Source organism: Lepus europaeus, chromosome 5 (genome assembly GCF_033115175.1).
Source record: "Lepus europaeus isolate LE1 chromosome 5, mLepTim1.pri, whole genome shotgun sequence".
NCBI lineage: Eukaryota > Metazoa > Chordata > Mammalia > Lagomorpha > Leporidae > Lepus > Lepus europaeus.
In genome coordinates, this window is record NC_084831.1 from 95,722,092 (window position 1) to 95,794,180 (window position 72,089).

A 72,089-nucleotide genomic window follows, 5' to 3' on the forward strand; every position below is an offset into this window, starting at 1 on the left:
TATATATATATATATATAAAAGTAGGGAAATATTAAAAAAATAATATAACAAAAATCTCTATTGCCTATATATACCTCAGAATTGAACCTGTGAATATTTAATTAATTCTGTTATATTTTCTTCTACTTTGTTAAGGATATAACTTGCTAGAATCAAAGTCCTTTTAAAACATGATCTTCAATTCTATTCCCCTGCTGCTCTCCTGAAAAGCTGCTATTATCATGATTTTGGTGTTTATAGCCCTTATCTTTTATTTTCTTTCCAAAATTATAAAATATTTATTTTGAATAAAATGAGGTATTAAAATGATAAAGATGAACAATAAAACAAATGTTTGTGTCCCCCATCCAACTTATGAAAGAGAGCACTGATGACATCCTTGATGTTACCTGTGTCCCTGTGAGTCACAGCTTTCTGTCTCCTCCTAAATCATGAGTCAGCACTCAGAAGCAAGTGTTTGTCATTTCCTTGGCATTCTCCTTGCTTTAGCACATGTCTAATATTGCAGCAATATGTTGTTTACTTTTGCTTAATTTATTTTATAAAATTTTATCATACTACACATCAGCTATAAGGTGGAACAACAACAACAAAAATAAACAAAAACCAAAGCAAAACAAAATAAGGCAGAGTAAATGCATAGAGAATATCTCTGGGGAGATCAGCATATTTGAGAGATCTGAGGCATTTGGAAGTGTCTAGGAACAAAGAATTACAGCAAAGTCTGCCAGTGTCAGCTAAGTGGTTAACGTTCAGCAGTCCACAGTGGCCTGCTCTCCAAGAGAACTTCAGACTGCTTTGTCACTGGGAAAATCAAAGCCATCCTTACTGAAGATACCTAGAGAGAGAGACAGATCTGCTGTTGTCTCCCTTCACAAGATGCAGCAACTGTTGCATCCCTTTGGGGTTGAAGTTGCACCTTGATCAGCCCTGCAAAGCTTGAGGTTGTGGTCAGTCCATATATGCCCGTAGTCAAGACCCAGCTCCATGGTTGCTCTATGCATCCTATCATTTCATACCCCAGCCCTGTAGGTGCATTGTAAGTGCCCCTTACCTCAAACACTGGAGCCACTGTTGTGGCAGGCTATACCGGCCCTGGAACCTGGAGTCTAATTGCTCTGTATACATTCACATTACCACATGCTATGGTTCATTCCTCTGTGTGAGTGCTTGCATCTCTTCACAACTGAGCAATTGCCACACAGAGCTAGGCAATCCTGTGGAGCTCAGTCATACCTACACTGCTTTTGATATACCTTCATTCTAAATTCTGGATTCAAGGCTGCAGTAATAACTCTATGCCTCAGATTCAAGAGCTGTTAGAAGGTATACTCCTGTGCTCTAGACACTGGCTCTATTGCCGCTATGAGTTATCCTGTGCCTTTGACCTTGGAGCCCACTGTAATTCTGCTTGTGTCCATGCTCTGCACACTAGCTGTTCAGTTGTTCCATAAGCACCCATACTTTACACACTGTTACCAACATGGCATTATGTGTTCCTGTGCCCTGGCCATCAATACCGCTGCCTCCTTGGGCCCAAGAGTAACGATCCATCCATATGGGCCTGTGCTCCAGATCCTGGATGTGGGCTGGTTCACTGGCACCACATACCAGACACCAGTGTCAATGCCACCATTAAGTGCAATGTGAGCCGGACTTGGCAATAAGGGAGTGTCCTCAACCAATGAGAGAGGAAGAATCTAGGAGGATCCCAGGGGCCTTTGCCACTGAGGTTCTAAAGACCCTTATTACTGCTGGGACAGCCACAAACTTGCCTACTGAAAATCTCAGCAAACTTTGGATCACTGACCTGGTACTTGGTGACTGTGTCACTGCACACTCACTGGAGCTAGAATTACCAAGCCTCATCCAGACAATATCCCTATACTCACTCACAAGGGAACTCTTTTCCCATGGAAGGCAGTCAGTAATCTAGAAGAGTTCACTGTTCTATCAAATAGGCAGACATCAACACAAATCAACAAGGAGCAAGAAACACAAAGGAAACATAATACCACTAAGGGAACTCATAAATTTCCAACAATTGACCTCCAAGAAGTGGAGATCTATGTATTTCCAGGCAAGAATGAAAAATAGTTCTTTTAAGTGAATATAGTAAAGTGCAAGAGAACACAGCAACATCCCAAGAACATCAAAAACACTACACGTGAAGCAAATGAGAGATCTAACAGAGAGATTGAACATGAACAAACTGAATAGAATTCTGGGAACTATAAACTATAATGAATGAATGAAAAATGCAATAGAGAAAATAAGAATTGATCAAAGAAAAAAAAAAGAATCTGTGAGCCCAAAGCAGGTGTTTTGAAAATATCCAGTCAGGGGAGACGAGAGAAAAAAACAAAAAAGCATGAAGAATGTCGAGAGGATTCATGAGGGCCAGTGTTGTGGCACAATGGGTTAAGCCTCTCCCTGCAATGCAGGCATCCCCTAGAAGGACTGGTTTGAGTTCCAGCTGCTCCACTTCTATTTTTTAAAAATATTCTTTATTCAAAAGGCAGAGTTATAGAGAGGCAGAGGCAGAGAGAAAGGGGTGGGGGGGCGGTGCAGAGGTATTCCATCCAATGGTTTATTCCCCAAATGGCTGCAAAGGTTAGAGCTGAGCTGATCCAAAGCCAGGAGCCAGTGGCTTCTTCTGGGTCTCCCACATGGGTGCAGGGGCCCAAGGACCTGCACCATCTTCTACTGCTTTCCCAGGCCATAGCAGAGAGTTGGATTGGAAGTAAAGCAGCCTGGACACAAGTGGGTGCCCATATGGGATGCTGGCATGGCAGGTGGCCAGCTCCAGAAAAATATTTTAAAATGACTATAGATACAGTTATTTGCTAGATACACAATAGGAAAAATTATAAATTCTGATATCAAGAATGTAAAATGTGTGTGGTAAAAGTGTATAACTCAATATATGATATAAGTTAAATTGTTATTAGCTCAAAACAGCCTGCTTTAACTATGGAATATTTTATGTGAGTCTCATGATAGTCACAAAGTAAAAACTTATTGTAGATACACAAAAGATGAAGTGGAAGGATTCAAAGAATATCACTAGAGAAAATCTTCTAATCACTTGGGAAAATGTGAAGAGAGGAAGAAAGGAAAAAAGGATCTACAAAGCAGTTAAAACAATGCATAAGGGGCAGCGCTGTGGTGTAGAAAGTTAAGCTTTTGCCTGCAGTGCAGGCATCCCATATAGTTGTTGGTTGGAGTCCCAGCTGCTCCACTCCCAAACCAACTCGCTGCTAATGCACCTGGGAAAGCAGTGGGGGATGGCCCAAGCGCTCGGGCCCCTGCGACCCACTTGGGAGATCCAGAAGAAGCTGCTCTCTCCTGGCTTTAGCCTGGCCCCACCCTGGCTACTGAGTCCATTTGGGGAATGAACCAGGAGACGGAAGATCTCTCTCTCTCTCTCCTTCTCTCTCTTTGTATTTCTGCCTTTCAAATAAATAAGATAAACCTTTAAAAAAGAATAAAACAGCAGTAGAAATACCTTACCTATCAATAATTACCTTAAATGTAAATGTATTAAAGTCTGCAATCCAAGTCATAGAGCAGCTTTCTGGAAAAAGTAATAACCAACTCTAGGCTGTCTACAAGAGACACACTTCAAATTTTAGGGCAGATGCTGAAAGCAAAAGGATGTAAAAAGATATCCCAAGCATAGGAGAATAGCAGGTAGCAGGGATAGCTGTATTTAAACAAAATAGGCTTGAAGTTCAAACTGTCATTTGAAAAAAAAAGTAGATCAATATAAAATGACAAAAGGGTCAACTTATTGGGAGGATATAAAAATCGTGAATATACATATATCCAATTTTGGATCACTTAAATATATGAAACAAATACTAATAGATCTCAAGAGAGATAAAGACAGCAATGCAATACTACTGGGGAACTTAAATATTTCACTTTCAGCAAGGAATAGATTATCTAGACAGAATACCAATAAGGAAATATTGGATTTGAAGTACAGTTGGACAAAGTGGACATAACATATAAAAAATTTCATTGAAAAGCAGCAGAATATGCATTTTTCTCAAGCTCATAAAAAACATTCACATATGATAAATCAATCATATGTTATTAAATTAAAATGTTAAATTTGAAGAGATTGAAGTCACATTAAGTATCTTTCTTTTTCTCATTTTTTATTTGAAATTTAATTTATTTTTAAGAGACTCAGTGTGATTTGTTAGTACAATCTAAGTATATAGTGATATTCCCTTGTTCCCTCCTTCCCCCCTTGCCTCCTACCCTGCTGGCTTCTACATTTCTGTCTTTTTTTTTTTTTAGGTTTTGAGGTAACATATTTTAAATTTACATTGCAACAAAAGGCCTTAGTACTTCACTGGAAAGGAAGTTTAACGAGTAAAAAGCAAAAAAGACCATACTTTAATGAGAATATAGACAAATGCTATAAACAATGACAGAATGGAAAAATGATCACTTCACTCATAATCACTCATAATTTATTTCAAAAAATAGAACCAATAACAATATACCATTTAAACATTTCCTGTGTGGTTATAAAACAGATAAGTTCATTTACACTCTAAGCCATTCTCCTTCAAAAGTGCATACACATAAGTAATTTTATGCAGATTGCAATGCAAATAATTATACATTGCATTTTTGTACTCTGTTAGCTACCTCAGATTAAGGAAAATTTATAGTATTTGTCTTTTTAGGACAGGCTTATTTCACTAACGATAGTGATTTCCAGTTGTATTCATTTTGTCATGAAAGACAGGATTTCATTCTTTTTGCAGCTGAGTAATATTCCATAGTGTATATATATAACATATTTTATTTTTCCAGTCATTGATTAATGGGCATTTGGGTTGATCCCATACCTTAGCAACTGTAAATTAAGCTGCAATAAACATGCGGTTACAGATAACTCTTTCAAAAGCTGATTTCATTTCCCTTGGGTAAATTCCTAGGAGTGGGATGGCTGGGTCATATGATAGATCTATTTTCGGCTTTCTGGGGAATCTCCGTATTGTTTTCCACAGTGGCTGCACTACTTTGCGTGCTCACCAACAGTGGATTACGGTAGAACTTTCCTCACATCCTTGCCAGCATTTACTGTTTTCTGATTTCTATATGACAGCCATTCTAACTGGAGTGAGAAGAAACCTCATTGCAGTTTTGATTTGCATTTCCCTGATGGTAAGTGATCCTGAGAACTTTTTTATGTGTCTACTGGCAATTTAAATTTCATCCTTTGAAAAATGCCCATTCAAGTTCTTTGTCCATTACTTAACTGGGTTGTTTACTTTGTGGTGTTTCTTGAGCTCTTTAAGATTCTGGATGTTAATCCTTTATCAGTTGCCAGGTTTGCAAATATTTTCTCCCATTCTGCTGGTTGCCTCTTCCTTTTGTTAAATATTTTTTTTTTTTTTTTTGACAGGCAGAGTGGACAGTGAGAGAGAGAGATAGAGAGAAAGGTCTTCCTTTGCCGTTGGTTCACCCTCCAATGGCCGCCGCGGTAGGCGCGCTGCGGCTGGCACACCGCGCTGATCCGATGGCAGGAGCCAGGTGCTTCTCCTGGTCTCCCACGGGGTGCAGGGCCCAAGCACTTGGGCCATCCTCCCCTGCGCTCCCTGGCCACAGCAGAGAGCTGGCCTGGAAGAGGGGCAACCGGGACAGGATCGGTGCCCCGACCGGGACTAGAACCTGGTGTGCCGGCGCCTCAAGACGGAGGATTAGCCTACTGAGCCACGGCGCCGGCCGTTAAATATTTCTTTTGCAGTGCAGAGGCTGCTTAGTTTAATGTAATCCCATTTATCTGTTTTTGCTTTGTTTGTGCTTCTGGAGTGTTTTTCAAGAAGTCTTTGCCTATGCCAGTGTCTTGCAGAGTTTCCCTAATGTTCTCTTCTAATAATCTGATGGTATCAGGTCATAGATTTAGATCCTTAATCCATTTTGAGTTGATTTTTGCTTAAGTTTTAAGGGGGGGTGTGTCTTCTTTCCCATTTCTGCGTGAAGAGATCCATTTTTCTCAACATCATTTGTTGAAGAAACTGTCCTTTCTCCATGGATGGATTTTAGCTTCTTTGTCAAAGATTAGCTGGTTGGAGATGTTTGGACTGATTTCTGGAGATTCTATTCTTTTCCATTGTTCTACATGTCTATTTCTGTGCGAGTACCAAGCTGTTTTGATTATAACTGCCTGTAGTATATCTTAAAATCTGATATTGTGATGCCTTGGGTTTTGTTTTTCTTATTTAAGATTACTTTAGCTACTTGGGGTTTCTTGTATTTCAGTATGAATTTTAGCATTGTTTTTTCTAGATCTGAGAAGAATGTCATTGGTACTTTGATTAGGATCCCAATGAATCTGTAAATTTTTTTCAGTATTATGGACATTTTGATGATATTAATTATTCTAGTCCATGAGCATGAAAGATTTTCCATTTTTTATGTCTTGTTTTATTTCTTTCTTTCATGTTTTGTAATTTTCATCACAGAGGTCTTAGACCTCTTTGGTTAAATTTATTCGAAGGAATTCAAATTTTTTGCTTCTCTCTCTGTCTCTACCTCTGTAACTCTGTCTTTCAAATAAATAAAAATAAATCTTTAAAAAAACAGGTGGGGGGGCGCGCTGTGGCACAGTGGGTAAAAGCCCTATCCTGAAGCACTGGCATCCCATATGGGTGCCAGTTCTAGTCCCGGCTACTCCTCTGCCAATCCAGCTCTCTGCCATGGCCTAGGAAAGCAGCAGAAGATGGCCCAAGTCCTTGGGCCCCTGCACCGGCACGGGAGACCTAGAGGAGACCCCTGGCTCCTGGCTCCTGGCTTCGGATCAGCACAGCTCTGGCCGTTATGGCCACCTGGGGAATGAACCAGCAGATGGAAGTCTTCCCTGCCTGTCTCTACCTCTCTCTGTAACTTTGTCTGTCAAATAAATAAAAATAAATCTTTTTAAAAAATAAAAATTTTTTGTAGCTCTTGTGAATGGAACTGATCTTACAAGTTCTTTCTCAACTGTGGTATTGTTGATTTTTGTGTGTTACTTGTATATCCTATAACTTTTCCAAACTCTCTTATGAATTACAATAGTCTCTCAGAGGAATCTACTGATCCCCCTACATAAAAAATCATGTAATTTGCAATAAAGATAATTTGACTTCCTCCTTTTCAATTTAAAGACTATGATAAAACCAAATGCCATCAAATTTAAAAATCTAGATGGAATGGACAAATTTCTGAAGATATACAACCTAACAAGAATGAATTATGAAGAAATAGAAAATATGGATTAACAAATAATAGGTAGGGATTTTGAATAAGTAATTTAAAAAAAATCACCCATAAAGGAAAGGCCAGGATCTGATACCTTCACTAATGCATTTTGCCAAACATTTAATAACTAATACCAAATCTTCTCAAAGTCTTCCAAAAAAAGTCAAGGAGGAGACATTTCCAAGCTCATTCTGTAAGATCAATATTTGTAGCATTAGTCTGATACAAAAGGCAAGCAAAAACACAACATGACAAGAAAAATAAAGGTCAATACACTAGATGAATGTCTGAAGGTGCTGAAAAAAAAACATGAAAAATGGAACTGAAAGCAGCTTATTTTGATTTAAAAGTAGTGGAAAATTATGCATATAAAGGGTCCTTAAAAAGTTCATAGAATATGTGCATTTTGAAAAAACTATGCGTGAACTTCAAAATGTTTTGATTCCAAAATAAACCTATCTTTTCTTTTTTTTTTTACAAACTTTTTAAAGTTCCTTTATCAGTGTAAAAGATCCTCAACAAATTCAACAGCACATTAGAAGGATCATACAAAATGATAAAGTGGGATTTAACTCTGGGATGCAAGGATGGTTCAATAAATGTAAATATGATACCCTACATTAGTAAAATGGAGGATAAAATAGCATGATCATCACAATTGGTACTGAAAAAGCAATTGATAAATGCAGCATGTGTTCATAATGAAAACTCACAACAAACTAGATTAGAAGGAATTTACTTTAGAATAATAAAGTCTATTAATCACTAGCTCATAGCTAACATCATACACAATAGTGTAGAATGTAAAGTTTCACCCCCAAGATCAGGAACTAGTCAAGAATGCCACTTCTAATTGGGATAGCTCTACAAGTCCTAGTCAGAGCAATTAGACAAGAAAATGAAATGAAAAACACCCAAATCAGAAAGGAAAAAATTAAATTGTCTCTGTTTGCAAATGGCATGTTCATTAATATAGAAAACTCTAAAAATTCCAACAATAACTGTTTAAACAAACCCAGTAAAGTTGCAGGATTGAAAATCCATATGTAACTATTCACTAGCAATGAACTATCTGAAAAAGAAAGAAAATAATTCTACTCAGAATAATATAAATCTGTCTGGTGAAAACTGTGAAACATTCATGGAACTAACTGAAGAAGAAATAATAAATTCCAAATAAATAGAATAACATTCCATGTTCATGGATGGAAAAAATAATATTGCTGAAATTTCCATATTGAACAAAGCAATCTATAGATTTGATGCAAATTTACCCCTTTGGTTAATATGTCTATTTTTATGTCAGCAACACGAAAGCAAGCATCAGTACATAACTAGGGTTGATACACTGTAGAGCCTATGAAAGTTTTCTTCTAATTGCTCTAATTTTCTCAATGTGTTAGAAAGATAAAATAAAGGGTGTTTGAAGTATTAGAGAAAGGTGTGGATTATTATTGAAGAGAGTGGGAAAGTGGATAAACAATGGAAGTTTAATAGGATTTATGGAAAGCATTAAGGGATCACTTTGAACTATGGTTATTAATTCAGTCTGCCCACATAGTTGTGCGACTTTTCTGTAGCCATGTTCACCTATATGAGTACAGAAATAAAATGAGTTTAATTTGCATGAGTAAGAGAGTAAATGCCATGGGAATTCACAGATCCATGATGAGATTCCTTTCCTCTTGTGGGTGAGTTTTGAATGAGTATTTGAAACAGGGGAGACAATTGATGTATCTTTGATGTTAATTAATAAATAATGAAAGTAGTTTATTAGGCAATGAAAGGCTTAGCATTTTGGCAAAACCAAAATGCTTATAAATATCATAAATATGAAACTATCTGCCCCCAAGAGACTTTTGTTCCTCACTTATTTGGGAGTAATTTGATTCTTCCTTTTGATTTCACTTTCATATTAACTCTCTCTTCTGAAGAAAAGCATTTCTTTCAGTGCCCCTTCTGTCACCATTCTTTGCTGACTATGTTGTTTCTTGGCTTTTATCCTCTTGAGAGGAGTCAGATGGGTTTATAGCCAGTCAGCTTAGTCCCAGTGAAAATCAAGGGTGCAAAATCCTTGCTTTCCCCAAAAGTTATCTTTAGCAAGATCAAATTGCCAAATCCCATTTATATTTCTCTCCAAAAGCTGCATTTAGCAAAACTAAAGGGTTTTTTTTTTTTTTTGTCCCTGCCTTCTTACTGATTATCAAGTTATTTTTTTTCTTTCTTCCCCAAAATTGTACTTAAAAACCCCACTACCACCAGCCGCTTTGTGTTTTTGCCTCTCTTGGAGGCCCCTACTGGCCACTCTGCCAAAAGGGTGCTGACTTAAATAAATCTTGCTTTTCTCTCTGCCTTGAGCACTTGGAAATTCTTCGTGTAGGACAAAGAACCGAGGTAATCTCTTCACTGCCACTGTTTTACCCTTAACATCCTCCTTACCGCTTTCTGTGCTTGGCGTGGAGAAGACACAGAACTGTGGCCACAGTAATGCACCGGGAGCTGCTTCCTCCTTCTGACCACATCTGTGCTTGGCAAACATGAGGTGCTTCCATTATTCAGAACTGTTCTCTGAAGAGCAGCCAGGTGACCACGATGAAAGTTTCCTCAGGCTCTTGGTCCTTTTTCCCAGCTGACTTTCTCTCAGCTCTAAATAGATCATTTGTGTTGAGTCTAGAGGCTGAAAATCTTGTCTCAATCTCAGTTACCAAAGTTGTCTAATGAGTGAAGGTTGTAGGACCTAGGTGAGGGAAATGATTTGACTCTTACTAATGTTATCCCAGGTTATTCATTGTGCTCTGCTGATACCTTTATCAGATAACTTATTTATTTTTTCATCACACACAGAAGGAAAAAAACACTCACGCTGTTAAGGTGAATTATTAGTTAAAACTCCTAAATTCTTAATCTAGTATAATTTTTCAATTCAGAAGTTAATATATTCTGGAGAAAGGCAATAGTTTGTTTTCTTGTCAGCATTTAAATACTTCTTCTAAACCACAAGTATCACTTAACACTCCTTTGACTAATAATGTGTGTCCCACAGTCAATACTGCTTCATTCAGACTGAGCTGAAAGCACTACCAGTGTCATTTGCTTTAGGATAGACTCTCACACAAATCCATTTGGTATTTGGTAAATTGACCCCTTGGATCTGAGGGACAGGAAATCCATGTGCTCCTGAAATTGGCTAGCTTTATTAATAATTTTTAATATTAATATCTTGAATTTCCTTACTGTCTATTCAGATATGAATTCCAAATATCAGTTTGAATAAACCAGGTGGCATGATGAGTTTTTAGCATTTATTCAGTGAAAGAAATACACAGGAAAGTGAGGATTTTATTTTGGGGAGAAAGAAGTCTGGAAGCATAAGCAGGATACATACCAGGCAGAGAGCAGGCTGGGAGATAGGTGGAGCAAAGTATGCAACTAGGCGCACTCACAGGTAGTATAGCATGGGCAGGAAAACAGAGGCAGAGAGGCAGCCAAATGGCCACACCTGAAGGCATGGGACAGCATGGGAAGGGAGCCCAGGCACTCGGGCCTTTTATTCACTTCTGAAGGAGAGTGGTTACGTAGTCTGGCTGCTGGGTGTACAGGTGAGATCAGGTGGGAGTGTGAGATCATGAAAGGGGGCAGGGTGAAGACTTGGACTCCAGCTCACAAATCTAATCAATTTAATCCTATCTGCCTGCCTATATCACTCTTACACTATCTTGAAGGTCATTGGCATGTGAGAACAGCCAGGTTCCTAGGAACTGTGCTCCATCCCCAGTGTATATTTTGAGACATATATTTCTTGTGCAGTGTTTGTGAGTTTGTGTATGTGTCTTGTGTAAGGAGCAAGGAGAACATGAGTTTATCAAAGGATAGTAAGCCAGTAATAGCATATTATGTTATTTTCCAAAAAGAAGCCTAACTTATCAGAGCATATTGCACACAGGAAATCTAAGTATTGGTACAGGAAATTTTTGTTTCAGCACATATGCAGTAGGCTGCACCATTGTTTGCTTTTCTTACTGTAGGTTGCAGCCAAAAATATTTGAAAACCATTTGCCTAAGGCAACCAGCATTTATTAAGTCATTTACCTACAGGGGTTGTTACAAGGTTGATATGTGAATGTGCATAGTATGAAAATAACCTCTTCATATAAAAAATACTAGTAATAAAGTTAGTTCTGTTTTCTAACTTGCTGTAATAAAATCATGTTATTTTGTAATTACAATTTGAAAAATGAAAAATTTTCCAGCATAAAGTACCTAGAAATACAAATGCGAATTATATTTTATTGAGAGAAATGTCTCATATTTTAAAATTTTAGGTTTTTTTTGAAAGACACAGACACATACATACAGAGAGAGAGAGAGAGAGAGAGAGAGATCTTCCATCCACTGGTTTACTCTTGAAGTATCCACAATAACTGGGGATGTGGCAGACCAATGCCAGGAGTTGAGAACTCCATTGGGGTTTCCTATGTGGGTGGCAGGGACACACCTACTTGATCTGTCATCTGCTGCCTTTGAGGGTGCACTTTAGCAGATTACTGGAAAGGAGAGCAAAGCTGGAACTCCATTCTAGGCAATACAACATGGGGTGCTGGTGTGGCAAGTGCTGTCTTAACCTGTGCAGCAAATATTTACTCTTTCTCTCTCTCTCTCTTTCTCTCTCTCTCTCTCTCTATATATATATACATACATATATATTTTTTTCTTTAAATATATATGTATAATACATATATAAATATATAAAAATATATATGTGTTTGCTTTTAATTTATTCTTAATGAACAGAATGTGTATAATTACATAGTTATGTAGCTATTGCATTCAGGATCATCCTCTTAGGGAGGCAATTTTATTTCTTCTGGAAAATATTTTGATACACTGTTTTTTCCCATCTTTTTAAAGGAATTTATTACTACATTAGATTCTCATGATCAGAGAAAATTCATAATTACTGCACAGCAGTTCTCATAACTCATTTAATATGTTGTTAATACAAAGAGAAAAGGATCCATGTAGTTCACAGGTATAATTCTAAGGATATAATGACCCAAATGTCTTAGTTTTTTCTTTATTTTTAAATTTTTATTTGTTATACAACTTTCATGTATTTCATATATATACAGATTTAGGAACATAGTGATAGTTCCCTCCCTCCCAGCCATGCTCTAACCCTTCTTCCTCCTCCCTCTCTTATTCCCACTGTTAATTTTTACAAGGATCTATTTTCAGTGAGGATGTGGGGGAAAAGGGACTCTAATCCACTGTTAGTGGGAATGTAGACTGGTGCAGCCACTGTGGAAGATTGTATGGAAATACCCCAATGTCTTACATTCAAATAAGTTCAAAACATGCAGAAGATGTCATATTCGTATAGAGCATTGAGCCCTCTTTAAGAGTGGTTGGAGCACATTCAACAGAGACACAGACCAGGAAGCCTCATGTCAAAGTTAGATCCCAGGTGTTTAGAGCTTGGCCAGGAGAATTACTCAGAAAGCTAAAATAGAAAGAGTCAATATCTTAATGATTTCTGAAAACTGGAGCCAGAAAAAAAAAGCCTACCCTAAAGTTTGAGGACAGTGAAGATATAAAAACATACACAGAGCAGAAGTTGCAAGATGAGAGGGTTTGAGTGTGTAGTGAGGATCTTCCTTCTGGAGCCTACACTTGGACCCAGTGAACTGTGGATCATGTAGAGGTAGCTGTGGTGACTTGGTAAGAGGGCAGTAGGAGGTGGGAGCACCCATGAGCTCAAACAGTTTGGTACCTTGCAGATCCATCTCCTTCTTCTAGAAGGAGCACTTGGCAGTGGGCAAAAACAGACTATAAGAGCCTAAATGGCCTTGATTACGAACACCGACTATGCACGAATTGGCTGTGTGAACTAGAGCAAATAAATCTCTGTGCCTTATGTTCTTCAATGTAGAATGAGGATAAATGTTGGGGTTTTATGAGTATTGAATAAGTTAATGTTAGAAAAGTGCTTAGAATAGTGGCTGGCTCATGCTAAACACCATAAGGGCTTGATAAGTGAGTAATTCTCACCATAGCTTTGTACCTCTAGCAGGATAATGTTTTGACACACTGCCTTGGTGTGCTGCGTGCTTTTTCACCCCATTCTGGAGACTGACAAGTCCCAGATCAGAGTGTTAGGCTCCGGTGTCTGGTGAGGGCCTTATTGCTTTGTTCTCACAGGACAGAAGAGCAAAGGAGAGCAAGACCCAGGTCTGCAACCAAAATATCCACATCAGTCCTCCCCTCCCGATGCTGTTATATTGGAGATTATGCTTCACAGAAGTTTTGGAGTGAACAAAAAACATGCAAACCATAATATATGTTAATCTAGTTAATCTACGATTGATTTTTCATATATATCCCAAAGCTTCCTTTCATTTTTCAAGCAGTAAGTCAACATCAGAGGTTTATGGATACAGGGTTTTGGGGGCTGGCAGAAATCAATATTTCATTAAAATTCACTTTTTGAGTCATTTACTATAAAAATCTCTGAGGACATCAAAGGAAAAGGAGAATTAGTCTCCCTAAGAAGAGGAAAGGGCTTATTGGCTTTGGTTGTGGAATCTTGTTCTATAACTCTGCAATAGGGAGTAGTAGATTGCTCAGGGGGAGCTGAGTTCCCAAACTGAAACCTCTAATCGCTTTTAACAGATGTGTTGACCCAAGGATGACACAGAAACAGCAAAGCTGTAGGATCTGCAAGGAGAATGTGTGTACCCAAGGTAAACAGTGGGGCAGCTTCCAGACTGTTCTCCCAGGCTGCTTGATATGGGGGCTCAGAGTTTGAATTGTTCTTGTTCTGCTTTAAGAAAATTTAAATCAATGGTATTTCCTGCCCATCCATGCTTGTAAGCCGAAAATCCTACATAATATAGTTATACTTTTATGATAACTTTTCTTCTTCACCTACTACTTAAGTTGTTCATTTTCTTTATATTTTACTTGAGGAAAAAAATATTTGGAGTAGAAAAAGAAATGCAATGAGGGTGTTCTCTGTGTCCCTGCCCAACAATCTCCTCCCCCAGTGCAAACACAGACCCTGGTTTTCAATTCAGCAGTCCTGTCTGAACCTACAAACTCCTGCTGATGAGGCTTTGCACCTCAGTTATCCTCAGAACAGTTGTGCGAAGGCTCTTCACGCCAGACTCCTTATTCTGAATTTGAATCACCATGAACTCGAACACAGGCTTTCCTGAGAAAAATAACAAGTATAACATCAATGGAAGTTGACTGTCCAGGAGAGGCCCGGTGGCATTCACGCTCCAGTGACGAGGGTTTCCAGTGTTACTCTCCTGAGTGGTTTTTGGCTTGCTTAGGTTTATTCACACATAGCTGCAAATAAACTTCATGGAACAGATCTCTGCTGCTCTGAGCTATGCCACCACCTTCACCATTGTATCTGGGCTCCATCTACCACCTCAGCACTTGTCATCCTATGGATCTGCTGAGCTTGCTGTTTGTTCATCCTGGATTCTACAGCTGCTGCCTTTGACAGATAAATAGTGCCACTCTGCCCTCAGCTGCCGTGACCTGCAGAAGGTTAGATCTCACATCGCACTTTGGCGCCGCCCTCTTGCTCTGCCTTAAGCTTAGGTAGGGGCAGGACATACTCCTTGTATTGTTGGTTGGATTGTGAATTACTACATGGCTTCATAGTGTTCATAATGTAGTTCTGTTTTTTCACTCTATAGAAGAGTTGTTCTACCAAGAATTACTGCTCCCCTCTTACAGCTCTCTTGTTGGTGCTAAGCTACTGGGCTATGCCCTTCTTTCTTTATGTGATTTCTATATCAAGGTCCTTTGTTCCCTTCTGCAAATTGGGCAGAATCCCCCTCCTTTCACCACTGTCTCGACCCTCTCCCCAGGTCCTCACACAGTCCTACATGGGTCTGAACTCTAACTGTGGATGCAGTTAAATTTTTTGTCCAAGGGGATTCCTCTGCCTCCAGGAACATCAGTACATGGACAAAGAAGCTGAGGGGAGGGATACCACCCAATACAAAGGATATCTGTGAACCTTCATTCTGTTATGGATCCCCTACAATGTAGCCTATGTGCATTTTGGGTCCAGGAATAATGATAGTAATAGCTGCCAACATGGCAGATATTATACTGGTTTTCTTTCTGCATTATTTTATGTAATATTCACAGTACTCCCAGGGAGTAGTATTTGTTTCATCTATATGGACTACAGATAAGAGGAAGGTCAGAGAGATTGAATAATACACCTGAGCCTCTGTGGTTAGTATCCAGATGGATGGGGATTCAGTTTCAGGAAGTTTGATTGTACCTATGCAGTGTGTTGTACACTGTGGCTTTTGGTCTATTCATTGGCAAGGAGAAAAGGCTCTATTTTGTCTTTAGACACTCCATCAGGGTATGGTGATCCCAATCCTGACCCTCACTTGCATAAAGGAGGAATTGGGCTAATTAACTTTGATGAATAACACTTACTAAGCATGTGCTCTGTCCTAAAGAATGGAAACAGAGAACTTCTGAGTCATTGCATCAGTCTCTTCCTGAAGGTCCTTGGAGGAATGTTCACTGTTATCTATTTTCCAAGATATTCTATGAGCACAAAGATATTCCATAGGCACATTGTCAAAGTTGGTGGTCTTGTTTGCTTGTCTTTTAATTTTTCTAAGGGGCATGGAAAATACAGTTCTTGTAGTCTTTTAACCAGGCAACTGAATTATAACTGTATAGTAAAATACTTTATAATTTGAGACTGTGTTATTATTTATTAGTTGCATCAATGGGGTTTGGGAAAATTTTTCTGTTTATTTTCTCCCTTTGTGATACATTTTTACGCTTACCACAAAAGCCAATAGTGGCCATAGAATTTCAGTTATTTAAGGAAAATATTCTACCTACATGAAAATGTACACTGAGACAGCTATGGTCAAGCAGCAAAACTAAAGGGTGTTTTGGGCAAAGCCCCAGGCATTGTGGCTAGTAACAGAGGAGGCTGGCTTGCAAAGACCTTGAACTTGAGTGGATGCTAGACAACATCAGATACTGGAGCTTTTGCCACAAATTTACTTTGGTTAGATACAAAGACTCATCTGAGAATTATTTCTCTGCTTGTTGTCTGTTTAATTGCATTTTGAATAAGGAATTAGATATTTGACTTTTATAAACATTGCCTATGGTTATATTGGTCAAAAAAATGGAATTTACCACTTTCCCTAGGTGATCCTTAATTTGATAACTTGACTTCAAATGCAAAAAGACATTCTTAACTGTTTTTAATTATTAATGTTGATAAAATAAAGCAAGAAAATAGGCCACAGTTGTTTGTGTTCAACAATATGTCCCTCCTTCACTATCCTAATTCATTATACTATTTACATGCTGTACTCTTAATTTTACTTAAAAATGTGTTACTTAAAAACTCAGGTTTTGATAAGCTCATATCTTGAAGCACACTTTTTAGTGAAAAATGGCCTGTGTTCCAAATATTATATTCTATTTCCTTTGAGAAAATTATATAATAAATTATAAAATAAATGCATCTCAGACAAATTTTTTTTCAAGTGATACTCACATGATATTTAATATTTGTTTAATATCTCTGAAAACAACAAGGTGCAAGTGTTACCAGTAATGTATCACCAGGAACAGCTTCTGTGGTTGAAAGCCCCTTCAAAATGAAGGTTCTGAAGCATTTGAAGATTTTCTCCATTTGTATACAGTCAGGGCAAGACAATTGCTTCCCAAATGTTATATATTTACTGCTAGTGTTTTTGTGAGTGAATGTTTTTCTGGATCTGACTTTCAGTGTGACCTTCTCTTTCCAACTGCATTTAACATTTTGAAAAATGCCTGTTTTGGAAAGCAACTTTTTCCCAAACATATTTCTCCTGACTTACTGAGCGTTTTTCTTCTCAAACTTTTCCTCTAGCAGGAATACTGTCATTTTTGCTGGATCTACTTTTTAAATCTTTTCAAGGTGGATATGTTGGAGTAGGCTGGGATTCAGCACTTTGATCTTGCTAAAGATAACTTTTGGGGAAGCATTTTGCATTCTCTTAGGGGAACTTCCCTTTCTTCCTTTTCTACTGGGACCAGTCTGACTGCCTATTTGCCTGTCAGACCCCTCACACTAACAACGATGTTAAGTAACAAACTTCTGTAAAGAAAAGAGGCTCAGAACAGAGAGGAAACGGAGTATGAACTCATAGCCAGACCGAATTTATTGAGAAAAAATAAATCTGCAGAGGTCGACCAACTGCCACCATGCTCATTGGTGGAGACACTCTCCCCCTCCCTAATAGCTCTAGGCATGGAAAGGTGCCTGCATAGCCTCTTGCCCTGAGGACTGAAACATTCTGCAATAACTAAAGAACATCCTGTGGTTAAGATAGCATGTGCCTGCTTGTGATAACTATGTCCTGCCACCCGACCTTCAACCCTGAACAGATCCTGAAACAGCTCCTCTTTCCTACCCCCTACTGCTTCCCCTAATAAGTATATAAACCCCTGTGTAAAAAATAAACTTTACAGCTTGATCAGAACTCTTGTCTTGCTGCCTTCCTTGTGTCTCCTGTCCCTTTCATTCCTCCTTCTAGAGGAGCTCATAGACCAAACACGTGGCAGACGCCTTGCCCCCTGCAGGCTGGACCCTTTCATATCTTAGGTGGATAGGGTTGTGGGGGTGGAGGGGAGAAGGTGGATATGAGTTTCTCCATATTGGTTCTTCAGGTTTGGTCTACTAGCTTCCAAACATGGGGAAGAAAGCAGAGGGTGGTGTGGGGAACAATACAGGGTGTGAAATGGAACTGATCGCTTGAGAGAAGGCAGGGGTAACAAGAAACTAAAATGGCTGAGGCTCACATCCTGTTCCATCAACTTCTAAACACAAGGTCAGGGTATTTATTTCTTGCTATATCAGGCTAAGGCGGCATTAAAGGCAAATGAAGCGGTTTTGTACTGACTGTGGACCTAAGAATGTAATGGTGACTGCAGAGGCCCAAGTCAGCCAGAATATTGTCCCTGGCTGTCAAGATGCAGGTAGTTCCCAAGCCCAATCCACCAGCCAACCTTCTTTAGCTTTACTCCCTGAATTAAGGGATTAGTACAGCCAGCCCTGAAAGGGAGTCATCATCAAACACTAGATAACAATTTGGTGGCCAGTAATTCCAAGCACCAAAGCCCATTTAGTCATCAAAAACAGTCCCTGAAGAATATGGCATTGCTGACCAACCAGGAACTTGGACATAAGCTATACATGTAACTGGATAAGATAACCATCGTGACTCTAACCATTACCTTATTGCCTGGCCAGAGGCCATCAGGCAGCTACCCAATCCTTTGTGGCCCTTATTCCTGACTTCCCCCTTCTTGTTGCCTCCTTAACAAACCCAAAATATCCTTTTCAACAGGGTGGTAGGGCAGTAGTTCTTGAGATTCAGATACCTTCTACCCCTTCATGGGTGGACAGATTAAACTTTATTTTACTCTTGAAAACAAACCCCTCTAATGTTTCAGTAGGACCCGGTCACTTGTCTGTCTCACTTAGCCTAAGCTATCCTTGGGTGTCCTTTATCAAAAGTAACTCACTGACTTGAGGGAGTGATACAGCTGACCTCACAAGGTTTGAATTATTGGACTCTCAGAGTCATTTGCTTCTCCAATAGACAAGAAAATTGATGGCCAGTACTGTCAGGAGCAGTTTGATTAGGGGAATTCCAGGTCTTGGCAGAATATAACTGCCACCTTCATGTACCCTCCAGATCAACTGGAACCCACATGGGATAGAAGATTCCCTAAAGAGTGTGGCATAACTGACCAAAGGAAGGACATGAGCACCATTAACCAACCAGGAACTTGGCCATGAGCTAATCCCACATCTCTCAACCCCAATTTCAACCTATAAGAACCTTCACCCTTAACTCACTGGGGAATTGAGCAACAACTGCCCAGCTCCTGGCTCTCTGCTTTGCAACAAATACCTACTTTCTTCCACCGCCTGATGTCAGTGATTGTCTTTCTGTATGTCAGGTGAGTACAACTGGTTTGGAAGTTCTACAGCAACACCTCCAAATAGTTTGTGGTATTGTTTGGTAACACCCTCAAACCTTGTCTTTGTTATTTTAATTTGGCACCAGGAGCAGGAACCAACTTTTCAATAAGAGAAATTTTTATGACCACAGAGGACTGCTCCCACCCTAGATGATGTGTACCTAGCAACAGGCTTCCAGTGGCTGGAACAAGTTGGCCAAGGTGCATGCCAGGGCTTGCCTGTTCCAGATGCTGGGAACAGTGAGGGTCCACCCTGAGTAGTGGTGCAACCACTGCCTGTGGAGTTTCCACCTCCTGGGAGAGACATTGCCAATATGAGGCACCATTTCTATACTACTTGTGAAACTCCTTGGGGAAATTTGGACTGGTTGAGCAAATTATACCCATAAACCCATGACTAAGAAAAATTGATAATACAGCATGGTCTATGCATATATTAGATTCTAAAAAATAAATAAATACATAAAAAAAGACAAGGGGCTATTCTTAATCTTTCAAAGCCATGAAAGACCCTGATACATTGACATTAGGAAAGAAGAGTCACAAGACTAATGCCACAAGTTATAGAAACAGTTGTTTGTTTTTTTGTGCCATGAGATATACTGATATAGTTATATATTTCTACATGCCGTATTTCACTTCTATGTAGTTAAATAAATAAGTTGGAAACCCCATCAGGTAAAATAAAATATATTTATGCCTGGGTTTGCAGGATGGTATTTATGTCTGCTAGATGTTTAAGATATCAATTAGGCCTGGAAACAACTGGAACCATTCTACATATCAAATAAAAATTTCGTTCTTAATACTGTGCATATGAAAAACATGAAATTTGTTCTCTTTTGTAAATTAAAAAAAGAAAATATAGGAATGAATCCAGAAGACTTAACTTCTGAGCTATTTCAGCCCTCTCTGCCTCTCCCAAGTACCATTACTATATTTAACAACATCACATCTGAATTTTTAGCTGTAGTATGTCTTATGAGCTCCCCCTTTGTATTTCTAACTGCCAACCAAACATTTCCACCTGGAAATCCCACATTCAAATTCCACAAAACCAAACACTAGCAAACTTGGATATGGGTGTATGCCTGTATATTACAGACACTGACAATGAATTTTTCAAACTAATTTTGGCTCCCATTCTCCACTCTTATTTTACTTTCCAGATCCAGAACAAACACTTCATTATTTGGAATCCCTCCAAAACATGTCAGGCAGAATTAATAACTGGTATCTTTATATTCTCATTGAACTTAGTATATACCATTAATACTATATTCACATTTTTTATTATTAGTGAATCAGCTATCTTTCTCTTTTGCTACATCATCATCATCTAAGATAGATATTAGTTTTGTTATTTTTTTGTTTGTTTCAAGAGTATTATTTGATGGGGTTGGTGCTGTGGCATAGCAGGTTAACACCCTGGCCTGAAGTGATAGCATCCCATTTGGGTGCCAGTTCAAGACCTAGCTGCTCCACTTCAGATCCAGCTCTCTGCTATGGCCTGGGATAGCAGTAGAAGATGGCCCAAGTCCTTGGGCCTCTGCACCCATGTGGGAGACCTGGAAGAAGCTCCTGGCTCCTGGCTTCAGATCAGAGCAGCTCCACCCATTGCAGCCAATTGGGGATTGAACCAGCGGATGGAAAACTTCTCTCTCTCTCTGCCTCTCCTCTCTCTGTGTAACTCTGACTTTCAAATAAATAAATAAATCTTTTAAAAATAGTATTATTTGAAAACACTGAAATAAAACAGTGTTTTGGCTAGAAAAAACAGTTGACTGTTGGTGATGACTATGTTTTCTAACATCTCAGTCTTCATTAATAATCTGGTTATAATTTCTAAAGAAAATTGCTTAACAGTAGATGCAAGTCAGAAGAAACCCATAGATAAGAGGAGAGAGAAATAAAAAGAAAGCCACAACTTTGAGAATATATTATTGATGAAAAGATTAAGAAGGAATCAAAATCTTGTTTGGATAAAGAACTAACATTATTAATAAAAATTGCCCTAAAATAGGAGAACTATATTACTCTAGACTGGAAAGAAAAATAGGGAAAAAACTAAAGCTTTAAGTAAGTTGTAGAATGTATGAACAGGTCACAAAAGGCTTAAAGGGATACATCTTGCAAGAGAAATTTATTTTGTGATAAAATTAACTATAATTTTTAAAATAGTATATAAATTTTGGCTGGCGCCGTGGCTCAATAGGCTAATCCTCCGCCTTGCAGTGCCGGCACACCGGGTTCTAGTCCCGGTCGGGGCACCGATCCTGTCCCGGTTGCCCCTCTTCCAGGCCAGCTTTCTGCTGTGGCCAGGGAGTGCAGATGGAGGATGGCCCAAGTCCTTGGGCCCTGCACCCCATGGGAGACCAGGAGAAGCACCTGGCTCCTGCCATCGGATCAGCGCGGTGCGCTGGTCGCAGCGCTCCGGCCACGGCGGCCATTGGAGGGTGAACCAACGGCAAAAGGAAGACCTTTCTCTCTGTCTCTCTCTCTCACCGTCCACTCTGCCTGTCAAAAAAAAATTAAAAAAAAATAGTATATAAATTTTGCAAAAAGTTTTGCATTTTTTCTTTAATTCTTTGACCATCTTATAGACTATGGTTTTCCCTTTTGATAGTCTGCATTTGATTGATGATTATTCCTTGACTTTGTGGTAAGTTCCCGTAAGCTCTTCTCCCTAATTCTGACTCTAGTATAACTGGACACTAGATATTTATCTTAATAGCCTAGGTGGCAGGGCAGCTTGTTTTTATTAGAGGCTCTACATTTTGGTAACTGGCCAAGGAAACAAACATTTTGTGTTCTATTAATATAATTTCTTGTGTTCTCTGTTAGAGAACTGTTAAGTTCTGATTATTTTGTTTTTTTCAAGATTTATTTATTTATTTGAAAGTCTAAGTTACACAGAGAGAGGAGTGGCAGAGAGAGATTGAGAGAGAGAGTGAGAGAGGTCTTCCATCTGCTGGTTCATTCCCCAGTTGGCTGCAGCGGATGGAGCCAGGAGCTTCTTCCAAGTCTCCCACATGGGTGCAGGGGTCCAAGCACTTGGACCATCTTGTACTGCCTTCCCAGGCCATTGCAGAGAGTTGTATCAGAAGTGGAGCAGCTGGGACTTGAACTGGAGCCCATATGGGATGCCAGCATTCAAGGCAGTGGCTTTTACCCACTACACACAGTGCTGGTCCCAGTTCTGATTATTTTCAAAGAGCTGAGTGTTAAAGAGAGATAATTTTTTATATCTGCTCATATTAAAATATATGAACAATTATCTTATAACTGTGATTAAGTCTGGTCTATAAATTTTTTAATCACTCCTACTAAAAGGATGGATATTATTTCACAATGATAAGGGATCCCATTTTCACCAGATAACTTTAAGTTTTTTTGGCATGTTTAACAGGCTTCCTCAGAATTAAGGTTCTAAGTATTTGTTTTTTAACTTTGAAATTTCCAGTTGGGCCCTTGGAGCTATCAAAGGATACATCTCTCATTTATAGGAGTAATAGTTAATTGGACTCTTTAGATTGTATGAAAAGCACAGTCAAGTTATAAAATGATGATAAACTTTAGGTAATATTTCTTTTTTTTAAAGATTTATTTATTTATTCGAAAGTCAGAGTTACACAGAGAGGAGAGGCAGAGAGAGAGAGAGAGAGAGAGAGAGAGAGAGAGAGAGAGATCTTCCATCCGATGGTTCATTCCCCAATACAACCAGAGCTGCGCCCATCCAGAGCCAGGAACCAGGAGCTTCTTCTGGGTCTCCCACGTGGGTGTAGGGGCTCAAGGACTTGGGGTACCTTCTATTGCTATCTCAGGCCATAGAAGAGAGCTGGATTGGAAGTGGAGCAGCTTGGTCTTGAACTGGCACCCATATGGGATGCCGACACTTCAGGCCAGGGCATTATTAACCTGCTGTGCCACAGCGCCGGCCCCAGGTAATATTTCTATAGGTATGTTATTAATGTGAGGATTCTAGAAATTATAAAAATTTATTTCTAGTGTTCCAATTTTGCTTTTATCAGTCACAATGGTTATCTTGATAGAAAGAGGACCCAGAGGTCTTTCCAAGATCTTTGAGACAGCCCTTCCCACCATAAGCCCAGAAGCCTTAAAAGGAAAGATTTTTTAAAACTCTTTAGGTGCTTTCTAAAATGCATATGCAAAGACATAACTGTCCCTCCTGTCAAAGCTGAGTGTTATAATTTTCACTGGCTATTTCAAGGCTTTTGTCATTCACAGTTCTGCTTTTTCTCGGCAAACATTTACAGACATATTCATGGAGAAAACTGTGACAAATGTTCTTGAATAACAACTTTTGATTGCTTTAAGATCAGTTACTGGATAAGAATGTCCAAACTTCTGAGTTTAAGGAAAAAAACAAAAACACAGCTTGAAAAACCACAAAATGGAGAGTGGAGACAAGAATTACTTAAGTGAAACTGAACTAATTAAATTTGTAGATTTCTATGTCTTTTATTTAAAATACTGTTGGTTCTGTCTTTAAATGTTTCATCTTTTAAGTTCAGGAAAAATTTTTCCTGTGGTTTCTATTGCTTACAGTGCTTTGATCAGTTATAGTTTTATAACCAGACAAGGGACTGTTTACCTTTTCCACCTCTACTTAATTTCTCTAAAATTAGAAAACTTTTCTAAGGATGTTTTGTTTTTGTGGCATATGAGTGTTTGCTTGAGTTATTATCATAGCAAGATTTATTTGGAAACTTTGGCACATGTAAAATTTATGCACAAGAACACCTGGCTTAAAATGTTACTGGCCTTGCAGTGAGTAAATGGAGTTGTCACTTCCTAATAGGTCCTGAAACTTCAAAGGATTATGCGGTGTAGTTAAAAGAATAGTCTTCCTTGGATTGACTTTTTAACTTTTGAGGTTTTCTGAATATGAGATTATGCTAAATCTGCAACTATATTATAACCCTGTTCCTTGCTTTTAAAATGCAAATTTGGCTGGTTTTGAGCTTTGTGCATATTGTCTGTCAGAATTATGCAGAAGGACAATTCTCAGCAAGGCAATGATGGCCTGGCGCTTTAAGGTGATGACTCACACCTACAAAACAGGCAAATGTAAGTTTAATGGTGGAGTTTAGTTAACCTTAGCCTAAGGATCACTCTTTCTAAAACCTCTTTGTTGTTCAAATATGGCTGAAGAGGTTTTTGACTCCAATCCTGGTCATTAGGTCTTCTTAGGTTCTTGACCAGATCCACAACCAGATCAAATCTAACCTGGCGATGAAGGACAAAGAAAACCTACCTATAGGATGCTTGATAGTGGTATTTTCAGAAAAGGATCTTGAGCACAAGGAAAGAATAAAAATAAAGATGGAGTCAGGGGTGTCAATCCTAAATAAAATTAGATAAAGCAGTAGGTTATAAAGGAAAGATTTTTATGCAAGGTTGCCTGATACTAACTGTCACAAATGACTGTCCAAGGACTGAACCTTCCACATAGGATTCAATTTCAAAAGAGACATGCTAACTAGATATGACACTTGTAATTCTCACACCTAGTGCTTGAATCTGCTTACAGCACACACAGTGAGATGCTCAGGAAGCTCTTTCATCTCCCTGTACCTGCGAAGCAAGGATTAGGACTGGGAGTCATTACTCAAACTTTTGGAAAAATACACTACCTAATGGCATAGATTTCCGAACCTGGGCATTGCCACTCAAGGCTGGCTGACATGTCAGAATGATAACAAGCCCTTGTGTTGCACTGCAGGAGACAGACTAGTTCACTTTTGGGCAATACCACAGTTTATACAGCTCACTGTTTGCTATCAGTTCTAGGGAAAAAAGGGAGGTTACTGGTTCATGTCCAGACCTATGGGGAAATAACCAAGCCATACTATTTGACAACTGAAATGTTACTATAAAACTGTATCATCTTTTAATCTAGCCACCAGACTCCTCCAGGGAACCTATATGTGACGAATTATATGTTGTTGAACAAGTGTGTCCTAGCAGACTGAACTTGACTGATGTCCCCTTAGGGGCTACAGATCTTGAATTCTTCATGGATAGAAACAGCTTCATGGATCAAAAAAATGAAAGGTTGAATATACAGTAGAAACTCTCCAAGAAACACTGGAATCAGTCAAGTTGCCACCAGGTAGCTTAGTCCAGAGGGTCGAATTCAAAGCCCTTACCTGTGCCTTTTGCCTTAGAGGAGATAGGAAAGTAAACATTCATACTTCCTGTAAGTAAGGGAACAGGAATGTTGATGATCTCTGCTTCCTCTGGGATAGGTAGCTAAGATGTTCTTTGGGCCTCCCTTGGGTTCAAGGAAGATGAGAAAAACATATAGAAGCCTGTCAATTTATTCTTGGTTTGGGACTGAAAGTTTCTGGTAGAAGAAAATAATCATAACCTTTCTGGCTTTCATTGTAGATACAGGGATGCTAGCATGTTGTCATTATTGCTGCTGTGGAATGTTGATGCATCTGCAAGATATAGCTGTACCCAGACAAACTGGGCCAAACTCTATTGTGATTTAAAAATTCCGTTAATCCTGAAATGCCCCATATCGCCCCCTACCAACATGGAGTAGAATGGTAATCATCCCCACCTCAAGATTGATGAGGAGTGATGAGAAATAGAGGGGAATGGAACTGAGTCATTCAAACACTGCCTTGAACCATGATGCTAGATACCAACAGAGCCCAGGCTGCAAGCCAACCTTTCTTAGCTTAACTCAATGAATGGAGGGACTGCCACAGCCAGGCATCCAAAATACTAGTCACTGGATATATGAGGTCACTCGCTTCTCCAATAGATAACACTTTGGTGGTCAGTATTGTCCCAACAGGTTTGCTACCCCTTCATCTGTCAATAGATTAAACTTTCTCTTTTTACCCTCAAACCTTGTGCTTGTTATTTTCACTTGGTTGTGGGGACAGGGACCAAGCTTTTGATAAAACTATTGAATAAGCTTTAACTTTTATTTTCAAATTGAACCCAGAGTATGCCAGTTGACATGATCTGGAGGTGCTCCTCTGGCTCTGGGTTGGCTTTGCACTCAAGGTCAGAGAACTTTTCTCTTAGAATAGTGTTTTCAACCAAGTATGTAGCAGGATTAATATGTCAGTAGTATCTAAAAAGTAATTAAGCCACAGCTGTGACAATATAAAAAACATTGCTTTGTGGTGGGATTGATTTCTGAAATAAGATTGTAAGCCAGGATTTCAACATATTCACCCTTGAATTATTTTAGGAATGCCTGGAGAATGTAATGTGGAAATGTAATGCGGCTCTATAAAACTGGGTTTCAAGGTCATTTGTAAATATACTGTGAAGGAGATTTTGATGGAAGTTGAAACTGTAAAGAGAATTTCAGGTAGAAGCCTTTTTTAAATAAAAAACATAATCAATATTTACTCTTTTTGTCCAGGGTAAATTAGCTTGAATTTGAGTGATTGGGGTGGGAGAGTGTTAAATATGTAAATATTTCTATCTTAAATATTTGAAAGATGGCTCCATAGGGTGAATTTAATTGATGCAATCATGATGGAAGTTTTAAAGCACTCAGGGATTATGAAAGCTGCTTATTAATTCAATGTGGCTACATCAGCTACAGGTCATCTACAAGTTCGGCAAGCAGAAGGCTATAATGTACACTTTGACATTGTTAATTGTAGAGAGAATTAGGTGATGCATTAAGTAACAGAAAAAAGAAACTTGAATAGTCATTATATTATCCATACAAATACCTGACAAATAGAAATTAAAGACCCAGATGTCATCCAGCTGGAGAAAAATGTGCTCTATATTACTGAATCAATTTGGTAACAATATCTAAGTCTCAAGTCTTTAGCAGAATGAAAGTGAAGAACAATGCATTGTTGATGGCGGATATACAAGGACTCCAATATTAAGTTAAGGAAGGCTTTGAATGTGTTTGTGATGCAAATTTTTGGTGAAAACAGAAGATGAGTTAATTGCTCTGGTTGATTTGGGAGGAGAACAAAGTAAGCTTTTTCTTGTTGAAATCTCAAGCTATTAACTTCAAATGGCAGAGGACTCAGATTTATGTTATGTCAATAGAGCCTCCTTTCAAACTTGCTGCTCTTCCTTAGAAAAACCGGCCATCTGTAGTATTTTCTATGATTGCTAAGATTTCCTCAGATGACCATGCAAGGCAGAAAGTGCCACAGGAGAGCAGACAAAATCATAAATGTAGGCAATTTAGCTACAGGAGACACTTCAGAGCATCCAATTTTTTGAGTCTTGAAAGATCTGAATCATCTTTTGTTTAGGTGAATCATAATCTCACTTTCTGAACTTTCACAACAAAGCTCAATGTATTTGAAGTGTAATTACCAATATTGAGGATCGTAGCCACCTAACTTGGCAGACTATTACTCTTTCTTTGGCTCACTCCTTTAATCAAGGGCATTTTAGGGGCCAAATTTGACAGCTGCAGTGCTGGAGACAGATTGGTAACACGGTTCTGGGATAAGATACATTTTCTCTAGCTTTTGTGTCAAAGCAATTGGCAATCTATTAGAAAGTTTCATTGTCTGCATCAAAGCCAGGAGGGTGTAATGCACCATCTCTCTGGCAGAAGTATCAATAGAATAAAGTGCTTTTGATAAAATCACATTATATTCATGTCTATGGATCAAAGCAGAAGAAAAGCCTTTTTATATAAGAAAGAAACATTGGTGTTCCATGGTGTTATTCCTCTGGACGTTGGAAGTCCACTGACAACTCAGCTACATGGTAATGCAGGGAGGGTTCCAAAGACTGTAGACTCTCAAATATTTTTTCAAGGTGTGTTAGAAAATTTGGAGGGACAACAATAACAGCAAGCATGTAATAATAGCATTTTCTTGGCCCCAGCTGTAGTGTTATTTTGATTATATTCACTTATTTTGATTTGTAACCAAATGTAGGAATTTTCAATGTTATCATAAGCCATCTTAATTTCTCATCAACACTTTTTCTGTTCTTTTGCTCTCTCTACTTTCTCTTCTTTCCTACTCATCACCAAGGTACTAAATGATTACTAGGTACTCATATGATGACTACTTTTGCTTTTCACATTCTTGCTCTTATAAATGATATCAATGTCATTTAGTTTAGTTCACCAGTTGTTCAGCAGAACCTTTCAGGCTAATCTATCTGTTTAGATATTGCTACACAAGTGTAGAGTATCTGAAATCCGCTGAATTGACTATTGGAATGTTTTTCTGGAGTGAAAGAGCTCAAGTTCCCCACTAGCTGTCAGATTCAAGCTTTAAATAGTCACCTTTCCTGGCTCCTTTTCCCAGGTTCTCATCAGATCATTGTGTCAATATCCTATTTTAGTGGTGTATGGTTCTATTTTTTCTTTGACTGTGTCTTCTTTATTCTTAAGAAATATTTTGGATGTGTGCCTGATGAAAGGGCTTTGTGATTAGTTAAAGATCTGTGGTAAAGGAGAGTGCTGTTTTATTGTACCCAGCATCAGCAAATGTTAAATAATTGAGCTACCACAGAGTTTAGTGCACTCCTTTTTGAGATTTACAATGTGCACACTTCAAGAATTTTCTGAATTTAACTTCTGATTAGGTAGTGAGGAAAAGTTTATGATGATAACTGTGATACTTTGTAAAGTTCTTAAGTCTACTCTCTTTAACGTTGGCTCATAGAAGTCTTCTAGTTGTTAATATACTCAGAGGCATATTGACACCATTAAAATTGCACCTGGCCTACTTGCTGCTGAACACCATTTCACCACAGACAAAAGTTAATGAAAGGACACAGGTTTATTCAAGAGGTTACCAATCTTGGTGCTGGCAGTGTGGTGCAGTGAGTTGAGCCATGGCCTGCAGTGCCAGCATCCCATATGGACATATGGGATCCCATATGGTTAGAGTCCCAGCTGCTCCACTTGTGATGAAGCTTCTGCTAATGTACCTGGGAAAGCAGCATAGAATGGTCCAAGTACTTGGGCCTGCACACCGATGTGGGAGAAGCTCCTTACTCCTGGCTTTGGCCTGACCCTGCTCCAGCCATTGTAGCCTTTTGGGGAGTGAACCAGCAGATGGAAGACCTCTCTCTCTCTGTCTTGCCCTGTCTCTCTGTGACTCTGCCTTTCAAAATAAATAAAATAAATCTTTTTTTAAAAAAAGAGGCTACCAATCGTGGGGGAAAAAGCAGTTACCTTTGGTCTCAAAATTGCTTTTCCCAATTTGCAAGTTAGCAGGAGGACTTTTAACAGAAAAGATGGAGGTGAGGGGCAGTAGGGAAGAAGGATGACAAAGGGTAGGACCAGCTGTATGTTGGCCTCTGGCCATGAAATAAGGAGCTGGTTGGAGTCACAGTGGTTACATTCACCCTGCTATCATAAATCCAGTCCTCTGGTCATGTTGAGTGGGGTGGGACAGATGACTTTAAAACTTCAGCCAATTTTCTCTGGACTAGTTTCTGGAATTTTCTAATAAGCATTATTTATCTGTTGAATTGAACAGGTACTCTAATTAGTCAAAAGGTCAGCAGCTAGCTGTTGTCAGCCACAATGTGAAAAGGAAAGGAAGTTGTATCCATTATGGTTGTAATATTACCTTAAAAAACTTTAAAAAATTGATTTTTTTATATTGGAGAAAGTGAAAAAAAAACTTGAAACTGAAAATTGTTTTCTTTACTTTTACCCCTTTTCTGAACATGTTTTTCTTGAGTTAAAATAAGGCTAATTGGTAATTTTTTATCATCCAAAGTGGCAACCTCATTATAATGCTGGATCATATACTGGAATGCCCCTTATCTAACGTGACTTCCTAATTATTAAAATACTCCATTTTTTCTCCAGTTGTTTTCTTTATGAGTAAACAAACTGTGAAGTTCAATTGGCTTCCATTTGCACTTCATTGCTTCTTGACAGCAAATACTCTGCAAAAATGAGTTGCCTCTGGGTGTTAGTAATCTCCAAGGGCAAAAGAAACAAATGTGTGCATGATTTCTCTAATTTTAAAATGAGAAAACATCCTCCTTGTAATTTAACACATTTGAAAACTCTCCCAGAACATGATTTCCTCAACTTTATAAAGACAAAGCGTCTGCTTCTGAAATCTCCCAAATCATTATTTTGACATTTTAAGATGTGATTTATTAAATGGAAGCAGAGCCATCATCTGCAGGGAATAGGATCAGCAAGTATCAAGGACATACAAGTACTGTTGTTGTAGGCCATGAAGAATTTATGTGCGTTCTGACTAAGCAGAGTTGTATAACCAGAACTAAGGTGGGGAAGATTTGGGCGTTTGACACGGCAGTTAAGACTCCACTTTGATGTCCACAATGGTTCAAGTTCTACTACTACTTCCAACCCAGCTCTCTGTTAATGCATATCCTGGAAAGCAGCAGATGATGGCTCAAATACTTGAGTCCCTTCCATTCATGTGGGAGACCTGGGTTGAGCTCTGAGCTCCTGACTTGGGGATGGGCCAACCTTGGCTGTTGTGGGCATCTGCAGGGTGAACCAGTAGATGGAAGGTCTCTTTTCATCTGTTTCTCTGTTTCCCTCCCTCTGTGTTTCTCTGCCTTTCAAGTCAAATGAAAATAAATTAATTAGAAAAAATAAAACCAAAGAGAGTTAAGAGGAGTACTGACTTTTTTCCAACATACTTGGTTAGGTCTGGTTTGATTGCATTTCACAGTCTGTGAAAATGGAATCACAGGGCTGTGACAAGCTTTTTCCCTCTGTGGGGTCTGAGGGACAGATATCATGGCAGAACTATGATTTTGTCACAGCTTTGGCAGTTTCTTCAGCTCCCATGAGCAGACTCATTTGTACAGTTTAGATTTTTGTTCCTGTCACACCAAAGGGAAGGAAGACAAAATGCAGAATTCTATACACTGTAAAACTAAAAGTATTCAAAAAAAGAAAAGGAAAGAAATTTGAGGTATATCTTGGAAAATAATTCTTATTTCTTTCTGTTTATGATTAGGAGTCTGTTGTTTGAAACAGTAGAGACCTGGGATTGAGGATCTAAGGCTACCAGTTTTTAGCTCTACTATGGTAAGCAGGTTACTAATCTCTAATAATAGTATCAACCTCTTTAGCATGCTGAGAACATGATGTGAAATAGTGCAGAAATCGTGTATATAAAGCTATTTTCTTAACCTTTGATTTGATTGTCTTCATAACAATACAGAAGATGAAAATTAGAACTGGATCACTTGCCCCTTTCTCTTCTTATCTCCTCCCAATTCAAAATGTTTACATCTCTTAATAGCCAACATTCTCTCGGATCTGCAGTTGGGCTCCACACACTCAAGCCTCAGCACAATCTTCTTTGCAATTTTTGCCTTTTTCCGGAAAATCGGCTTAGTCTGTCCCCCACAACCACTCTGCTTCCCATCATAATGCCGCTTTCCCTGGGCAAACAGAGAGTCTTTGCGCTTCTTATACTGTGTCACCTTGTGGTGCTGGTGCTTGCCACACTTCTTACAGAAGGTCTGGCAGGTTTTCGGAACGTTCACCATGTTGCCGGAGCGCTATCAGCTCGGAAAGCGTATATAAAGCTATTAATACATAACCTTATACAGAAGGCAGCTGGTGAATTGTCCATTATTATTATCACCACACTTATAACTGATATTGCTAATAGAAGATGTTCATTACATGTGCAAAACACACTATATAAAATGCATACAAAGCTTTTCTTATTCTTTTCATATTCTTTCTTTAAATATCCATGCAATGGGTGTCAGAGGTATAAACTATGGGAATGTTAATTAATGATTAAAATGAAAGCAACAGAGTGGATGTTAACTTTGGAATGAAAAAGGTTCACATTGAATCTAAAAACGAAAATTTTTCTAAATTGATATTCTATATATATATAATTATTTAATTTAATCTTCACAGCAGCTCTGTGAGTTAAGAAGTACTTTGTCAACTTTTTCTTTTGTTTATACCTTGCTACTTCTTTTGATATTTAGTTTTTGAAATTATTTTCTGAGATTATAGATTTTTTATTAATAACATAACAATGGCTTATGCTTAATAAAATATAAAAAACAAGAAATGATAAAAAGAGAATGTTTAATCTTATTACCATGAGTTAGTCACTAGTGTTATTGTGTTTGTCTATCACACACATATGTAACTGCTTGCTTGCTTCTGATGTATGACGTGGTTGTTAATACTAGAGGAGGAATAGTCCCTTCATCCTCTGAGATTTTCCAGATCTCCTTCTGGATACCCTTGGGACCTGGGCCTTGATTTCTGCCACTAGTGAGAGGACAGCTATCTTCCTTTGTTTACAGTTTGTAAAAGGCCGTACTAGCAAATCTCAGTGATACAGCCACACATTCACAGTGGCAAGGATAGATTTTTTTTGGTAATAACCACTTGTAGAGGAGAAAACAAGTTTTACCTCTCTCTATCTTAGCTTCATTGGATTGGCCCTTGAAAATTAGACTGACAAAAAAAAAAAAAAAAAAAAAAAGACAAGCAGTAGGAAAACACATTGAAGTTTTTTTTTTTTTAAATATTTTATTATTTATTATTTATTTATTTGAAAAGTAGAGTACAGACAGAAAGAGGGAGTGATAGAGAGAAAAAGAGGTCTTCCATCCACTAGTTCACTCCCCAAATGGCTGTAATAGCTGGAGCTGGGCCAATCTGAAGCCAGGAGCTTCTTCCAGGTCTCCCACGCAGGTGCAGGGACCCAAGCGCTTGGGCCATCTTCTGCTGCTTTCCCAGGCCATAGCAGAGAGTTGGATTGGAAGAGCATCAGCCAGGACTTTAATTGGCTCTCATTTGGGATGCTGGTGCCTCAGGCAATGGCTCTACTTACCATGCCGCATCTCTGGCCCCAATGTAGAAGTTTATTAACACATGCATCCTACATACAAATGGAGGCACTCTGAGATGAGTAACTCAAGGAGGTGGGGCTATGGTTTGAAGGTTTGTGACTCCTTTAAAGTTCATGTGAAACTCAGTGTCCAATACAGCACTACTAACAATGGAGCATTTAGGAGATGACTAGGGCATTAGGACTGTATCTCTGTGGATGGGATTATCAAACTTAAAAAAGAATTACAAGGGACAGAAGCTAAGTTGGTCCTATTTGCTCTTCTATGCTTCCACCATGAGAGGCCCTAGTGTCCATTCTTTCTGGAGGACATGCTGTCCAAGGTGTCATCTTGGAAGCAGAGATTGGACACTCACCAGACACTGAACCTGTTGGCCTCTTTATCTTGGTCATCCAAACCTCCCAAACTGAGAAAATAAATTGCTGTTCTCTACAAATTACCTGGCTTGTGGTGCTTTCTTATAGCAGTACCAATAGAACATGATGGGTGGCTAGAACTCAGGTTTATGAGGGGCTTCAATAAGTTGTGGAAAAATGGGATTAAAAGACAAAAATAAAAATATTAACATTATTAAGATACACACTATTAAGTTCAAGCTCTTTTATTGGCATTGATGCCAGTCATTTCATCTATCCTTAAAGAATTGAGGGTCCTGGGAATTTAACCACATCAATGCAATGGCTTTTATATTACTCACTGAAGAAAAGTGGGTGCCCTTTAAAGATTTCTTAAGATTACAAAATAAAGTCAAAATGAGCCAAACCAGGACTGTTAGGTGTACGCTTAATGATATCCCATCAAAAGTCTTGCAAATTTGCTGTTATTGAATGAGACAAAAGAATAGCAGCATTGTCACAGTGAAAATAGGACTCCCTGGTGAAGTTTCCCAGGTGTATTTCTGCTTTAGAATTGATTGACTTTCTCAAAATCTCTCCTAATCAGCAGACGCTATGATTATTTGGCACTCCAGAAAGTCGATAAGGAGAATGTCATGAACATCCCCAGAAACTGTTGCCATGACCTTTGTTGATGACTGGTCTACTTTTGCTTTGACTGGAACACTTCTCTCTGACAGCTATTGCTCTGCTCTGCTTTGTTTTTAGGAGCATACTGAGAAAGTCATCTTTTGTCTCCTGTTACAGTTCATGGAAGAAATGCTATAACTACTTGCTTAAAATTTCCACTGACGGATCTGCTCTTATTTGCAGCTGATCTGTATGCAGTAGTTTTGGCATCCGTCTAGCAGAAAGTTTCTGCACTTTAATTCATCATCTAGAATTGCACAAGCCTAACCTATATATATATATATATATATATATATATATATATATATATATAGTAATGGCTACTATTTCCACCGCTAATGATTGGTCTACTTTAATTAGCACATTAACAGGATTAATTTTTTCCTTCATTTGGTTGATCTGCTGCTGTGGGCTTCCCCTTCAACATTGTTTTACTCCTTAAGAAAAATCCATCCATTTTGTAAGTTGTTAATTTATCTGTGGCATTATCCCTATGAACTTTTTGTAAAGTATCAAGGAATTCACCATTCTTCCACTCAATGTTTATTCTTACTTCGCCTGTAGCAGAGTAATGTTGCTTTGATAGCGATTCTTTTCAAACTAATGTTTTATCTTGATTGGCGCCTAAATCAAATCTGTTTGGAAATGTTACAACAAGTTAGTATGAACTTATTTTGGTGCCAAGAAAATTGAAACAGTAAAAAATTTTTCCTAATACACATCTTTTCCCCATGGTGTTTATGGTGCTACCTCTTGAGTACCGTCCTAATAAAAGAGGGACAAATTATAGAGAAGTGACAAGACACAGGAGAAAGACTTCTGAGTTATTAGACTAGAAAATTGTGGGAGGGTAAATGTATGGGGAATATGAATGGAAGATAAATGTTACTCAATAAAGTTTGTTATAAAAAAAAAAGTTTGTTATAGATTACTCTGTTGCCACTTGGGCTGAGAATGGTCAAGAGTTGCCCCTGGTAATTAACTTCTGTTCTTTCCAATAGCGAGAAAAAAAGGGGACAGTTCTCCTAATTTATGTCTTGCCTTTAGGCAAATGTGGAAGGCAGAGTGCTTTTCTTGTATCTGTTGATTTTTAATTGCCTTCAGTCCAAAATAATTCATATGTTAACATGGCATCTTTGTGTGGCGTATTCTGCCACTCATTATGTTGTAATAGGAAGAGAGTGCAGTGTGAACTTCAGTTGGCACAAACATGACTGGTCATTTCCAAGGGAGAACAGACAAATGCGAGGTGGAACACCTGAGAGATTGAAATTAAACTAGGTTTGTTAGTTTAATTTATGCTCATCAAGAGGAGAAATGGGCTTCTCACACATTTATGACAGAAGGCAGTGATGCAAGTCGGGGAATGGTGCCACCATCTGGGAGAGAGAGAGGTGGTTATTTTCCTGAATTTTTCTGTTTCTGAGAGATAATTCTTGGGGTTTTGAGAAGAAAGTTGTAGGCAGTGCAAGATGCATATTTTATAGGGTGAGAAAAAGGAATTATAACTGCAAGCTTTATATAGTAGATACTCTGAGAGAATTCAGTGACCTATTATGAGGTTTTGAGACAAACAGTAAATTCTCAAGTGGACACTTTGAGGTAGGGCTGGGGTCACATTAGGGATGTCATCCTGAACTGTTAGAAAATAGATTGGCATTGGTTCAGGCCACTAGTGAAAGCTAGGGGAGCAGAGGGGTAGGGGACTAAGGCATAATTATTTGCTGAGAACCTGTAGTTTCTGTAGGCAATGTTGAGGTCTAGTCAGGAAGCAGGTTCAGAAGAATCTGACTAGAGTCTGGGCAAAAAAAAAAATCTTTGTCACAAATAAGGGAATGGCTTGGCATATGAATATTTGTCTTTACAGGTTAGCTTTCAGTTGACCAAAATGATGCCAACGAAGACTAAAAAATTCTGTGTTAGTTAAAAGCATGTCATGTTCAAGACTGGGAAAAAGGAGAAAAGAGCTAAACCAGAAAATACTTCACAAATAGATTCATTTGGCTGCACTTGCCGTCTATACAGTTTATTTCTTTCTGATTCAGGTGATGGTTATCAAATCAGTAATAATTAGAAAGAAATATAGCCGTGGTTGTATTGAATATGAAAAGGCAAGGCAAAGGTGGATGGTGGCTGCCCTTCTATGTACTTGAGTGAGAGATAATTGTGGACATGTTTAGTTCGACTGTCAGTGATATCCTAAGGTATCTCTGACCCTTGAACCTGATTCCAATTCATGGGCTCTGGTCATTCAAGGAAAGGCAAGGACTCAGGAGTATATAGGTATGCAAAAGCCCCTGTATATAATGCCTTCCTGGATATGGGCAAAGGAAGAAAAGAAGGAAATGTATAATTAAGGCAATTTTTAAAAAAAGAAAAAAATATATTTTATTTTCATTCATCAGATTATGTAGCCCTATAGTCAGAGTAGCATGGATAGAGAAAAAAGTGATAGTTACATACATAAATCATAAATAACTCATCCTACTATATTTTTTGAAGAGTGCTGTGCTTTGGTCCTCCTTGGGTGCTTTCACACTCCCGAATGCTGTGTTTTCTGAGCTCCATGCCTTCTCATTAGCTTTTTATATCATCACTCATTCTTCAAAATGCAATTTAACACCATTTCTGGGAAACCTTCTCTCTATTCTTGTGATTTAGCATCAGGCCAAACAGTAAGTGTCCAATAAATTTTGAAACAATGTATAAATGAGATAGGATCAGGATTGGTGATGACAAAATTCTTTTCCTTTCTGTTGGAGAAAGGTTGTGGAGAGGAGGGTAGGCAGATTTTCAGCGATGAGAAAAAGGAAAGATGACATTAGAAATATAAAATTCTTTTATTTGTATTTATATTTATATTTAGAATTATATAGAAATTGAGTTTCTTAAAAAATTGACAATATTTGTACTCAACTGTATACATATAATTGTGTTTGAGTGATCAAAAATAATTGTTTACAACAAAATAAATGCAAATTACTCCTACTTTCTATATCAAAGTTTTATACTTTTGGGGGATAGGAGCTATTTTATATTTAAAATCACATAAATCAGGGCGAGCGCCTCAGCTCACTAGGCTAATCCTCCACCCGCGGCGCCGGCACCCCAGTTCTAGTCCCGGTCGGGGCTCCGGATTCTGTCCCGGTTGCTCCTCTTCCACTCCAGCTCTCTGCTGTGGCCCGGGAAGGCAGTGGAGGATGGCCCAAGTCCTTAGGCTCTGCACCAGCATGGGAGACCAGGAGGCGACACCTGGCTCCTGGCTTCGGATCAGCGCAGCACACTAGCTGTAGCGGCCACTTGGGGGGTGAACCAACTGAAAAAGGAAGACCTTTCTCTCTGTCTCTCTCTCTCTCCCTCTCTAACTCTGCCCGTCAAAAAAATAAAAATTTTTAAAAAATCACATAAATCTAAAAGTTTTGACTGCTTTTTTTCAGGTGCGACTGATAAGTGGAAATGTATACTTATGCATTAGCAACATAAAACGTAATGCTCTGGTATACATATATATTGTGAAATAATTGTTACAATCAAGCTAATTAGTATATCCATTATCTCTTTTTATTACCTTTTTTTTGGTGAGAACACTTGTGTTTCATTCTCAGGGAAACTCAAGTATGCAAAATAAAAGTTTTAATGATCATCATGCTGTTCATTAGATCTCTAAAACTAATTCATTCTGCAGAACTAAATGTTTATTCCCTTTGATTGACATCTCCTTATTTCTCTCATCCTTCCATCCTTGGAAGCTGTCATTCTAATCACTGCTTCCATGAATTTCACTTGTTATCTTTCACATCTTTTCATGCCTGGCTTATTTCACTTAACATAATGTCCTCAAACTTCATCCATGCTGTTTCAAATGATAAGATTTCCAATTTTAACTAGAAGAATATACATTCGAATATCTATTATATATTTGTAATTTATGTTTGAATCATATATAATTACATATATGTAATTTTCCATATATAAGTGGAGGAACCATATGTAGATTTTGTGTATAAAATTATATACACAAAATGCTGTCTTTAATCTTTTTTGTGAAGCTTTCTATTCTGTTTTTCCATAATTGCTGCATTTCTTTACATTCACACCAACAGTGCTCAATTCACTTTTCATCATAATTTATCAAAAATTATTATCTTTTGTCTTTTAGGAGGTAAGCGTGTCAACACCGTGAGGTGATAGCTCATGATTTTTAATTTTCATAATCCTGTTAACTAGTGGAATTGACTGAACTTCTTTTTGCATACTTATTGGCATTGCCTTTCTTTGGGAAATGTCTATTAAGGTCCTCTGCCCATTTTCATACTGCTTTTTTCATTTATTAATACCTAAAGAACAGATTACATGAATTTCATAGATATGATTTAAGAATACAATGCAGCCTCCCTCCCCTCCTCCTATCATATTTTCCCTTGTAGTTTTTTGTGATAACATACTTTCAGTTTTCTTTATAATTACAGGCTCAATATTCTTCTAAACATAGGGCTCTATCAGTAAAATGTGGAAAGACCACTTTTCTGCAGGAATATAGACAAAGGTTATAAACAATAGTCAAATTCCAACATATCAGTTTCACTTACATACATCATAATTTTTTTGGTACTCTGTATATTATTATCTACAACAAATTAGAAAACACACAATATTTATTTCTGGGCTTGGCTTATTTTTTAAATTTTGTGTAAGTTATACACGTTTCGTGTATTTCATATATACAGATTTAGAAACATAGTGATACTTCCCACTCTATCCTTCCTCCTGCCCAAGCTACAACCATTCTTCCTCCTCCCTCTCCCATTCTTTCTTAATTTTTATAAAGAACTACTTTTAATTTATCATTTTTTTTAGTTTATCATTTTTTTTTTTTCATATTAAAGACAGAGTTACAGATAGAGGTAGAGACAGAGGTCTTCTATCTGCTGGTTGACTCCCCAACTGGCCGCAACAGCCAGAGATGCGCTGAACCGAAGCCAGGAGCCAGGAGCTTCTTCTGGGTCTCCCACGTGGGTGCAGGGATCCAAGGACTTGGGCCATCTTCTACTGCTTTCCAAGACCATAGCAGAGAGTTGGATCAGAAGAGGAACAGCCGGGACTAGAACCATATCAGATGCTGGCATTTCAGGCCAGGGCCTTAACCCACTGTGCCACAGTGCTGGCCCCTACTTTCAGTTTATCTAATGAGTAAAGTCAACCCTACACTAAGTAAAAGAAATCATTAAATAGTATAAAGAAAAAACACTGTTCCTCAACAGAACAGACAAAGGTTGTCCATTTCATTCTAATATACTACATTTTAGGTGCTCTATTACCTTAGATCATGGAAAATATATAGTATCTGTCCTTTTTGGACTGGCTTATTTCACTGAGTATAATGGTTTCCAGTTGCATTAATTTTGTTCAAAAATCAGGATTGCATTTTTATTTTTACATCTGAGTAGTACTCCATAGTGTATATAATTTCTTTTTCCAGTCAACAGTTGTTGGACATTTGGGTTGATTCCATATCTTAGCTATTGAGAATTGGTGTCTCCCCTGAGAGTGCTCTTCCTACATTTTTTTCTTTACTATTTATCTCTAGCCTAATGCAGTATGTCCTTCCTTATTATGTAATCTTGGAGTCTCTTTGGTATGGCTTATTTCACTAAGTATAATGGTTTCCAGTTGCACCCATTTTGTAGCAAAAGATAGGATTTCATTTTTTTTTTTTTTTTTGTGGCTGAGTAAGCTTCCATCATGTATATATACCCCATTTTCTTTATCCAGTCATCCATTGATGGACATCTGTGTTAATTCCATATCTTAGCTATTGTAAATTAAGCTATTATAAACATAGGGGTACAGGGGCTGGCGCTGTGGTCTAACAGGTAAAGCTGCCACCTCTAGTGCCTGCATCCCTCATGGGTGTCGATTCAAGTCCCAGCTTCCACTTCCAATCCAGCTCTCTGCTATGGCCTGGGAAAGCAGTGGAAGATGGCTCAAGTCCTTAAGCCTCTGCACCCATGTGGGAGACCTGGAAGAAGCTTCTGGCTCCTGGCTTAAGATTGGCATAGCTCCAGCCATTGCATCCAACTGGAGAGTGAACCAGCAGATGGTCCATTCATCTCTCTCTTTCTGCCTCTCCTTCTCTCTGTGTAACTCTGGCATTCACATAAATAAATAAATCTTAAAAAAAATTAAAAAGTAAACACAAGGTTAAAAACAATTTTTTTCTGACCTCATTTCCTTTGGGTATATTCCCATTAGTGGGATAGTTGTGCTGTATAGTATATCTATTTTAAGATTTCGGAGGAATCTCTAGTCTGTATTCCATAATGGTTGTATTAGATTACATTTCCACCAACAGTAATTGAGTTACATATTTTCTTGCTATTGAATTGTTGAATTCCTATAAAATGGTACTTTGAAAAGTTTTTTGAAATTCAATTAAAATATTAGTTTATTTTAGTCCAAAACAACATTGAAATCCAGCCATATGAAGGATCTTCAGAAAGTTCATGAAAAATGTTATTAAAAAAACTGAATGGATTTCAATTTTTGCATGAAAATAGACTATTCTATTTTGTACAAACTTTTTTTGAAGTAGCAACATATTTTGGATATTAATCTCTTAGCAAAGATACAAATTAAAAATGTTTTTCCCATTCCTTGAGTTGTTTCTTCAATCTGTTCTTTTTCTGTGTTGGAACTCCAGTTTGATATAATCCCATTTTTCTACATTTCCTCTTGTTTTCTGTGATTTGGGGGGTCAAATCCAAAAATCATTACCTAGATTATCCCTATGTATTCTTCTAGTAGTTTTATAATTTTATAACTTAAGAATTTAGTCCTTAATCCCTTTTAGTTGACTTTTGTTCTCTCTTCTTTGTATATTTCTGTATTTTCTTGATTGTATACTCTTGGTATTTTTGTCAAAGCTCAGCTGACTGTATATGTGCGGATTTCTGAGATCTCTGTTCTGTTCCATTGCCTATATGTATGTTTTTGTGCTTCTATCATCCTGTCCTAATTAGTAATGTTTTTCACACTTTGAAATCTGGTAGTGTTGTGTACCAGCATTGTTCTTTTTAACTCAAGCTTGTGTTGGATATTTGGGATCTTTTTGTAGTTCTAATTGAATTTTAGGATGATTTTTTCCCATTTATTTGAAGAATTTCATTGGAATTTTGAAAAGGATTGTATGAATCTCTAGATTATTTTGGGAATTAAGGACATTTAATCTTATTAATTTTTCCAATCCACTCTCAGGGGATAATTTTCCATTTATTTGTGTCTTTTCCAATTTCTTTCATCAATATCTTAGAGTTTTAATGCACAACTATTTCACCTGCTTGGTGAATTATTTCAAAGTACTTTATTCTTTTTGAGACTAAATGAGGTTTTTTTCCTTGATCTTCTGATTGTTATTGTTGTATACAGAATTGTCAGTAATACTTATATATTAATTTTTTACCTGCAGTTGAGAAAATTCATTTATTGGTTTTAACAGTTTTAAATGGAGTTTTTATGGTTTTTGATATATAAGATCATGTTATCTGCAAACAGAGACAATTTAACTTCTGTCTTTTTGATTTGGATGTCTTTTTTTTTTAATCTTGTCAAGTTGCTCTGGCAAGGAATTACAGTTTTATGTGAATTAAGGGTGTTAATAGTGGAAAATTTTATCTTGTTTCTGCTCTTAGAGGAAAAGGTTTAAGGTTTTTATTGTTGAATATGATGTTAGATATGGGCCTGTCATGTAAAGTAATTACTTTGTTGAACTTCAATCCTTCTATACATAATTTTTTGAGATTTTTTGTCATGACAGCATGTTGAGTATTTTTCAAATACTGCTTTGTTCTACTGGTCTCGAGATGTTCATGTAATTTTCATCCTTCATTCTGCTAATATTATGTTCCATATTCATTGATTTGCATATATTGAACCATCATTAAAAACCAGCAATATAGGGCTGGCGCCGTGGCTCAGTTGGTTAATCCTCTGCCTGTGGTGCCAGCATCCTATATGGGCACCAGGTTCTAGTCCTGGTTGCTCCTCTTCCAGCCCAGCTCTCTGCTGTGGCTCAGGAGGGCAGTGGAGGATGGCCCAAGTGCTTGGGCCCCTGCACCCACATGGGAGACCAGGAGGAAGTACCTGGCTTCTGGCTTCAGACTGGCTTAGCTTTGGCCATAGCAGCCACTTGGGGGGTGAACCAACGGAAAAAGGAAGAACTTTCTCTCTGTCTCTCTCACTGTCAAGCTCTATCTTTCAAAGAAATAAAAAAACAGTGATAAATCCCACTTGATGCTTTTAATGTATTACTGAATTTAGTTTGCTTCTATTAGTTTGAGGATTTGTACACCTATGTTCAAGGAGAATATCTGCCTGTAATTTTCATTCCTTGTAGTTTTCTTGTATAGGTTTGGTATCATAATACAAGTCTTTTAAAATGAATTGACTGCTGTATCTAGATTATGGAGATTCCCTATCATTCATTTTTTTTGTGTGTGGATTCATTTATTTAAAAATCAGTTACAGATAGAGAAGGAGAGACAGAGAGAGTTATTCTATCCATTTGTTTACTTTCAAAATGGTTGCAATTCCAAGGATGTGCCAGGCTGAATTCAGGAGCCAGGAGCTTTTTCTGGGTCTACCACATGGGTGTAGGTGTCTGAGTACTTGATCCATCTTACACTGCTTTCTCAGGTGTATTAGCAGGGAGCTGGAACAGAAATGGAGCAGCTGGGACTCAAACACACCCACATGTTATGCCAGCAGTGCAAGTGGTGGCTTATACAACACAAGTACCCATCAATATTTCTTTAGTAAACATTTTATTCTTTTCCTTTTCTCTGCTTTTGGAAGTTCCAACAATGGGTTTATTGAATTTCTGGATTATGTCCCAGAATTTATTTTGGCTCTCTTTTTTTCTGTCTTTTAATTTTGTTACCTTTGATGGGATGATTTCAAATTATGTGTTTGTGTTTGTGCACGCTGATCTTTTTTTAATTTTTAAAGATTTATTTTATTTGAAAGTCAGGGTTACACAGAGAGAGAAGGAGAGGCAGAGAGAGAAGGAGAGGCAGAGAGAGAGAGAGAGACAGAAGTCTTCCATCTGCTGGTTCACTCTCTAGTTGGCCGTATCACCCGTAGCTGCGCCAATTCAAAGCCAGCAGCCAGGAGCCAGGAGCTTCTTCCAGGTCTCCCACATGGGTGCAAGGGCCCAAGACTTGGGCCACCTTTCACTGTTTTTCCAGGCTATAGAATAAAGCTGGATCAGAAGTCGAGCATCTGGGACTTGATCTGGCGCCCATATGGGATGACAGCACTACAGGTGGAAGCTTTACCCACTACATCACATTGCTGATCTTTCTTCTACTTAATCAAGTCTGTTGTTGCAAAAGAAAATAGAGAATACGTCTGTTGTTGAAGGTCTTTAAGGATTTTTAATTTAGTTATTATTCTCTTTAGCTCCAGAATTTGTTTTTCTTTTTAATGGTATTTATCCCTGTGTTGGATCTATCATTTTATTTATTTTATTTTATTTAACTTATTATATTTTATTTTATTTTTAAAAATTTATTTATTTATTTGAAAGCCAGAGTTACACAGAGAGAGGAGAGGGAGAGAGAGAGAGATGTCTTTCATCTGCTGGTTCACTTCCCAGTTGGCTGCAACGGCGGGAGCTGTACCGATCCAAAGCCAGGAGCTTCTTCCAGGTCTCCCACACAGGTGCAGGGACCCAAGGACTTGGGCAATCTCCTACTGCTATCCCAGGCCATAGTAGAGAACTAGGTTGGAAGTGGAGCAGCCAGGTCTTAAACCAGCACCCATATGGGATGCCAGTGCATCAGGCCAGGGTGTTAACCCACTGTGCCACAGCACCAGTCCCAATCTATCATTTTATAAATTACTCTTTGTCTGTTTCTGTTTAATTGACTATGTGTGGTCTCTTGTATGCTTTTTAACTTATGTTATTTGTATTTCCTGAGTATATAGTTGTTTTAATTGACATTTCTGCAATCAGATGAGCAGTGAAAACTCTTATTTACTATCTTGCTGTCAATCTCTATCTCAAGTATGCTTAAGACTTTTACTAAATGCTAGGAACCAGAGAAAGACAAAAGTGAGTAGAAAAAAACAGTAATAATCTTGACTGCATTAGAATTCTTTTTTCGAAAAATTTTTTTTTTTGGTTGACAGGTAGAGTTATAGACAGTGAGATAGAGAGAGACAGAGAGAAAGGTCTTCCTTCCGTTGGTTCACTCCCTAAATGGCCACTACGGCTGGTGCTGTGCCAATCTGAAACCAGGAGCCAGGTGTGTCTTCCTGGTCTCCCATGCGAGTGCAGGGGCCCAAGCACCTGGGCCATCCTCCACTGACCTCCTGGGTCACAGCAGAGAGCTGGGCTGGAAGAGGAGCCACCAGGACTAGAACCCAGTGCCCATATGGGATGCCAGTGCCACAGGTGGAGGATTAACCGAGTGAGCCACCACGCTGGCCCCGGGTGCATTAGAATTCTAAAAATCTGAAAGGTAACTCAAAATAAATGTAGTGTTTTTGTAGGAGAGAAAATGATGTCATATGTTTGAGCTTATGTCTGTCTAGATACAGGAGACAGAAAACATTTAGCAAATAATTTTAGAATTTACTGAAAATCTCTTCTTATAAAATATTGAAAACTAAGAATCATATAAAGAGAAAAATAGCTTCATGTTTAAGCCATAGGTGGAGAATGTGATAGAATATATAGATTTTCCCTTACAAAAGAAAGTAGCTTTGAGAAATTCTGTATATCAATTCTTATGGACCCTGAAGTAAGATCTATACATTCATGAGAAGTTAGGCATCCCCAATAGTTGAAGAAAAATCAGAATGTCTGATCTAATACAAACTTTATCAGTAATCTAATGTAGCGTCTTCATTTTATAGAATGTTTAGAAAATGAAGAGAATTTTCCAGAGTCACCCTATAGGATTATTAATACGTTGGGAACATGAATCAAGACTTTATGTTCTTAGGCTGGTTACCATTTCTGGCAACATTATATCATGCTAGAATATGTCAATAATTACTTTACTAGGAATTTTGTGTGGAATTAAGCTGTTATCATGACTTGATATATTTTCATTCATGAGATTAATGAGGCACAATTACATTTTATAAGAATTTATTCATCAATTCACTGTGGTTGGCACCCTGAAATTTTAACATATAACAGAAGATCCACTTTCTGCTCTAGTTGCATATGAAATCCCCAATATCTCATGAAAGTATAAATTTTTCAAGGCTGGGTTTATCTTACATTGATGGTATTCTTTGCAGTTAGTGAAGGACCCAAAGCTGGTGGGCTCCTTGATAGCACCCTGGGGACCCAGAAATTCAGACTCCGGACACCGGTGATGCAAACACAAGAGGTGGTTTATTTACATTTTGTGCAAAACGGACCCCTCCCTCCTGAGAGAGTGAGGTACTAGACGAGGGTTACAGGCAGTATTTAAAGGCAAAAACCACAAAATTATCTTAAGCAAGTGAATACAAAGGGGAAGGGGATTTTTGTTTATCTTAGCACTCAGCAATTTCACTTATCTTAGTACACATCAGTTTTACTTATCTTAACCATTACACAAGGTGGTTTCCAAACTGGTATTCCCTGTTATCTGCTAAGTTGCAGTTTCCCAGAAACTGACCTTTCTTGAAACTTTCTAACTGACCTTTCTTGAAACTTCCTTGTTTTTCAGCAGGTTAGGCTCTGGTAAATTTTCAGAAGTCTTTCATTAGCATAAAGTCTGGCATATAATGTACAGTTGAAAACTTCTGAGTGACTCAACTTGGAGAAATGACATTCAACTGAAGGTCATTTAACCTGAGTGACTCAACTTGGAGAAATGAAATTCAACTGAAGGTCATTTAACCATGGGCATTGAATGACCAAGCAGAAAATTCTGAGAACCTGCATCATAAAGAAGTGGACTTACGATGGAGATCTTTGTTTCTAAGTAATGAAAAACGTTTTTCATATTGCACCAAATTTTTAAAATTTATTTTGTATTTTTTTATTTATTTTTATTCATTTTTTTTTTTGACAGGCAGAGTTAGACAGTGAGAGAGAGACAGAAAGAAAGGTCTTTCTTCTGCTGGTTCACCCCCCAAATGGCCACTACGGCCAGTGCGCTGTGCTGTTCCAAAGCCAGGAGCCAGGTGCCTCCTCCTGGTCTCCCATGCAGGTGTAGGGCCCAAGGACCTGGGCCAGCCTCCACTGTCTTCCTGGGCCACAACAGAGAGCTTGACTGGAAGAGGGGCAACTGGGACAGAACCAGTGCCCCAACCAGGACTAGAATCCGGGGTACCAGTGCCACCGGTGGAGGATTAGCCTAGTGAGCCTCAGCGCTGGCCATATTGCACCAAATTTAACATCTACTTTCTTATTTTTTTTCTTATTTGAAATGCAGAATGAAAAAGGGAGAGGGGAAGAGAGAGAGAGAGAGAGAGAGAGAGAGAGAGAGAGAGAGAGAGAGAGATTCTCTGGTTCACTTCCCAAATGACTGCAATGATCAGGGTTGGGTCAGGCTGAAGCCAGGAACCTAGAACTCCATTAGGATATCCCATATGGATGACAGGGGCCCTAGTAAATGAGCCATCCTCTGTTGCTTTCCTAGGCACATAAACAGGGATCTGGATTGGAAACAGAGCAGCCAGTATTCAAACCAGTGCTCTGATATGAGATGCTGGCATAGCAAATGGCAGCTTAGCCTTCTATGCCACAATGTTGGCCCCTCCTTACATATTTATTTATTTATTTTACTTATTTTTTTAAACATTTTTGTTTATTTATTTGACAGGTAGAGTTATAGACAGTGAGAGAGAGAGCAAAGAGAAAGGTCTTTCTTCCGTTAATTCACTCCCCAAATGGCCGCCTGAAGTCAGGAGCCAGCTGCTTCCTCCTGGTCTCCCATGCAGGTGCAGGGGCCCAAGCACTTCAGCCATCCTGCACTGCCTTCCTGGGCCACAGCAGAGAGCTGGACTGGAAGAGGAGCAACCGGGACTAGAACCCAGTGCCCATATGGGATGTTGGCGCCGCAGGCGGAGGATTAACCAAGTGAGCCATGGTGCCCCCCCCCCCCTTACGTATTTTTTTAAAAGAAAGAAAATAGTTCAGTGGAAAAAATTTAAGCTTCCCATTTCCAAAGGATGGCATACTAGAGCACAGGGCAAAAGGAAATGCCACTCCCTAACAAAAAGAATATGTAATATAAAAGTGTCACTCAAGTGTAAAGATTTATCCCAATCTGAGGTAAGGGAGCTGCTTACACACTCACTCAATAAGAACAGCTGGTACTTGGTTAAAGACCTGTAATCTCCAGGTATTTCCTGTTCTAATACCTTAGGGTAGTCTTTCAAAGGGTCACAGTGAGTTAATTGTCCTACAAATACACAAAAGCCAAGGTGTATGCACACCAAACTGGCAAAGAAAGGGAATCTGGGAAGTGCATTATCTTCTATAACAAGAGTTAACATTTTCCTGTAAATGACAAAGTCATATTATCTCTTTCTCAACCATTCAACTATGCCATTGAAGTGCAACAGTAGTCACAGACATCAAACATGTCCATGAGCTTATCTGCATTTTCATAAAGCTTCACTATGTATACTGAAATTTTAATTTTTAAAAAGTTTTATGTGTTGCAAAATGTATGCTTTTCCTTCATTTCAACTCTCAAAATTATACAAACTATTTTTAAAAGATTTATTTATTTATTTGGATGCAGAACAACCAAGACTGGAATTGACACTCAGATAGGTGATGCTCGCGTACAGTACCACAACGCAACTCCCTAAAATATTATGATTCTTATTAAATCTAACTAACCTCATGAATAGGGAGACTCACAATAAAGCAGAATATCCCAACTTTATGCTTCCTGACTTAAGAAACTACTAAGACTCTCTTAGGTAGTGCCTTCTTTATCATGGTAAATATACACTCTACTTTATCAAAAGGTGCTTTGAATGCTTCAGGGAGCCATCACTTGACACTATTTCTGATTTTGCATGTTTTCTGCACTTTGAATGGCCTATGCTTGAAGACTGTTGATGTAGTTTCCCTAGATGAAGAGCATTCTTCTAGGCACTATTTCCACCACTGACAGTTTGAGCACTGAAATATCCTGCTAGGCTCTAAAGCAAATGCTTTATCACTTCTGAGACTAAGTGTGCATTCTATTGATGTTTTAATAAGCAAAATGTGCCTTTTCACAATTGTGATGTTCTCTAATGGGAGAATTATATTACTTGAGTCAACTGCTTTATGACAAAGGCCAGCATATATAAGGGAACAAAAATAAATATATGCCAATCTTCACTTGGTTTCTGATACACTAACATTAAGGCATTGAATCTCTTTCACTACAATCTCTGTCAAGAGACATTGTAGAAGAATTTGAAATGCAATAAGTTCATATTTTTATGAGGAAAAAATCTTTTTTATCTCGGGTTACATAGAGAAAGCTCTTGAAAATCTAATTAAATCTTTGGTTTCGGAGTAACAATGACTTTTCTATGGAGAACAATCCATAAAACACTGTTATAGCTTAGACAGAGAAAGATTGGAGGCCTAATTTAGGGCAATTCTGTTCACGGATGAATTTTTTTTATAGAAAACCTGAAAATAACCTGCAATAAGCTTATTTTATAAAGTAACAATGTGAAAAATTATTCCTTTTGCTCTATTTTTATTGTGTGTTGGGAGTTGGTTTACTCAGCTATAAAATTTTTAATAGAGCACGTCTTACTTTTGCTTGGGAAACTAACAAAAATATGATACATTAGGGATTATTTGATGGAAAATGGAAGAAAGCCTTTAAAATTTGCTGCAGCAAGATGTAGGATCCATAGTCCTTAACTAAGTAAAATGGCTCTCTGCTCCAGTTGTCCTTCTGTACAGTGAGAAGGCCTCTTATAGTAAGGGACAAAGATTTAATTAAAGAAACACCTACCAATACATCTTCCAATTCTAAGATTACATGCTAGCTACATTTGGAATTTGGCAAACATCTCTTTTCTAGAAGGGTTTAAGTATATTCTCTTGTGGGTTTGAGTGCTCATATATGAAACATTTTGCTTTTTTAATCCATTAGGATCTAGCAAACCAGGGATAAACTTTTAATCCTGGCAAAAGCTGTATACATTCTGGACTCTCTGTCACTGTGCTGAATCAATCCAGTCACAATAGGTATGGATACTCCAGGTAAAACCCCCTCAAATAGTACATTTCTATGCCATTTTTGTTTTTCATTCAATGAACCATGTTCCTGGAAGTCATAGTTTATAATAGAATAAACTCTTTGAAACAGAAGAGAAATTTTATTAGCATACTTACAATTTCAGCTTTTTAAAAAGTACTTACATTTTCTGCTGCAAAATGACACAAATGTTGCATTCTCAACAATAAGTAATTCTTTGTGTTCTCTGGATAAAGGATAACTGGAGAGAGCAGAGATAATTGAGTCAGAGAAGATGTCTCACATTCCTAGGAAGCTAAGAGTCCAGATTGAGGATGAAAATTGTGTATTTAAAAAAAATTTACTGTGTGTCTTCCACATTTTCACATCTGGAGTATAGGAAATAATGTGCAGCCAGTCAAATTTTATTGCCATGTTTCAGAGTGAAACCTCGACAATTTGCAGTCATACTTTATTGACTCTTCCATAATACTCTGTGTCTTTAAAATAAATAGCCTCAAAACTCCATTTCCATCCTTATGCTAAGCCTATTGTTTTTCTTTTCTTTCCCCCTTGGAAAATAGACTGTGACTTTCCAGAATTACTTTTTCAGCTTCTAATAAAGCAACTTTTCAAGCTTCTATTACTCTTCATATGTAAAGTAAATTGCTGATGCTGTTTTAAACTGAAGTTCTCTCAATGATTTAATTCTTTTTTTTTTTTTTTTTTATTTCTTGACAGGCAGAGTTAGACAGTGAGAGAGAGAGACACGGAGAGAGAGTTATAGACAGTGAGAGTGAGACAGAGAGAAAGGTCTTCCTTCTGTTGGTTCACTCCCCTAATGGCCGCCATGTTGAGCATTGTCTAAAACCTCCATTATAATATGGTACCTGGCGGATGTTCCAGGGACTTGTCTGTGGCTGCTGTGGTTAAGCTATGTAAGATCAGACCACCAGCAGGGATAGGTCTGCTTTAGTTCTGGATATGTGGACAGTGCGCGATCCCTATACTTTGCTTAAGATGCCCCTGTGCGTGGTCCACCCATGCCTGCATGACCTTTTCACTGATTGGCTCCCCTACTGCACATGTCTTTTGTAAGCTTTATAAGCCTGTATGCTTCCTCAATAAAGTAGTTACTGCTTCGACAGAACTCAAGGGTGCTTGCAGTGTGCTTAACCCATCGACATTAACTCTCCCGTTCGCTTTGTCGGGGAGTGCCTGTACTGTCCCCTGCTGGTCAGGGGCCAGCTTCAGGCTTAGAACCCCAATACCACCATGGCCGGTGCTGTGCTGATCCGAAGCCAGGAGCCAGATACTTCTTCCTGTTAGGTAAGAAGTCAGTTATGAGCTTATGTGTGCGTGACATAAAGGCCTAAAGAGAAGACATCTATGTCCAGCATATGCATCTGCATCTCAAAGTCATCCTGACAATGTTTCAGGGGCAGCTCGGTATTCACATTCTGCCCTGCCCCCTTCTACTTGATAACCTGCCAGGTGGAGGTCCCCGCCCCTTCTGCCTGACAAATCTTCCACAATCTCCCAAATACAGTCCAGTATCTGCATTTCAAACACCCTGCTCTGGATCCCCATTCTCCAGGGGGTCTTGCTCACCCTTTCTCTAAACTCAGGATGGCACCAGCTAGCCTTCCTCCTGTCTGATACCTTCAGGGGAAAATTGAGTAATAATTGCTATCTGGTGCTAGTGACATGTGGGTTAGGATTTGGGGTTGTAAAAAAAGGATCCAAGCAAATTTTATTTCCTGTATGGAAACAGATATGTCAAAAAAAAAAAAAAAAGAAATATGGAAGAAATTCAGTGCTGAATTTTAATAACCCAAAGTGTTTATTGAGCTAACCCTTTGTTCTCATATCTTTGTTAAATAATGTGAAGGGACTAGCAAAATTAAAGTCATGAACCCTATTCCTAAAGATTTTAATGCCCTATTGATTTCACAATGAGTCCTGCTTCCGCAAAGAAATTTATAACATTAAAAGTTACACATGAACTGGGTTTGGTTTACCTACTTGATCATTATTGTTTTTTTATTTCTTTAGGGATAACTTCTATAGGTTGAATCATTTTTTTTTCTCTAAAATGAAAATATTTCAATTTCAATAGAGTTGAAGTCAGGTTCTTAAAAAGCAAAGTCAAGGTGTTAGGTAGGAAGTTAGAAATTAGCCTGTGTGTGAGAGGCCTGAGGAAACTGGAATCTACAGATGCTCACTTTGGAAGCAGCGCAGCACCTGCACTTCAAAGTCCTGCCCAGACCCTGATATCCTTCCAGGTGGGCCCAGCCCTTCCCCCTTGGGAAAGCTCTCTCCTCAGCACCAAATGGGTTCCCTGGCCTGATACCACTGAGCAATAAAACCTCTACATTCTCTTCCAAGGCAGGGACCCTAGGGAAGTCCCTCAGCCGGGTGCCAGCAAGACTCCCTCCTACCCCCTCCAGTAACACCTGTGGTAAACTTGAGAAAGAATTTCTTAATTTACACTCATCAAATCCTTTGTCCTGGAGGAGGAGAGGGAGGATGGGATGGAGAAACCTGGACCCCTTTTCCCTAAGAGCTAAGACTTATAACAAAGACTGCATGCTCAGCTCTCTGCTGAGCCTCCTGCTTAACCTGCCAGGTGTATTCTCTTCATTTAACCACGTAACTTGCTTTCCCCCAATCTGAGTGACTGGGCACTCTCTCTGTCCCTTCCATTCTGATGTGTCCCCAATAAAACCTTGCTACTTTGCTCTCTGTCTCACACCTGAATTCTTTCCTGCACAAAGACAATAACCCCATGACTTCTCTCTGGCGACAAAACCAGTACATAAAATAAGAAAATATTAAATGCTATAAAGCTGATAGAACAGGGTAGTTATGTAGCTGGTGGTTGACCCCCTAAAAGACCCACTGTGAGGAGTCAGATGGGTTAGTAGATAGACAAGGGATCCCAATGGAATTAAGGGTGTAAAATATTTGCTTCCTCCCCAAAACTTTATCTTTAGCAAGAACAAAGAGGCCAACCTCCTTCCTTCTGTATCTCAAAATTTATCATGAGAATAGCAAGGGGAGCTCTTCTGAGCTCACAGCTTATTGTGAAAACAAGTTATCTATCCCACCCTTAGCTGGCAAACAGGATGGAGAATTGTAAATGAGGTCTTTTGATGGTTTTGTCCCCACTGAATGCCAATCTGATTATCAAGTTTTTTTTTTTCCTTCCTTTGAAATTATACTTAAAGCCAACAGTTATCAGTCCCCTTTGGATTCTCCTTTCTTGGTAGCCTTGCGCCATACTGCTCTGGCTGGAGGTCCTTGATTCTAATAAACACTTTTAAATATCTTTGCTGTCCACTTGGAAATTCTTCCATGTGAGACAAAGAACCAAGGTAAAAATAATTTCTCCACCGCCATTTTCCCATATACCACCAGAGTCCCAATTTATATTATTGGGGACATACCCCTTAGAAGTCCCATCTGGGGTGCCATATGACATTGGAACATGGGATGCCATTTATATTACCATGAGTTTATACATAAATTCGCAATATTAATAAGCCTGTGTGTGTTCTTGTCTAAAATTGAGAAGAATTTGAATTCTGGCACAAATGAGGCAGCACAATAAGTTTTAAGCTGTTTATTTGGTGAGAGAAATACATAGGAGAGTGAGGGCCCTATTTAACAGGGAGATATATCTGGATTTATATGGATTACCAGGAACCAGCCACATGGAGGAACATGCAGACCAGAAAGTAAGCATGGGGTGGGTAGCTCGAAGGCCATGCACCCCAAAGGTGTAGGGGCAGCAAGGGCCTGTAATGGTGAAAGAGGCAAAAGACCAAAAAAAGGCGGGGCCAACTGTGTCCTAGACCTTTAATCCACTTTCAAAGGGAAGTGGTTAATTAACATGATTGGCCAATGGGCATATAGATGTGATCAGGTAGGTGCAGGAAGTCTTACAGGGGCATGGTCTCCCATGGGGTGCAGGGCCCAAGGATCTGGGCCATCCTCCACTGCACTCCCTGGCCACAGCAGAGAGCTGGCCTGGAACAGGGGCAACCGGGACAGGATTGGTGCCCCGACCGGGACTAGAACCCCGTGTGCCAGCGCCGCAAGGCAGAAGATTAGCCTAGTGAACCTCGGCACCGGCCTAGGGTTGTTTGTTTTGATGTTGTGGAGTTTCTTTCTTTTTTTTTTTTTTGAACTTTTATTTAGTAAATATAAATTTCCAAAGTACAGCTTATGAATTACAATGACTTCCCCCCCCAATAACTTCCCTCCCACCCACAACCCTCCCATCTCCTGCTCTCTCTCCCATTCCATTCACATCAAGATTCATTTTCAATTATCTTTATATACAGAAGATCGATTTAGTATATATTAAGTAAAGATTTCATCAGTTTGCACCCACATAGAACATCAAGTGTAAAACACTGTTTCAGTACTAGTTGTAGCATCACTTCACATTGGACAACACATTAAGGACAGAGATCCCACATGAGGAGTAAGTACACAGTGACTCCTGTTGTTGACTTAACAATTTGACACTCTTGTTTATGGCGTCAGTAATCGCCCTAGGCTCTAGTCATGAGTTGCCAAGGCTATGGAAGTCTTTTGAGTTCACCGACTTCGATCTTATTTAGACAAGGTCATAGTCAAACTGGGAGTTCTCTCCTCCCTTCAGAGAAAGGTACCTCCTTTTTTGATGGCCCGTTCTTTCTACTGGGATCTCACTCGCAGAGATCTTTCATTTAGGTCCTCTTATTTTTCCAGAGTGTCTTGGCTTTCCATGCCTAAAATACTCTCATGGGCTCTTAAGCCATACCTGAATGCCTTAAGGGCTGATTCTGAGGCCAGAGTGCTGTTTAGGACATCTGCCATTCTATGAGTCTGCTGTGTCTCCCACTTCCCATGTTGGATCCTTCTCTCCATTTTTGATTCTATCAGTTTGTATTAGCAGACGCTCGTCTTATTTATGTGATCCCTTTGAATCTTAGACCTATCAGTATGATCAATTGTGAACTGAAATTGATCACTTGGACTAGTGAGATGGCATTGGTACATGCCACCTTGATGGGATTGTATTGGAATCCCCTGGCACATTTCTAACTCCACCTTTTGGGGCAAGTCTGATGGAGCATGTCCCAAATTGTACATCTCCTCCCTCTCTTATTCCCACTCTTATATTTAACAGGGATCACTTTTCAGTTAAATTTAAACACCTAAGAATAATTGTGTGTTAATTAAAGAGTTCAACCAATAGTATTAAGTAGAACAAAAAAAATACTAAAAGGGATAAAGTATTACATTGTACATCAACACTCAGGACAAGGGCTGATTAAGTCACTGTTTCTCATAGTGTCCATTTCACTTCAACAGGTTTCCTTTTTGATGCTCGGTTAGTTGTCACCAATCAGGGAGAACATATGATATTTGTCCCTCGGGGACTGGCTTATTTCACTCAGCATGATGTTTTCCAGGTTCCTCCATTTTGTTGCAAATGACCGGGTTTCATTGTTTTTGACTGCTGTATAGTATTCTATAGAGTACATGTCCCATCGTTTCTTTATCCAGTATACTGCTGATGGGCATTTAGGTTGATTCCAGGTCTTAGCTATTATGAATTGAGCTGCAATAAACATTAAGGTGCAGACAGCTTTTTTGTTTGCCAATTTAATTTCCTTTGGGTAAATTCCAAGGAGTGGGATGGCTGGGTTGTATGGTAGGGTTATATTCAGGTTTCTGAGGAATCTCCAGACTGAATTCCATAGTGGCTTTACCAGTTTGCATTCCCACCAACAATGGGTTAGTGTCCCTTTTCCCCCACATCCTCACCAGCATCTGTTGTTGGTAGATTTCTGAATTAGCCATTCTAACCGGAGTGAGGTGAAAGCTCACTGTGGTTTTTTTTTTATTTTAATTAAACTTTTATTTAATGAATATAAATTTCCAAAGTACAGCTTATGGGTTACAATAGCTTCCCCCTCCCAAAACTTTCCTCCCACCCACAACCCTCCCCTTTCCCACTCCCTCTCCCCTTCCTATCACATCATGATTCATTTTCAATTCTCTTTATATACAAAAGATCAGTTTAGTATATATTAGGTAACGATTTCAACAGTTTGCCCCCATATAGCAACACAAAGTGAAAAAAAAATACTGTTGGAGTACTAGTTATAGCATTAAATAAGAGTGTACAGCACATTAAAGACAGAGATCCTACATAATATTTTTTTAATTAATTAATTTTCTATGCCATTTCCAATTTAACACCAGGTTTTTTTTTTCATTTCCAATTATCTTTATATACAGAAGATCGATTCAGTATATAATTAGTAAAGATCTCATCAGTTTGTACCCACGCAGAAACACAAAGTGTAAAAATACTGTTTCAGTACTAGTTATAGCATCACTGCACATTAGACAACACATTAAGGACAGATCCCACATGGGATGTAAGTACACAGTGACTTCTGTTGCTGACTTAACAATTTGACACTCCTGTTCATGGCGTCAGTAATCTCCCTAGGCTCTAGCCATGAGTTGCCAGGGCTATGGGAGCCTTTAGAGTTCGCTGACTTTGATCTTATTCCGATAGGGTCACAGTCAAAGTGGAAGTTCTCTCCTCCCTTCAGAGAAAGGTACCTCCTTCTTTGATGGCCCCGTTCTTTCCACTGGGATCTCACTAACAGACTAACAGAGATCTTTCATTTAGGTCTTCTTCTTTTTTTCTTTTCCATGGTTTCTTGGCTTTCCATGCCTACAATACTCTCATGGGCTCTTCAGCCAGATCCGAATGCCTTAAGGGCTGATTCTGAGGCCAGAGTGTTGTTTAGGACGTCTGCCATTCTATGAGTCTGCTGTGTATCCCACTTCCCATGTTGGATCCTTCTCTCCCTTTTTGATTCTATCAGTTAGTATTAGCAGACACTAGTCTTGTTTGTGTGATCCCTTTGATTCTTAGACCTATCCAAGCCATCGTATGTGAACTGAAATTGATCACTTGGACTAGTGAGATGGCATTGGTACATGCCACCTTGATGGGATTGTATTGGAATCCCCTGGCACATTTCTAACTCCACCTTTTGGGGCAAGACTGATTGTGCATGTCCCAAATTGTGCATCTCCTCCCTCTCTTATTCCACTCTGAAATTTAACAGGGATCACTTTTCAGTTAAAATTTAAACACCTAAGAATAATTGTGTGTTATTTACAGAGTTCAACCACTAGTACTAGAACAACAACAACAGCAACAAATACTAAAAAGGATAAAGTATTACATTGTACATCTAGAGTCAGGACAAAAGCCTTCTAATCCTTTATCCCTTTCCATGCCTTCAGGAACTCCTAGAACCCGAATGTTGGGTTTTTTAATAGTATCCTGTAGATTCCTGACAGTATTTTTTAGATTTCTGATTTCTTCTTCTTTTCTTTGATTTGACTGTTTCCTTTCCTGTTCTCTGTCTTCTAATTCCGATATTCTCTCTTCTGCTTCACCCATTCTGTTTTTAAGGCTCTCTAATGTGTTTGCCATTTGATCTATTGAGTTCTTCATTTCATTGTGGTTTTTGGTCACTATCTCAGTTTCATGTTCTACTAGTTGTTTCATTTCATTTTGATTCCTCCTTAATATTTCATTTTCATGGGAGAGATTTTCTATCTTGTCCATGAAGGATTTCTGTAGTTCAAGAATTTGTTTTTGAGAACTTCTTAATGTTCTTATCAATTTTTTGAGATCTGCTTCTTGCATTTCCTCTATCTCTTCATCTTCATAATCTTGCATTGGCGTGTCTTTCTCATTTGGGGGCGTCATAGTGTCTTCCTTGCTCTTGTTACCTCGGCTTCTATGTTTGTTGTTTGGCATGTTGGAGATAATTTATGGTTTTTTTTTTTTTTTTTTTTTTTTTTTTTTTTTTTTTTTTTTTGCTGTGGTGTTTTTTTTCTCGTTATACTATGCCTCTAAGTGAGCTGTCTGCTTTGTTGGATCCTTAGGGGCTGTGATGGGTGTGGCCAGAGAGCTATGCTTGATTCTTCAGGTTTAAGGCTGTGCAAAGAGCGACTCTCCCAGATTGCTCACTCCCTTGCTCCTTGCTGGATCTCTCTCTCTCTCTCTCTCTCTCTCTTTTTTTGACTCAGTTGGGAGTGGAGTTGAGGGTAGTTGAAATCTGGACTCTGTGAGTATTCGTTTGATCTTCCCCTGGGACCACACAAAGAGTTTATGCAGCCCTCAATGTGTTCTCGAGTTTTGCTAAAGTTACTGAGTTTAGCTGTGCTTTACATATGTAAAATCGCGGTGCTCTTTGTTTTGCTTGGTGAGTGAAGGGAGAGGCCTCTGTTCCCCCCCCCGCCAATGTCTCGGGTTTCTGAGGTCTTTGTCATACCCTCCTCCGTTGGTTCCCGCGCTGGCGAGATTCTGTGGCTCATCTCCCGCCGCTCGTCTCGTCTCCCGCGGTTGGTTTTCCACGCGGTGGGCTCCCTGTAGGTCCTCTGTGACACATCCACTGGATCCGGAAGCGTTTCCTCTGCAGTTTTTTTCTTGAGTCTTTTCCTGAGGCTACAGTAATTCCACTTTTATGAAACTTTATTTTCCCAAACTACAGCACACATCCTCACTATCCGCCATCTTGGATCCGCCCCCATGTGATGTTTTAATACATGGGTACATTGTGTAGTGTCCAATCAGTACAAACACTTCTATCTCCTCATTTAAATGTCCTGGTGGTGAAACACTCAAAATTCTTTCTTCAAGTTTAAAAAAAAAATTTTAAAGGACTAATACAATTGTCAAATGATAAATTATCAAAAATACTTTCAAGAGATTATATTAATCAGAATTCTCCAGAAAAACTGAACCAAAAAGAGAGCTAGAGATGATAGAGCTAGAGCTAGAGATACATAGATAATAGCAATTGATGGAACAGACATAAGCCTCAGCCATTTTAGGTTCTTATTCTCACTGTGGTTTTGATTTGCATTTCCCAGATTACTAGTGATCTTGAACATTTTTTCATGTGTCTGTTGGGCATTTGGATTTCCTCTTTTGGAAAAATGTCTATTGAGGTCCTTGGCCCATCTCTTCAGTGGGTTGTTTGTTTTTGTTTTTTGGTTTTTGTTTTTTTTTTTTTTTAAATTTTTGACAGGCAGAGTGGACAGTGAGAGAGAGAGACAGAGAGAAAGGTCTTCCTTTTGCCATTGGTTCACCCTCCAGTGGCTGCCGCAGTAGGCGCACTGCGGCCGGCGCACCGCACTGATCCGATGGCAGGAGCAAGGTGCTTCTCCTGGTCTCCCATGGGGTGCAGGGCCCAAGGACCTGGGCCATCCTCCACTGCACTCCCTGGCCACAGCAGAGAGCTGGCCTGGAAGAGGGGCAACCGGGACAGGATCGGTGCCCCGACCGGGACTAGAACCCTGTGTGCCAGCGCCGCAAGGCAGAAGATTAGCCTAGTGAGCAGCGGCACCGGCCTAGGGTTGTTTGTTTTGATGTTGTGGAGTTTCTTTATCTCTTTGTAGATTCTGGTTATTAACCCTTTATCTATTGCGTAGTTTGCAAATATTTTTTCACATTCTGTCAGATGCCTAATCACTTTCTGGACTGTTTCTTTTGCAGTACAGAAACTTCTCAATCCTAATAGTTAATTTTGGCTTTGACTGCCTGTGCCTCCGAGGTCTTTTCCAAGAAGTCTTTGCCGGTACCTATATCTTGCAGGGTTTCTCCAATGTCCTCTAATCATTTGATGGTGTTGGGTCATAAATTTAGGTCTTTAATCCATGTTGAGTGGATTTTTGTGTAAGGTGAAAGGTAGGGGTCTTGCTTCATGCTTCTGCACCTGGAAATCCAATTTTCCCAACACCATTTATTGAATAGGCTGTCCTTATTCCAAGGATTGGCTTTGGATCCTTGATCAAATATAAGTTCGCTGTAGATGTTTGGATTGATTTCTGGTGTTTCTATTCTGTTCCATTGGTCTATCCATCTGTTTCTGTACCAGTACCATGCTGTTTTGATAACAACTGCCCTATAGTATGTCCTGAAATCTGGTATTGTGATGCCTCCGGCTTTGTTTTTGTTGTACAAGATTGCTTTAGCTATTTGAGGTCTCCTGTGTCTCCATATGAATTTCAGCATCATTTTTTCCAGATCTGAGAAGAATGTCGTTGGTATTTTGATTGGTATCTCATTGAATCTATAAATTGCTTTTGGGAGAATGGACATTTTGATGATATTGATTCTTCCAATCCATGAGCATGGAAGATTTTTCCATTTTTTGGTATCCTCTTCTATTTCTTTCTTTAAGGTTTTGTAATTATCATATTAGAGGTCTTTAACATCCTTGGTTAAGCTTATTCCAAGGTACTTGATTGTTTTTGTGGATATTGTGAATAGGCATGATCTTAGAAGTTCTTTCTCAGTGGTGGCATTGCCTGTGTATACAAAGGCTGTTGATTTTTGTGCATTGATTTTATATCCTGTTACTTTGCCAAACTCTTTGATGAGTTCCAATCATCTCTTATTAGAGTTCTTTGGATCCCCTTAATAAAGAATCATATCATCTGCAAAGAGGTATAGTTTGAGTTCTTGTTTCCCAATTTGTATCCCTTTAATTTCTTTTTCTTGCCTAATAGCTCTGGCTAAAACTTCCAGAACTATATTGAATAGCAGTGGGGTGAGTGGGCATCCCTGTCTAGTACTAGATCTCAGCGGAAATGCTTCCAACTTTTCTGCATTCAATAGGATGTTGGCCATGGGTTTTTCATAAATTGCTTTGATTGTATTGAGGAATGTTCCTTCCATACCCAGTTTGCTTAGGGTTTTCATCATGAAAAGGTGTTATATTTTATCAAATGCTTTCTCTGCATCTATTGAGATAATCATATGGTTTTACTTCTGCAGTCTGTTAATGTGGTGTATCACATTGATTGATTGCGAACATTGAACCATCCCTGCATACCAGGGATAAACCCCACTTGGTCTAGGTGAATGATCTTTCTGATATGTTGTTGCATTCTATTGGTCAGAATTTTATTGAGGATTTTTGCATCTATGTTCATCAGGGATATTGGTTTGTAATTTTCTTTCAATGCTGCATCTTTCTCTGGCTTAGGAATTAAGATGATGCTGGCTTCATAGAAAGAATTTGGGAGGATTCCCTCTTTTTCAATTGTTCTGAATAGTTTGAGAAGAATTGGAGTTAGTTCTTCTTTAAATGTCTGGTAGAATTCAGCAGTAAATCCATCTGGTCCTGGGCTTTTCTTTGTTGGGAGGGCCTTTATTACTGTTTCAATTTCTGTGTCAGTTATGGGTCTGTTTAGGTTTTCTATGTCTTCCTAGTTCAATTTATGTAGGTTGCATGTGTCCAGGAATCTATCCATTTCTGAGAGATTTCCCTGTTTGCTGGCATACAAGTCCTTGTAGAAATTTCTGATGATTCTTTTTATTTCTGTGGTGTCTGTTGTTACATTTCCTTTTTCATCTCTGATTTTATTGATTTGGGTCTTTTCTCTTCTTTTTTTAGTTAGTTGGGCCAATGGGGTGTCAATTTTGTTTATTTTTTCAAAAAACCAGCTCCTTGTTTGGCTGATTTTTGTAATTTTTTTTTATTCAATCCTGTTGATTTCTTCTCTGATTTTAATTATTTCTCTTCTCCTACTAGATTTGGGTCTGGTTTGCTGCAGTTTTTCTAGATCCTTGAGTTGCATTGAAAGCTCATTTATTTGGTGCCTTTCTAATTTCTTGATGTAGGCAGCTATTGATATAAACTTTCCTCTTAACACTGCTTTTGTTGTATCCCATAGGTTTTGGTATGTTGTGCTTTTATCCTCATTTACTTCCAGAAAATTTTTGATTTCTCTTTTGATTTCTTCTATGACCCATTGTTCATTCAGGAACATGTTTTCAATCTCCATGTGTTTGCATATGCTCTAGGGATTCCTGAGTTGCTAATTTCCAACTTCATTCCACTGTGGTCTGAGAAGCTGCATGGTATGATTCTAATTCTTTTGAATTTGCTGAGACTTGCTTTATGGTCTAGTATGTGGTCAATCCTAGAGTAGGCTCCATGTACTGCTGAGAAGAATGTAAATTCTTTAAGTGTAGTATGAAAAGTTCTGTAGATATCTCTTAGATCCATTAGGGCTATAGTGTTGATTAAATCTACTGTTTCCTTGTTGATCTTCTGTCCGGTTGATCTGTCTATTTCTGAGAGTGGAGTATTGAAGTCTCCCAGTACTATTGTATTGGAGTCTAAGTCTCCCTTTAAGTCCCTTAACATATCTTGTAAATAAACCGGCGCCCTGTAATTAGGTGCATATACATTGATAATCATTATATCTTCCTGTTGAATTGATCCCTTAATCATATGTTGTATGCCTGCATACAACAATAAGATATAGAGGTAAAGGAGGTTTTGATTGAGTTTTCAGTCAACTCCTCTCTGAGGAATTATGAGCTAATTCCTAAATGATAAAGAACACCTGAAATAAGCTCCTAGCTCCTGGCTTTGGACCATCCCAGCTCTGTCCATTGTGGCCAACTGGGGAGTAAACCAGTGGATGAAAGATCTCTCTCTATCTCTCTCTCTCTCTCTGCCTTTCAAATAAATAAATCTTTTTTCAACTTTTACTTAATAAATATAAATTTTCAAAGTACAACTTTTGAATTATAGTGGTTTTTCCCCCCATAACCTCCCTCCCACCTGCAACCATCCCATCTTCCACTCCCTCTCCCATCCCATTCTTCATCAAGATTCATTTTCAATTATCTTTATATACAGAAGATCAACTTAGTATATACTAAGTAAAGATTTCAACAGACTGCACCCACAAAGACACATAAAGTACTGTTTAACAGTAATTTTACCGTTAATTCGCATAGTACAACACATTAAGGACAGAGGTGCTACATGGGGAGCAGGTGCACAGTGATTCCCATTGTTGATTTAACAATTGAAACTCATATTTATGATGTCAGTAATCACCCGAGGCTTTTGTCATGAGCCGCCAAAGCTATGGAAGCCTCTTGAGTTCACCAACTCTGATCTTTTTTAGATAAAGCCATATTCAAAGTAGAAATTCTGTCCTCCCTTCAAAGAAAGGTACCTCCTTCTTTGATGGCCCATTCTTTCCTCTGGGGTCTCACTTACAGAGATCTTTCACTTAGGTCATTTTTTGCCACAGTGTCTTGGCTTTCCATGCCTGAGGAACTCTCATGAGCTTTTTAGCTGGATCCAAATGCCTTAAGAGCCGATTTTGAGGCCAGGGTGCTGTTTAGGACATCTGCCATTCTATGAGTCTGTTGTGTATCCCACTTCCCATGTTGGATTGTTCTCTCTTTTTTAATTATATCAGTTAGTATTAGCAGACACTAGTCTTGTTTATGTGATCCCTTTGGCACTTAATCCTAATTGGAATCTGCTGGCATGTTTCTAGCTCTACCATTAGGGGTAAGTCCAAGTGAAAATGTGCTGAACTGTACATCTTCTCCCTCTCTTATTCCCACTCTTATATTTAACAGGGATCACTTTTCAGTTAAATTTAAATGCCTAAGAATATTTGTGTGTGAATTAAAGAGTTCAACCAATGGTATTAAGTAGAACAAAAAACCACTAAAAGGAATAAAATAGTAAGTTGTTCCTCAACACTCATCTATGCACTGATCTATGCATGTCGTGGGTAAACATTTTTTTACATTTTTCTTGTGAAGTAATTATTCATATTTTTTTCAAATTAATAAATAAGGAAAGAAAATCATAGTGTTCTCATCAGAATACATAACATGCCATGGGTTGTACAGCTGTAAATGATAGGGCTAGATTTATAACTGAAGTAGGCAGGCATACAGGTGAAGGCATGGTCTTCCAACTCACAAACCTAATCAATTTTAACCTTTATTCCTGCCTACTTCAAAACCTTTGTAATACCAATACAGTATAGCGCCCATACCCATAAATACACACTATATTGCCTTCTGGGTAATTAAATATTACCTAGATTAAGACATTGCTCAGATTTCCAGTTTCTTAAATTTCCTTTTTAAGGTTTATTTTTATTTATATTCAAGTCAGTTACAGAAAGAAAGGAAAACAGAGAGGTGGGGGAGAGAGAGAGAGAGAGAGAAAGGTGTAAGAGATCTTCCACCTGGTGGCTCACTTTCTGAATGACCACAACAGCCAGGGCTGGGCCAGACCAAAGCCAGGAACCAGGAGCTTCTTCTGGGTCCCCCAAGTAGATGGCAGAGGCCCAAGCACTTGGGCCATTTTCCACTGATTCCCATGAACATTAGCAGGGAGCTGGACTGAAACTGGAGCAGCTAGGAATTAAACTGGTGCTTGTATGGGATACTGGCATTGTAGGTGGCAGCTTTTCCAGCCACACTCCAACACTGGCCCCTTAAGTACATTTTTAAATTTAGTAATTTGCAATTTATCATTTGGTTTCTATCTGTGTATAGATTTATTTCTGTTTTCTCCTATTTCTGATCATATAATTAAATATTTTATGTAAAACTAGTTTTATCCTCCTGTATACAACAAGCTTTGAGATATAAAAATAGCTTTATTATACATACAAATTTTGAAATCAGCTACATTTTTACAATACAATTCACATTTTTCTCCTCATATATCAAATATAATTTATTAACAGTATACAATATTTTCAATACATTAAAAACCAAGTTTCTACCAATAAGTTTTGACAAATATTACCTTTATTATATTTTTTCAATATTAAAAACAATCTATTGAAATAGTTAAGAAGCTGGGTGGAGTCCATTTATTTTTATTTATTTGAAAGTTAGAGTGACAGAGAAAGAGAGAGACAGAGAAAGAGAGGGGAATCTTCTCACTGCTGTTAATTCCTCAAATATCTGCAATTGCCAATGTTGGGCCCGACTCAAGTTGGGAGCTCGGAACTCTCTCTGGGTCTCCCATGTTGATGGCAGTAGCCAAAGTACTTGGACCATCATCTGCTACTTTCCAGGACTGCATTAGTAGGAAGTTGAATCTCCAGGAACTGAACCAGGCATTCTGATATGAGATGTGGGCATTCCTAGCAGCAACTTAACCTTCTGTGCCACAATACCCACCCCAGATGAAATCTATTTAATCTTCCCTTGATCAAATCTCTTCCTTTGTCTCTTAGAAGATTCTACTAGCTTGAACTCAATGGAATTTCCATGCATTTTTTCATTCTTCATGTTTACTACAGATATAAGCATGCAAAAACAATACACGATGACCTTTGTGAATGTTATGAATTGAAATCTTGGGCTACTCTAAAGTGCTGATCTTCAATGTAATAATACTTACAGTGGGGGCAATGTTTAGATGAGGTCATGAAGTAGAATGCTGTGATAAAATTGGTGTCCCTATAAAGGGATGAATAGACCAGAAGTCTCTCTTGAGGCATGTGAGGGGACAGTGACACAGAAAATATCTGCAAGTCAGAGGTGGGCCCTCACCAAATATCAGATCTGCTGCCACATTATTGTGGCCATCCCAGCCCCCAGAACTTTGAGAAATAAATGTTCATTGTATAAGCTACCTCTTATTTCTTTTTTTTTATTTGAAAGTCAGAGTTACATAGAGAGAGAGAACGAGAGGCAGAGAGAAAGAGGTCTTCCATCCACTGGTTCACTCCGCACATGGCTGCAATGGCTGGAGCTGTGCCAATCTGAAACCAGGACTCAGAAGCTTCTTCCAGGTCTCACATGCGGGTGTGGGGGCACAAGTCTTGGGCCATTTTCTACTGCTTTTCCAGGCCTCAACAGAGAGTTGGAATTGAAGTGGAGCAGCCAGACTTGAACGGGCACCCAGATGGGATGACAGCACTGCAGGCAGTGGCTTTACCCACCACATCACAGCGTCTGCCCCATAAGCCACTCCTTCTATGACATTTACTATAGGAGCTCAAGATAAGATAATGAAGTTTTGTATTTTTAATTAAAAGTTGACTGTACTAACAAATTTTGTGGTAATTATTGTTAGCTACAGGCACAATGTTCTGCAGATGATCTCCAGAACTTATTTATCTTGTATAACTGGAGTTTTATAATTATTAGAAAGTAACTCACCATTCCCCTCCCCCACTGGCAATCATTGTTATATTTTCTGTTTTCATGAGTTTGCCTAAATTTTTTTTATTTGTTTTATTTATTTGACAGGTAGAGTTATAGACAGTGAGAGAGAGAGAGAGAGAGACAGAGAGACAGAGAGACAGAGAGACAGAGAGAAAGGTCTTCCTTCCGTTGGTTCACTCCCCAAATGGCTGCTATGGCCAGCGCTGTGCCAATCCGAAGCCAGGAGCCAGGTGCTTCCTCCTAGTCTCCCATGTGGGTGCAGGGGCTCAAGCACTTCGGCCATCCTCCACTGCCTTCCCAGGCCACAGAAGAGAGCTGGACTGGAATACAAGCAACCAGGACTAGAACCCAGCACCCATATGGGTTGCTGGCACCGCAGGCAGAGGATTAATCAAGTGAGCCATGGCACCAGCCCCAGAGTTTGCCTAATTTTTTAAAAGACTTTATTTATTTGAGTTATGTGGGAGAGATGAAGGTGGGAGGAAGAGGGAGAAGGAGAAGGGGGAAGAGAGAGAATCTTCAATCTGTTGGTTCACTCCCCAAAAGGCTGCAATGGTTAGGGCTGGGCCAGGCCGAAGCCAGGAGCCAAGAGCTTATTCTGGGTCTTGCATTTGGGTTCAGGGCCCCAAGGACTTGGATTATCCTTTCCCAGGTGCATTAGCAGGGAGCTGGATTGGAAGTACAACACCTGGGACTTGAATCATGCCTATATGGGATGCCAGCACCGTAGGCAGCAGCTTTACCTGCTACACCACAGTGCCAGCCCTCTTCTTATGTTTTTTAAATTAATATAAAGAGGACAGATTTCATGATTCCATAGGTAAAGTTCCAAGAAGACAACCATACTTCCCTCATCATTTCCCCCTTCTCCTAATGCCACTTCCTCCCTTCACTCTTTTCATCAGTTTTTGCCAAGACCTAATTTTAATTGACTCTATATTCACAGGCTTATTTCACCATTAACCATAATATTCAATAAGCAAAAAATAGAAAGACCACAGTTCCATAGGAGTATAAACAAGGGCTAAAGGATATTATGATTAGTACTGAACTAACATGAGAATTTAACTGCATCATTGAGATCCAAATTTCAATTCTTTTGGATATAGACGTAGTAGTGGAATCACTGGATCATATGGTTGTTCTATTTTTTATTTTTAATATTCGGATGAGCCGTGATACTGTTTTCATAGTGACTATAATGTTCTATATTTCTTCCAATAATATAAAAGTTTCTAATTTATCCACCTCCTCACCCAAATTCATTATAATTGGTTTTATGATAGCCTTCCTGACAAATACAAAGTAATAGCTCATTGTGGTTTTAATTTGCATTTCCCTCATGATTAATGATATTGAGCATCATTTCATATTCCTGTTAGCCGTCTGTATGTCTATGCAAGTCCTTTTCTTATTTTTAGAGCAGATTATTTGTTTTCAACCATTAAGATACGGTATTGAAGTTGCACACTTTATAAAAAATGTCTTGCTATATGTACTTTGTGCACCTTGATTTTTTTTTTCTTTTTGGTCAGCATTATGCTTCTGAGATTTCCTATGTAAATAGATACATTTCTTCTTCACTGAGCTTAATGTTGTTCAAAAACACACAGTTTATTTTGCAGTTAGTTAATTAACATATTTGTTGGTTGATATTTGTGTACAGGTGTGACGATCTCTTTTGCCTGTAAATGGAATTTACTGGGCTGTAGGACATGAGCATCTTCATCCTTAACAGATTTTTACATATTGCTCTTTATTTATTTTTTAAAGATTTATTTATTTATTGAAAGTCAGAGTTACACAGAGAGAGATAGAGGTCTTCCATCTGATGGTTCACTCCCCAGATGACTGCAACAGCTGCAGCTGCAGCGATCCAAAGCCAGGAGCCAGGAGCTTCTTCCGGATCTCCTACGTCGGTGCAGGGCCCCTAGAACTTGGGCCATCTTCTACTGCTATTCCACGCCGCAGCAGAGAGCTGTATCAGAAGAGGAGCAGCTGGGACTAGAACTGGCACCCTACACATGGCTCTTTAAATATGGTTTTTAAAATATTTTATTAATGTTCAATTATGAAAATACATACCCACTAAAGGATGCTTATGAACAGTTGGAAAGAAAAACAAGATTGAAAATATTGGTATTACATCTTAAACAGTTTTTCTATGCATTTTAAACATATAATATTTTTTTACAAATGCTTACTCTTAGTTTTCTAACCTATTATAAATTTGTCATTGTAGTATTACAAGCTTTTAATAATTTAATTTTTAGCAACTATATATCATTGAATGAGATGAATATACTATATAGTTGTCTCTCTACTTCAGATATTTTGATTTCATCTAAATTTTAACCATTTTAAGTAAACTTTATATAGGCTCAACAAGAACCTATTTTATTTGGGGCTGTATTTTTCTTTTTGTGATATTACCTCATCTATATAATCTATGCCTGTTATTGAATGTCAAACTACTCCACAAGAAGGGATCACAAAGCTTTTTTTTTGTTTGTCTGTTTTCATTTTCCCTGGGTAGCAAGAATTGTGTCCTAAAGCTCAGTATTAATCTAGAAGTTTGAATTATTTGAATCGACTGGTTAACTATTTTGTAATATTGCTACCCCTACATTTTTAGTTAGATTTATTTTGGGTTCTGGAGAGCTACTGACTCTTTAACTGGCTGCAAGGAATCAGGAATGGTTCACTGATTCTGGTTTCTTCTAGGACTGCAGTGCCCACCACTTCCGAAGTGAGCACATTGTGGGGCCCACGTGTATATGTAACTAACACGATTTCTAAACTTTCCCCCATCCTTTGTCTTTTGTAGTTTTGAACAAGCTGTCATAATAAGGTCATAGTACAGACTCAGCCTTATGTTAACAACTTTCTGGAGTTGAAATAGAATTCCCTTGAGAAGCCTGCACAGCAGTGCTTGGCTTGTGAACAAAAAAATATCAAAAGAAAGAACAGCACAGTTTTCCTGGGATGCGTATACACTCTACATGAAGACTTTGGAATATTAATTATAAGGTAGAGGGACCTGAGCTTGAAAGGATACATGTGGATTTCTAACACGGCTGAAACAAGTTAATTTCCTTACTGGTTCCATTTATTTTATAGTAGGTCCCAACTTTTTTTCTTGCCCCAAGAAAGACTTACTTCCTAAGCAATCTTTTGGATAGAGTGACAAATAGATTTGAAGTGAAGAGACATAGGATGGATTGGTAAACTCAGTGAATTGTATGCCTTCAGCTAAAACAGGAAAATGGGAGAAAATAAAAAAAAAAATTAAAGCAGCTAAACTCTTCCAGGTAGAAAAGTCTCTGAATTGCTGCTATTGGTATGAGGGGGGAAGAGCAAGGAATAGTGAATAGAAGAAGGAAAGAGAACTGTGGGTTTTGAAAGAAAAGAAATTTTGACTATGAGGGACTAAATGAACTTCCTTCACTAAATATCAGGCAGAACTGAAAATGTGAAGGTTTGATTTCTGAGTAATTCAATCGCTCCTCAATCATCATCCTTAATTTGGGGTGTAGCGCACCATGGCCTCCATGGCCTCACTCTTCACTGGCACTCCAGCTGCATCTGCTGTAACCCCCATCTTATCAGTTTTCCCAGCACAATATATTGAAAAAAAATTTTTTTCTAAATGTATATTAACATGTTTGTTAAATATAACTGACTGCAGATGCATTGGTTTCGTTTTAGGGTCTCTGTTCTCTTCCACTGATGTATGAATTTGCTGTTACGCTGATACTATGCCATTCTCATTGTTGTAGCTTTGTGTAATATATTTTAAAGCCATGTAATGTAATAGTTCCTGCTTTCTAAACTTTACAAAATATCTCTTTTTTTTAATGATTTATTTATTTATTTGAAAAGCGAAGTCACAGAGAGGCAAAGGCACGGAGAAAAAGAGAGAGGTCTTCCATCTACTATTCATTCCCCAAAAGGTTAGAATGACTGGAGCTGTACCAATTTTTTTTTTTTTAAAGATTTTACTTATTTGAGAGGCAGAGTTACAGACAGTGAGAGGGAGAAACAGAGAGAAAGGTCTTTTTTTTTTTTTTTTTTTTTTTTTTTGACAGGCAGAGTTAGACAGTGAGAGAGAGAGACAGAGAGAAAGGTCTTCCTTCCTTTGGTTCACTCCCCAAATGGCCGTGACGGCCAGTGCGCTGTGCCGATCTGAAGCCAGGAGCCAGGTGCTTCCTCCTGGTCTCCCATGCAGGTGCAGGGCCCAAGCACTTAGTCCATCCTCCACTGCCTTCCCGGGCCAAAGCAGAGAGTTGGACTGGAAGAGGAGCAACCAGGACAGAATCCGGCACTCCAACCAGGACTAGAACCTGGGGTGCCGGTGCCGCAGGCAGAGGATTAGCCAAGTGTGCTGCGGCTCTGACAGAGCTGTACCAATTTAAATCCATGATCCAGGAGCTTCTTCTGGGTCTCCCACGTGGGTGCAGGGATCCAAGGACTTGGGTCATCCTCTACTGCCTTCCTAGGCCTTAGCAGAGAGCTGGATCGGAAGTGGAGCAGCTGGGACTTGAACTGCTGCCCATATGGGATGCCAGCACTTCAGGTTGTGGTCTTACCCACTATGCTACAGTGCTGGCCCCTTACCCAAGATATATTTAGCTCTTTAGGGTCTTTCATGATTCCATACACATTTCAATTGTGCTTTTTCTAGTTTTGTGAAAAATGTCATTGGAATTTTGATGGTATGAATTTTCATTGAATCTTCAAATTGCTTTGTGGTATATGCAACATTTTAACAACCCAATCCAGTGCCATTCCATTTCTTTGTGTCTTCTTAAATTTCTTTCATCAGTGATTTATGGTTTTTATTGTAGAGATCTTACACCTCTTTGGTTAAATTTATTCCTGAGTACTTTTGTAGCTATTGACAATGGGACTGCCTTCTTAATTTCTTTTTTCAGATGATTCACAATTGGTATATAGCAACAAAACTTATTTTTGCATGTTGACCTTGTGTTCTGCAAATTTGGTAAAATTTTTTATTGTTCTACCAGCTTTTTGATGGAATTTTTTGTGTTTTCTATATGAGGTCATATCTTCTGCAAAGTGACAATTTGACTTCTTTCTTTCTTTTTTTTTTTTTTTGACAGGCAGAGTGGACAGTGAGAGAGAGACAGAGAGAAAGGTCTTCCTTTGCCGTTGGTTCACCCTCCAATGGCTGCCGCGGTAGCGCTCTGCGGCCGGCGCACCACGCTGATCCGATGGCAGGAGCCAGGTGTTTCTCCTGGTCTCCCATGGGGTGCAGGGCCCAAGGACTTGGGCCATCCTCCACTGCACTCCTTGGCCACAGCAGAGAGCTGGCCTGGAAGAGGGGCAACTGGGACAGAATCCGGTGCCCCGACCGGGACTAGAACCCTGTATGCCAGCGCCGCAAGGTGGAGGATTAGCCTATTGAGCCGCGGCGCCGGCCAACTATGACTTAATTTTAAAAGTTATTTTTAAAAGATCTATTTATTTGAAAGTATAGTTACACAGAGAGAGAATGAAAGAGAGCGAAAGGTCCTCCATCTGCTGATTCTCTCCACACCTGACTGAAATGGCTGGAATGAGGTCAGGCAGAAGCAGGTGCCAGGAGCTTCCTCCCGGTCTCCCCCATGAGTGGCAGGCCTCAAACAGCCTTCTCAGGCTCATCAGAAGAGCTATACCAGAAGAATGCCTGGATCCTGCCCCCACCCTCACCGACTTTTTTTTTCTGATTCTGTGTGCTACCTCAACATCCTTTTAGTATTCTCCCACAAACTTTATTTTTTACAACCTGGGATTTAAAAAAAAAATTGCGAATAATTTTAAGTCCAGACTAGTACAATTTCCATTCTTGTATATCCCATAGGAAACTAGAATTTCATATCAGAGACATAACCTTGTGATACATCAATGACCCCCAAAGACTCAGAACTCCTGCAGATTAGGAAAAGTTCCCAGTTACCATTAGGTGAGGCTACTGCACATACTCTCAATAGTATTTGGTAAATGCAGACCTGAACTGGACCAAAAAACAATTGCCTTGGAATATAATTTTAGACTGAAGATCTGCTGATGGTCTCTACCGATAGTTCAACTTAAGATTTTCCAGCTTTCCAATTATGCAAAATCAATACATATTCAATAGAAGCTGTGCTACAAATTTTAAATTTTTATCTTCCTGGGCTAAAGAAATACAGTATGATCCCAGGAAGCAGCACATGGGATCTCATGATCAGCTTCATTATCACGGGGAAAACAACCAATACTCTACAGTGACCTGTGTGGCTACGCTATGGTATTTGGAGGTTAGATGTATTAATTGAATTTTTGACACACATACAACATTTTCAGCTTATGATGGCTTTATCTGGGTGTAATCACATTGTAAGTTGAGAAGTATCTTACAGCATAAAGAACTGGATGCCTTGTGGTATTTTATTGTCTAGAAATCATTAGTTTCCTGTAAGGCACTTTAGAAATACATGAACATCAGTAATGGATGACAGGAGTGTCTAAGATATTTGTCTCAAATTAATAATGAACAATTTTGTTGCAGAGTTGTTTTCCATCCACCAAAATTTATCAGCTATTGTTGATACCTAAAAGGAGAAAAACAACACATTATTCATTGAAAATTAGTTGGAAAGTAGTTTATAGTT

At 38.7% G+C, this 72,089-nt stretch overlaps 1 protein-coding gene across 1 annotated transcript; it reads right to left on the bottom strand.

Annotated features, from left to right (window-relative positions):
- Positions 1 to 31,459: 31,459 nt before the first annotated feature.
- LOC133760867 (large ribosomal subunit protein eL42-like) lies at positions 31,460 to 31,823 on the bottom strand. Its single transcript, XM_062193449.1, has one exon. It carries the CDS (start codon positions 31,799 to 31,801, stop codon positions 31,481 to 31,483), a length of 321 nt encoding a protein of 106 aa, XP_062049433.1. The 5' UTR covers positions 31,802 to 31,823; the 3' UTR covers positions 31,460 to 31,480.
- Between the last annotated feature and the right edge of the window lie 40,266 nt (positions 31,824 to 72,089).

What these genes read in the sequence shown, in the direction of transcription:
- LOC133760867 (XM_062193449.1), bottom strand. Translation starts at nt 31,801, where the DNA reads ATGGTGAACGTTCCGAAAACCTGCCAGACCTTCTGTAAGAAGTGTGGC.